This window comes from Euprymna scolopes, chromosome 19 (genome assembly GCF_053919585.1).
Source record: "Euprymna scolopes isolate OS-2025 chromosome 19, ASM5391958v1, whole genome shotgun sequence".
Classification (NCBI taxonomy): Eukaryota; Metazoa; Mollusca; class Cephalopoda; order Sepiida; family Sepiolidae; genus Euprymna; species Euprymna scolopes.
Genome location: NC_136500.1, coordinates 75,110,632 through 75,182,720, shown reverse-complemented (window position 1 = coordinate 75,182,720; position 72,089 = coordinate 75,110,632). Strand labels below are relative to the sequence as shown.

The 72,089-nt window shown below is 35.2% G+C and overlaps 1 protein-coding gene across 1 annotated transcript; it reads left to right on the top strand.

Moving 5' to 3' along the window:
- Positions 1–17,354: 17,354 nt before the first annotated feature.
- Positions 17,355–55,011, top strand: LOC145239755 (uncharacterized). Its single transcript, XM_080103163.1, has 5 exons — positions 17,355–17,724; positions 29,542–29,600; positions 30,976–31,127; positions 45,837–46,362; positions 54,013–55,011. The coding sequence occupies exons 1-5, from the start codon at positions 17,463–17,465 to the stop codon at positions 54,865–54,867; spliced, it is 1,854 nt and encodes a 617-aa protein (XP_079959289.1). The 5' UTR covers positions 17,355–17,462; the 3' UTR covers positions 54,868–55,011.
- Positions 55,012–72,089: the final 17,078 nt, after the last annotated feature.

Sequence of the window (72,089 nt, the reverse complement as noted above, 5' to 3'; positions counted from 1 at the left end):
CTATGAAGCAGGTCGCCTATAATAGATCACCAGGACTCGATGGACTGCCCTACGAGCTATACTTGAGGATGTCGCACATGTTTGTCCCGATTCTGACGGGTGTGTTTAACCACTGGTTTGACACGGGATCTATCCCGAGTCAGGTTACCAAAGGCGTGGTCACACTTCTGAAGAAGAAGGACACACATGTTGGGGGGTTGGATGATTTTAGGCCCATCACGTTGTTGAACACGGATATTAAAATCCTGGCCCGAGTGCTGGCGAATCGTTTGCAGGTTGTTATCACTGACTTGATCGAACCGGATCAGAATTATGCTGTGAAGGGGAGATCAATTCAAAACAATTTGCATTTGATTCGTACAGTCCTAGAAAACCTAGAAGACGACACTGAAGCCGCGCTGATCAATTTAGATCAGTCCAAGGCGTTCGATAGGGTGGATCATCGTTTCCTGATGGCTGTTTTAGAGACCGCCGGCTTTGGGTCCGGCTTCTGCAGATGGATTTCCATTTTGTATGCTCGTCCGACGGCAGTTGTGCAGGTTAACGGGGTGCGGTCGGCGCCGTTCGCGGTTTCTCGGTCGGTGCGACAGGGGTGTCCGTTGTCGCCCTTGCTGTATGTCCTCGCGCTGGAACCATTCCTTAGGAACGTGAGGACTAGGGTGGCTGGACCGGCCCTGCGCGGAATTGCTCTTCCTGGTGGTGCGCGAGCCAGGGTTTCCGCGTTTGCCGATGATGTCACCGTATTTGTTTCGAGCGTGGTAGATATTATTACGGTGATTAAGGCTCTCAAGCGTTATGAAAAAGTTACAGGGGCTGTAGTCAATCTCAGCAAATCCGTTGGCCTGAGGTTGGCCGCTTGGCGGGGCTCGAATGCTTTGCCTGGCGCATTTGTCTGGACGGATGGCCCGGTCCGAATTCTGGGTGTTTGGTTTGGACCCGGTCTGTGTCTAGATAAGAACTGGTCGGAAGTACAGAGCAAGGTCGAAGCGTCTGTGAGGGTTTGGCTTCGAAGGGGATTGTCCCTTAAAGGCAGGGCGGAAGCATGCGCCACTTACGTGTTTCCGCTGATCCTTTACCGATTGGCTGTACTTCCTCTGCCTGCGGTCCGCATGGCGGCCTTAACGCGTGCGCTCTTCTCACTGTTGTGGAATGAGCGACGGCCGCTTGTCCGTAGACAGGTCTGTACTCAACGTCTTGAAGATGGGGGCCTGGGGATGCCTGACCTGGCAAGTCATAAAAACGCCGAAAGGTTGGCATTCCTGGGTAGAACTCTGATCGAGGAGTGTGATTGGGGTCCCGCGGTTGGTGAGGCTTTTCCCAACCTTATCCCCAATCACTTAATTGAATGCCAAAGAAGGCCGAGAGGGCAGTCAAGATTCCTCAACGAATGCCGAAATGCGCTTAGAGCGATGCCAGGGTCCTTAGACCTTGCACAGCCTAGAAGGGCATTATATCGGGGATTAGTGGTGGGGACCGCTTCGGACCCGCTTGGGGAGCGGCTGCAGCTGTCGGAGGGGGAGGTTCGCTCTCTATGGAATTGGGCGCCAGGCCGGGGATATCTTAATAATTCCGAATTTTCCCTGACCTGGCGATTGGTTAGAAACGCTTTACCCCTCAATGACATATTGTTCAGAATTGGTAGTACGTTTAGTCCTTTTTGTCCACGGTGCGAGGAAGATAGCTTAGAAACTGTAGAACATGCTTTTTATACTTGTTCCAAGCTCCGTGAATTCTGGGAGTATGTCAGTGAGGTCACGGCTCGCATCGTCCCCGATCAGGTGACGATCCTGGATTTAGCATCCGTAGTCTATAACGTAGATCCCTTGTGGCCCAGGGAGGAACGAATGGTGTTCCTAGCGACCTTGGCCGTAGCTAGACTGGTAGTGTGGGTCTCACGCATAGAGATAGGGCGTGGGGGGGAGCCGCCTTCTCATCGGGATCTGATTTTGTATTTTAAACACCAACTTAAAATCAAAATCAGATGCGATAGAAGGAGGTTATCTCGCTCACAGTTTAGTAGGAGGTGGATTCACACCGCTAGTTTATGTGCGTTCGTACGAAACAGGCTTGAGTACGTGTTCCCTGCTTAGGCATGGCACACGCCGACCGGATAAGCAATCCCCAGACAAAAATAAGACAATCCCGTAGTGGATCAGTCCCTTAGCTAGTTGGTATAAATGAGGTCCATGTCCCCAGTCTTTATTTTAGGTGTTAGAATACCTCCAAAGAAGCCCAGTCCTGATTTATTTATTTTAGTCCAAACCTGTCCCAATCGTATTTTTCTTGGAGGTCACCGAACATCCCCTTCCCCCCCCCCTTTATTTTGTCCGTAGTTGTGCCCATTCCCTCTTAGGAAGTGCTCCCTTGTTTTCGGCTGATACCGGAAAACAGGAAGCATTTCAAAATTAAATAGGTAAGGGTGTGTCCGGATTAACACATTCATCGCTTAACGTTTTATTTGGTTCATTTATTTTTCATTACTGTTATTTTTCTTTATTTCGGGGTGTTTTAAGGCTCTCATTACCCCCGCCCATCACCCGCATATATCATACGCATCACAATTTCACCCCTCATATATCATACGCATCACCCTCATTGTTTCATGGTAAAATAAATCATTGTTCAAAAAAAAAAAAAAAAAAAAAAAAAAAAAAAAAAAAAAAAGTCATTGTATATATTGTTCATATCATCGGGGTTTTAAGTAGATCCAACCCCTTGAGTGCATGTGGTATTGTGGTGACTGCAACTAGTTATAGGGAATAGACCAAGTGGACGACCCCCGACCCCCATTCTCCCCCCACACCCTTTTTGGCCTCATGCCACATTTAAAAAGACTTGTTGCACATTTTATGTAATTTTAATTTTAAAATTCCGTGAAGTTTGTAATTTTTTCTTTCTAAATAAATATTTAAATAAATAGAAAAAAAGTTTTTTTTATATGAATATCAATACACACAAAAAAAAATTATAGGAGTATAAAGTAGATTCATTTTCAAGGGAGGTAATGCAAATAAAAACAGCGGTTTGTCTTCATTACAATAACGAAATTTGAAAATCGAAATATGGAATTTCAAGTAAAACCAATGGTATCGATTTAATTGTCATAGTGCAGTATTGAACATACCCAAAAATTACAAAAACAATAAGGTAGAAAATTAATTATTAATGAAAATAGTTTTCAAAGATAATTAGCAAAAATTGAGTTCTGTGAAAAAAGAAACTGGAGAGTTCCAAAAGGAAGATAAATATTTACTGAAAACTTGAAAATCTTAGGCCAAAATTATTTCGCTCATTGTCTTTGAAAACTGTTTTCATTAATTTTCTACCTAATCATTTTTTGTAATTTTTGTTCATTGCTGCAATATGAAAGTAAATACCATTGGTTTACTTAAAATTCAATATTATAACAAAGAAGAAACCGTTTTTTTTTCGTGAAATATTAAGTTTATAAATTTTCACAGGATATAATTCAAATAAAAAATATCAGTTATTAAAATTACAATAAATTTATATTAAAGATATTTAATGTAAAATGAATACTCAAAGCTAGAACCCAAACACAGTATGCTTAATCTGCATAACTATTTTTCCATCAGTTTATAAAAAAATTGTTTTGTGTTCTTCATTTATAATTTTGTTATCCTATTTCCTATCTATATGCATGCAGTATTTCTGTTAATTTTAACAATAATTAATTGAAGTGATTTAATTGAAAAAAAAGAATAAGTTACCAAAACCTTCCTTAATATGTTATGCTCATTAATTTTCAAGGGAGGTAATTTAAATGAAAACTTGTTTTAAAATTACAATTGGTTTATATGAAAGATATGTTAATATAAGTTCTATATTTAAAAAATAGTTATAGTTACAATTGCCAGTTGTACAGCATTCTTTTTCTTTTTTTTAATTTTTATTAATGCTTTGTTGGCTTGTTATTGCTTCGCAAAGTTCCGTCATTGAAATATTTGAAACATTAATTAAAAATAATAAACAGTTCATTCATAACTTTATTGTAAAAATGAAACAGAATATTTCTCATTTATTCATATAGATTTGATAGACATTAATATTTTGGTCATTCTGATATAAACTTATTTGTCATTTGAGGAAAGAAAAAGGAAGAAAAAATCAAATTGCATTTACAATTTAGGAATAGATCACAATTTGCTGAAAGTCAAGAAAAGAACAATTTGAACACAGATGCTAAATATTTGTCCAGGAAATAAATTGTGAATCAGAGCTATTTATTATATAAAAATCCAAACAATCATTGAAATAAAAAAAAACTATAACAAATAATAGTTAATTAATAAAAAGTCCTTTTGCAAACCCAGTATGCAAATTAGTTAACCTTGTGACTGATATTGCATATACATAATCAGTATATAAAAAAGGTGCTGTATCTATTGCATAAAGTTGAAATAACGTGGAATAGGGTGTTTTCTTTTTACCCTTAGTGTGAACAATGAGTCAAACATTCACATTTATTCATTTCGGTAAAGTTAACACTGGTTTTGTGTCAGTTGTACAGCAATCGTTGGTTCTCAATAATAATTTAATGACCTCTGTATCATTTTATTTTATTCCTGTTCTAATTGTTAATTCATCCATTTGCTTTTTGAAATCGCTTTACAACATCGAGAGGCTATTGCCTCATCTTCTTGTTTCATGTATTTTGTCCAAACTTTTTAATCTTGTCTGTTAATTAAAATAATAAAAATAAAATACTTTACATTATTGAATTTTTATTTTCTAAGAAAATATCAACTGATGTATCAACAGAAACTGCAAATTTACAGGATGCAGATGATATTTGGACACTTGTGCAGTTTATGGACCATGCTGAAATATCATTATTATCTAGAACTCCAATCTTAACATGATGACGGGGAAAGCTTTTGTTAACTATTCTGTATTTTCACCTAATAATTTAATAAAAAAAATATAGTGTAAAAATTTAATTTAACTTGAAAATCCTATCTAAAAATAGCAAGGTTCATAAATTGCACAAGTATTAATATTTGCTTGCAAGATTAATCTGCAAAAAAATAACATAATAATTTGATTTTTTTTTTTTTTTAAATTTATTCATCAAACTTTGATCAGTTAGTTTTCATGGTTTGTTTTGTCGGTTCCCCTCGATGAACCTGCTTTCAGTTATGATGACAGTCTTGAAACAGCTTCTGAACCAATCACAGACCTTTTCCAAACTTATGCCCCTAAATGCTGTGGTGATTTTAGCTTGTCCATCATATTGCAGTGTACCACTCAAAGAAGTCGAGACAAGCTGTGAGGTTGGATATCAAGTTCTCTGACAGTCAATCCTGTGTCTTATGGCTCAGCTTATATGGTAAGGTGCAAAGTCTTTCTGCCACATATACAGCCTGTCCGCAGCTACCTGATCAACCGATGGTTTCACTATCTTGTTCAGCCTAAGCCCCTCAGGGAAGAAGTAGGGTGGCTTGATGTCACTTGCCGCAACAAACTCCAACCTTCTGACAACATAAAATAGTCAATAATGTATTTTTCTCTGATGTCAAATTCTGAGCTTTTCAATCTATTTCTGATCTTGTAACCATCCTCGTACTGATGCTGAGGACATGTTATTATTTACCTTTCTGGCATAGATTCCAAGAAGAACTCTGTGTCTCTTCTACTTGTTTCATTTTATTACAATTGAAGTTCTCAAAAATTCAGGAGCCACTTCCTGGGGCTAACACTTGATATTTATATGAGATGCATAGATATTTGAATATTCCATTATAGTTCCTTCAAAGGTTGAGTTTGTAAAGAAATTAGTAATATTAATTTTCCTCTAACTTATTGACCAGTTAAATATGTTATAGTATATCTTTCTTTTAGTCTCTTGGTCTTAATGGATTCCCTAACAAGAATTCATCTAGTCTGGTGGAGTATCCAGCTTAGAGCTGTTACTAGAGGCAATATGACTTGGATATCTCACTGCTGATCCAATTCTCTATCTATATAAGAATCAAGTACGTCCAAGGATGGAGTACTGTTGCCACATCTGGGCAGGACCTGCCAGAAAGGACTTATCCTGCCTTGACAGAGTTCAAAATAGACTTCATAGCCTCGTAGGAGATGTTCTTTTTTCTTCCCTGCAATCTCTTTCTCGCAGAAGAGATGTTGCTAGTTTGTCTTTGCTTTACCGTTATTTTCATGGCAAATGCTCAACTGAACTTCAATCTATGAAATTTCACAAGAAATACTCGTCTAGCAGAAAACACTATCAATAATTACCCCCACTCTTTATCTGTGCCTAAACCTAAACGTAGATTCCATGAACAAAGCTTCTTTCTTAGAAGTGCAAGCCTGTGGAACTGTCTTCTGTTTTCCTGCTTTCCAGCTGACTACAATATGGTTGTCTTCAAGTCTAATGTAAACAAGTTCTTGATACGCCGTTCCACTTAAGTTAACAAATTTACGGAATTTCCATTACTAACGGTTACTATATTGTCCAATTTCTACTGTACACTCTTTAACCCTTATCCTCGAGTGGCCTCTTGGCCTTAATAAGTGGTGATGCTCTCTGTAAAAAAATGAAAATAAAATAAAATAATAATAATAGGCATCATTCATTGTATAAACTACTCCACCAGACTAGATAAATTCTTGTCCTGGAATCCAGTAAGACCATGAGACCAACATGAAAGATATATAAAAATGGTTAATTGGGGAGAGGAAAATTATGTTCCTAATTTCTTTACCAACTCAGTGGTTAAGAGATAAAGAACTTTAATAGAACATTCGAATATCTATGTATCTCATATAGCCTTCAAGTGTTAGCCCCAGGTTGTGGGATTCTTTGATTTCTGAGAACTTCGACTGAAGTAAAATAAAACAAAAAAAGTAAAAGAGAGAACTTGAATGCCTACTGGAGAAACCTTAAATGTCTACTAGACATTATCCTCAAGCGTCTAAAGTCTCTCTCTACAGAGGTTCGTCAGGACAACCTGGCATGATGATATTTACCCCTACAAGTAAATCCCGACTAAATATTCAAAATAATATAGTATTTGAAGCCCAAATACTATATTATTTTGCAATTTGGTATCGATAACCCACTTTGGGTTATACAATGAATTGTGTCTCCAAGTAATGTTCTCTTTAGTAACAGCACTAAGCTGGATACTCCACCAGACTAGATAAATTCTTACCCTAGAATCTGGTAAGACAAAAAGAACAAAAGAAAGATATACTATAATGTAATTAACTGGTCGGTACGTGAGAGGAAAATTAATATTCCTAAGTACGTTTGAGAGGTAAAAGAGAACTGCAATGGAATATGATTAAATGTATCATGTAGAGATCAAGTGTTAGCCTCAGGAAGAGGGCCCTTTGCTATCTGAGAACTTCAACGAAATAGAATGAAATAAAAGGGTTTGTTACTCATTATTCATGATGCTCTCCATCATACATAGTCAGGTTTCAAGTCTAAGACTCATATTCAACATTGCGTTCTGCATCTAGTCTGGTGCACTGCAGCATCTGCTGTGGCTATACAGTTCGAAGCTGGAATTGTCTCTCTGGATGCAGGCCTGAGCAGGCTATAAGGAGATCTAGGTTTGCCCAGTTACCAGGGTTCCCCTCTCAGCATTGCAGACAAAGTCTGATGGAAAGGCTAATCAATACGATCAGTGCCAGCGCAGCTGAAGGAGTTGCCGGAAAGGTTTTGCAGTGCTTCACCATCCGCCTATAGAAACTCCAAACCAAATTTTTTATCAGGGTTTACTCCCTTAGCCTTTGTCTTTCTCAAGGTATCCACAAGGTAGTGGGGCTATTTGCACAATATAGGAATGTCAGGAAAAGTCTATGAAGTCACACAATAAGGTAGAGATAAACATAACAATATGCATTTTTACTGTGACACTTCATACCAGTTGAGAATATGTTGTGGACAATCAGTCTAACAGTCTTGGTCATTTTTAAGAAGGCCATGACTTTCCTTGCGTCAGGATGAGGTTTTGTGCAGATCTAGGATGTCTACCCTCCCAAGCTATATCTTCTTTTTTTTTTGAGAAGTTAGCTGTCTAGGTTTCTCCGTTTAAGGGGAAGTATTCCATTGGTGTCCTTAGCAACTAGCATCCTCCTTCTTGATTTTTCTGTATGGAGGTTCAAAATTGTCCATATTTCTTCTGAAAAAAAAAAAAAGAATGCAACTATAATTACTATTTTCATGAAGACAAGATTACCAATGAAAGTTGAAAAATGCATAAAATTAGCAGTTGTAACCTACAAATAAATATCGTTTGCATCTTGTGTGCAACATGAATTAGAACTTAGTAACTGCATCTGTAAACTCTGGTAGATTGCCTTTTTTAGATCTTGTCCAGCAGGACAAATTCCCCAGTGCAGAAAGATTTTTCTAACAACAGTTGTAGGATCATAGTCATCCTTTGACAACCACCAAACCCCCAACATGTGTGTTGTGATTTTCTGTTAATCATCATCTCTTCTTGTTCTCATTCTGGTTGCGTTGTCTTGACAATTGCCGAGGGTGTGAGCACTGGTTTACAAATGTACAAAAATAAAAGCAGCAGCCTCACAACAAAGAACACAAACTCTGATATATTGCATATAAATCAGTTGTGCTCTGAGTGTGTGTGACACTGTCAGTATAAAAAAAGGAACCCGAAACATTGAGTGATGATAACTATCTATTGAGACATCATTGTTAGCTGATCGCATCTGCTCTGCCAAGCTATGCCTACTTCCTCATATTTACCACCATCTGATCCTGACCGCAAATTCAACTATCGCAAACAATCCTGACTACTTATCATCATCATCATCATCATCATCATATGAATCGGTGATGGTTGCCAACATCCTAAGTGAAAGTGATTTTTGTGGAACAAACTAAATTCGAACTTGGGATATTCAGGTCGTCAATCTGTGTTGTTAAACACTGAACCACCGTCACCTCCTACTCAATATAATAACTGCTGATCACTTCTCTCTTCGTTTGTGAATCACTTTCTCCCATTGTTCACCTCATGGCTCTTTCTACTTTCGACAACTGTTCTCTTCCTAGTGAATTACCTCCCAATGCTTTGGTTCTGGAGGGAAGGATGTCCATAGTATCGCACAATCAACTGTCACTCTTTGTACTTTTTACCTCTGATTAAATCGATCATGATTGATTCTTAAGACAGGAATATCATACTTTCACGGCATATAATATACTTTCATCAACCATACCATCTGTTACGACTGACTATTCTATCACAGTCATGCAAGGGCAGATAACTCCATTTCAAAAGTGCATTCCATTTGTCACTTACAATAATTCAAAGAGATATGATTTCAAACTGAAAAAGGAAAATGAACATTCAATATTTAATGTCATCAACAAGATTCGAAATGCTTTTTGCAACCTGCTACATCTCCTGTGCTGTAAAAGATTGCATATGTGAAAGTTGGGTAGCATCCTTCTACATATATACTAATAGCCTGGGTGCCCGGCATTGCCCAGGTGTTTGGAGGTGTGTGTTGAGCAAAAAAAAAAAGTGGTAGTAATGTGAAGGAGGAAAAGAACATGAAAAAAAAAATGTGACGTCTTTGCTGGTGCGTCCATCGCCAAACCGGCAAAGGTTCTTATTAACACTAGTCAATCGAAAAGAGGGGATGACTTTCAAAAATATCAGCAAAAAAATCGACCCCTCCTTGTATAAAAGTGCCCAGTTGAGGGTGAAAGAATTAATGTTTTTAGTCAATTTTTCGATATTTGTCGTCCAAAGGGTCAAACTTCAAAACGATACCAATCTCGTGAAAATCCATCGCCTCTGTCGAAAGTTTTAGGCAGACATGCAAACATACATACATACATACATATTTAAACAGACAGCACCCACCATATTCACCTAATGTAGCTGCTTATGACGTTTTCTTTTTTACTTATCTGCAAATCCAGTTCAAATTTAAAAGTGCTCCATGATCACATTGTCATACTGGTTCTTGTTAGATCAACAAAATTAAGAGATATTGAATCTGGTCAGTACCAGATGGGTGACCATTAAAAACATTTATTTACTACTAGAAGAACCCATGTACTGGTGTTGCCAGATGGAAGTATGCCCCCAACCCCACCTGTAAAAAAACAAACTATGATTGTTAGTGGAAGCCACTGCTGGCCCAGTAAGATAACCAAAATGAATGTACTGTGCCAAAGTAAAAACATTAAGTATCTATAAAAAACATTAAGTATCTATAAAAAAAATCAAGTATCTATAAACCCATTCTTAACATGGGAATTTAACTAAGTGCTGTGATTAATCTGTGCTTTCATCTAACATGTCAAATAAAAGTAGAGTAATGTGACATATATTTTTTTTTTACATAGACGTCACCACTTGTCAAGGCCGACAGGCCACTCAAGGATAAGGGTTAAAGAGTGTACAGTAGTCAAAAGGACAATATAGTAATCGATAGTAATGGAAGTTCGGTAAATTTGTTAACTTAAGTGGAACGGCTCATCAAGAACTTGCTTACATTGGACTTGAAGACAACCATATTATAGATGGCTGGAAAGCAGGAAAACGGAAGACAATTCCACAGGCGTGCAGTTCTAAGAAAGAAGCTTTAATCATGGAATCTATGTTTAGATTTAGGCACAGATAAAGAGTGGGAGTAATTATTGATAGTGTTTTCAGCTAGACGACTGTTTCTTGTGAAAGTTTGGCGAGGGGGGACCATAGATTGAAGCTCAGTCGAACACTTTCCATGAAAATAACGATAAAGCAGGGACAAATTAGCAACATCTCTTCTGTGAAATAGAGGTTGCAGCGAAGAGAAAAGGACATCTCCCACCAGGCCACAAAGTCTATTTTGAACCCTATCAAGGCAGGACAAATCTTTTCTAGCAACTCCTGCCCATATGTGGCAACATTATTCCATCCTTGGACGTATCTGGCTCTTATATAGATAGAGAATTGCATCAGCAGTGAGATATCTACTGGATCGATAGAAGGATCTGACCATTTTTCCAGCGACCTTGGCAACAGATTTGATGTACGTATTCCATTTAAGATCAGGAGTAAAGGTCAAGCCCAGAAGCCTGTCAAAACTTGAGGCCTCCTCAAGACGAGAGCCATTCATTTCAATTGATTCCAGATGGAGATCAGAACGTAGTTTATAATGAAAATTACAAAATGAACTAAAAATTAATTATAACCCAGTGCATTTATTCTGGAGGAACATTGTGTCACAAGGAAAAGAAATAGTCAAAAAACACTGTGGCACATCTGAACAATGATTCCCATAGCTTTTAATTTTTTCAGAAAAATCTATCAGAAAAAAAGCCAAAAAAGGACAAATTGATAACCATAGCCAGATTTTCACAAGAAAAAAGCCAAATTGAAAAAACATAGAGTGTGTGTGTAAATATATAAACATTTATGAATTTTACACGCTATTATTGTGATTTTTTTGTGTGTTTGTATAGATTGGTGATGCTTTAAACTGGTGCATTTCATATATATTTATATATTAAAAAGTTTAGTTTCCAAATAATCGCATCGTTTTTATCATGATTTCTTCCAAATAGAAAAAAAAATTAAAAATTTTTATTAAAAGAAATGTTGCAGGAATAAAATTGTTGGCAAAAAATAAGTTTGTTTTATTTTGTTCAGTAAACTTCCGTAATTTTTTTTGGCATAATAATTAAAAAATGCAAATATTTGGGAGCTAACCTCTTCAATTTAGCCCAGAGCTAACATCTTCAATATAGTCATATTAATAAAGGTAATGTTCAAGGTCCTAAAAAAGTTAAATTGGTTGTTTCTCACTGACTTTCACATTTACCTTAATTTGACGACATTTATAAGTTTTCGGGTAATCTCTAAACGAATAACACATGTAAAATTGTTGACAAATAGTCTTGCCATAAGCCAAACATTGCGCACACGTGTTGTTTGGCTGGCCGTTGTAAAGCATAATGTTATTACATAATAACTATGTGTCAACAACAATTTTACATGCGATATTCATTATTATAATATCGGAAAACCTAGATCTCAGAGGAGACAGGACTGTAGATGTGTACTGTTCAGGGCAAGTTGTCAGAAAGAGACCAAGAAGGTTTGAAAAATGTTCATCAGCATCGGGTACATATGTGGGCCTGTCGACAATTTAAGTAAGCTAGGAAACATGAAAAAATGTCATTTTATCATAAGTTTTGGTTTGAGCAGATGAACCACTCAACATTATGAACATTAAAGTCACCATAGACATGAATGATGGTGAATAGGCAGGATATGATCAATTTTGTCAAAGATTTACTCGATAGCAGCAGTAAGACAACATTGGTGAGAGAACAAGAGAGAGCAAAGATGAAAGCTGTGCTGTTAGCAAGTGCAACACAGAAACGCATATAGGGCAAATCAGAGTCTTCATAGAAATGTCTTCATCACATAAAAGCCGCCCCTGATGCAGGGGCAGATTCCTTGACCATGGCGATCTAGGGGAGTCAGGTTTTGAGGTTGGAGTAAACTATGATCATGAAGTGATCTATAGAAACTGATGAGCCAATGCCAGTTCTGTACAGAAATAACACATCAGAATTGGTCTCTTATAAATAAATTTTAACTTCTCAAAGGTTGAAACATAGATCCCTTAAGTTAGAAAAGGAGACCTGTGGTAGAAGGGATCTACGTTTAGAAGCCAAGATTTTTTTTTACTCTTTTTCACCCTAAACAAGGCATATAGCCACTTGGAATGTAAGGAGCTACTATTTGGGATCATGTATAACAGGAGACTGTGGGGAGTTGAGCAGCAAGATATCTGTTCATATTACATTTAAACACCTGCAGGTTAGTACAGCCATTAAAGCATGAAACAGAGAGGGAATTCCAAAGTCTAGCAGTGAAGGAAGAAACTATTAGAGTAGTAGGCTTTCCAGCATCTAAGAACCTTAACTGTGAAAGGGTTGGATTTTGCTGTTTATCGGATTAGGAGTATGTATGCTGAAGGGACACAAGTACTATGAGTTCATGAGAGCACATCGCATTGAAGTACTTGTAAAACAGGCCCGGGGATGTGACATTGCGGTGATGGGATAGAGATTGGAGTTTGGCTGATAGTGCGGGACCTATCAGGTTTAAGGCTCTTTTTCTGACCCAATTCTGGATTTATAAGAACTCATCAGTAAGTTCAAGACTAACTCCTACATATTATTAGTAATGACAACTGTCATATGAAAGGAAAAACAAAAAAAAGAAAGGATTTGTTTAATTACATACACCGTTTAATATAGACTAGCCTGGGTGCCCGGCATTGCCTGGGTTTTTGAAGGGTGTTGGTTGAGCAAGAAAAAAAAAAGAAGTGGTATAAGGCAGGCAGGCAGGCAGGCTCGAATCCGTACCATGAAGGAGGAAAAGAACGTGAAAAAAAGTGATGTCTTTGCCATTGCATCCATCGCAAAACTGGAAGTGACATGTGTCGAGGGTGAAGGAATTAATGTTTTTGGCCAATTTTTCGATATTTGTCGTCCGAAAATTCGAGGTTTAAAAACAATACTGGTTTTGTTATGCTCTGATGCGTCTGTCAAAAGGTTTTAGTAGACATACAAACACAAAAACACACAGACATTTGGGATTTATATTAGAGATGGAAGAAAGTCAGTCTGAGTGAGAAAAGGAAGGTGATTGGGCTGTCGAAAATTTGTCAGCGGTTATCTAGTAGTGGATGCTTGAGCATCTAGTGGGCAGGGACAAGATAAGGAAAGAGAACATCTTTCCTTGTTGCTCTTAGGATTCTCTTTGCTGACTGACTATGATAGGAGTTTAAAGTAGTTATTTAGGAGACAGACATAATTAATGTGCTCTGCAAAATGATTAGTCTGTGTGTAACCAAATCGTCTAGTAGTGACATTTCTCTGTGAGAGAAAATTAATCTTTATTTATGACTGCTAACGATATACACGTTTTTTTTTTTGCTTTATAACTTACTAGCAGAGAGACCCAACGTTGCCTAGGATTGAATGAAGATCAATGAATGTTTTACACTTCCATATTTTTATTATCATTTCTAGGGCAATTATCATTTCTAGGGCAATTGCTCTTGACATATCTAAAGCCTTTGATAGGGTATGGCATAAAGGTTTACTTCACAAGATCTCTAGCTATGGTATAGCTGGAAATGTCTTCTCAATTATTAAATCATTTCTTTCTGATAGGTTCATAAGAGTAGTAGTTGATGGGTAAAAATCAGAAGCTCACAGTATTAATGCTGGAGTCCCTCAGGGGTCCATCCTGAATCAAACTCGTTTCCTGATCTACATTAATGATCTTCCAAATCACATCATTACATTATTTGTAGACATTTATGCTGATGACACTACCATTTATGGTAGCACATCTAAGACAGTAAACGACCAAGTTCTCTCTGATTCTCTCTCCTCTGATCTTGAGCATGTTGTACAATGGGAAAAGGAGTGGCTGGTTACTTTTAATGCATCTAAAACCAAGCTTCTCTATTTACATCATCAACGTTCTGATCCACATCTGGCATCAATTGAAATGAATGACTCTCGTCGAGGAGGCCCCAAGTTTTGACAAGGGCTTGACCTTTACTCCTGATCTTAAATGGAACTCATGCATCAAATCTGTTGCCAAGGCCGCTGGAAAAATGGTCGGATCCTTCTATCAATTCAGTAGATATCTTACTGCTGATGCAATTCTCTATCTATATAAGAGCCAGATATGTCCAAGGATAGAATACTGTTGCCACATCTGGGCAGGAGCTGCTAGAAAGGACTTGTCCTGCCTTGATAGAGTTCAAAATAGAGTTTGTAGCCTCGTAGGAGATGTCCTTTTCTCTTCCCTGCAACCTCTATCTCACAGAAGAGATGTTGCTAATTTGTCTCTGCTGTATCGTTATTTTCATAAAAAGTGTTTGACTGAGCTTTAGTCTATGGCCCCCCCCCCTTGCCAAACTTTCACAAGAAATACTTGTCTAGCGGAAAACACTATTAATAATTACCCCCACTCTTTATCTGTGCCTAAACCTAAATGTAGATTCCATGAACAAAACTTCTTTCTTAGAACTGTATGCCTGTGGAATTGTCTTCCGTTTTCCTGCTTTCCAGCTGACTACAATATGGTTGTCTTCAAGTCTAACGTAAACAAGTTCTTGATTAGCCGTTCCACTTGTTAACAAATTTACCGAATTTCCATTTACTAACGATTACTATATTGTCCAATTTCTACTGCACACTCTTTAACCCTTATCCTCGAGTGGCCTTTTGGCCTTGATAAGAGGTGATGCCTATGTAAAAAAAAAAAGAAAAAAAAAAAGAACAATGCCAGGCACATAAAATACATTTGTGTGAAATTAAAAAAAAATCAGCCCAGCCATTTAGGGAACTAACTTACACACACACAAAGTTCCTTTTGTATAATAGAAGATTGGATTAGGATTGGAAGAATTGGGGAAAAGGTCAGCGTGAGTGTTAAGAGCAGAAACGCAGAGAGAAAGAGTAAAATGATTATCTTTGTAAACTATGGAAGAAAGAAAAGCAGCAGCAATTCCCATTAATGTGATATTATCATTATACACCCCTAATTGATATAATCTCCCTATTGAATCAACGATGAAATTAGTATATATTTTTATATTGTCGCTTTTTTCTTTTCTATACAAGCTCCACCTCAATTGTTAAGCTTTGCATTATCCCGATAAGTATCCTTTTAAAGAATTTCTCTAATTCTTTTTGCCTTCCTCCTACACACACACACACATATAAGTATTTAATAATTATTATAGTAAATAATTATGTCAGCCCCTTTAAGAAACTTGTTTCTTATCGTCGAGCACTTTCAGTTGAAGTAAGTCAGTCAATTTAACTCGCATATGCAGATCATCATATAATGATTAGATCACTGTGACAGATGTTAAAAAACATTTAAAATTAAATGTTTAAATTTCAACAATATTTCTTGCTGTTAATGGTGGCCGAATGAAGAGATGGCTTTGTTACTGGGTTCGAATCTGTCGACCGGTGTTAATCGTGACACCCTGCACTGATGATTCCCGAAAGGATGCAATACTAGTGTCTGTAGATATTTAATAATTATTATAGTAAATAATATATATATATATATATATATATATATATATATATATATATATATATATATATATATATATATATATATATAAAAACCGTTAATTTTTTTCATTTGATGAAACAATAACTTTTTACCCTAATTCATATTTAATGTCGGTGTGATTCTTGGCTGTACATAAAGATGCTTCAAAATAGCTCCTAATAAATCCAGGGACGACACACAACGTCAATTAATCGTCTGCTATTGTAAAGGCCTATATTTCGTTATATTTGCTATTACAATTTTTTTTTTTTTTCAATTGTATTGTAAAAATAAACTCAGTGTTGTTTGTTGTTGTTTTTTATTTTGTTAATGGATCGGAAATATAATAAAATATAACCTTTTAAAAAAGTTGACAGGTAATTTACGTCAGTTGTCAAGTGGAGCACTGGAGCAGTGGGCCACCATTTTGAACGCGAAACTACAAAATTACCGCTACTTTTACTCTCTAACTTTTATGTGATGGGACAGACTTATATGTGCAAATAAATGCAGATTATAAAGTGAAGGATATTTGTTATTCTGTAAATGCGAAACGGTGCTGTTAAGATAAAGTCGACAAATCGATTTTTTGAGTTGTTATATCGAAAACAGTAATATATCCCAAAAATTACGTAAATTTATCGAGTAGAACTACTATTGTGTTTTTATTAAAAAAAAAAAAATATCGTTAAAGACAACAAATATTGCACGCCATGAACAAGTAATCTAAAATATTAATTCCGAGTTATGTCCCCTGTGTGAACTCGTATTGTCTACTTTTTAACGCCTACAAAAATGCAATTTTCCCCAATTTTCCGTAAAAATTACTTGTAAATATAAATAACTTTCTACTCGATTGATTTTCGTAATTTTTGGATATATTAATATTTTCCATATTACCATTAAGTACGTAATTTTCAACATTACCATTAAGTACGTAAAACGACATATTAAAAAAATCGATATGTCGGCTCTATCTTAACAAGCACCCGCGGGAGGCGCGGGACCACAATAATAACACTAACAAAGAAGGGCTTAAGGGTAAAACATCCTTTGACGTTGGTGTGATTATTACAAATACGTGCAAATAATCTAATAAAACGACTGTTTCTTCAAGGAAAGAACAGTAGGCAATAATGAATCATTAACAATACCATTCATTTATTTATTTGTTTACATTTTATTGTATAAAAAGATATTTATTCAACTGCACGAGAGTTGTCTTGTCACGTGATCAGCCTCGTTTCGGTTTTATTTAGCGGCTTTCATACTTTTCTTTATAGGCACTCACAAACTTTACTCGTTACATTCCTATTCACCGTGGTTTTTCTCCTTACGCTTTGGTTGCTTATAATGTTTTGCATTGTGAAGGGTTGTCCTTTCTCTGTCGAAAAGTGCACCGACCCCGATGTCGTTTTCTACCCACTTCCTTGGCACAACATCCAGTTGCGTACAGAATGGGTGAAAGTAGCTGGTTACGACCCTTTCAACGCCAACGACGTAAAACACATCACGAAAGACCATCGCGTTTGTAGTGTGCATTTCGATAACGTCATACTAATGCTTTCTTTTAGCAGACAACAGATGTTGATGCCGACTCTTTTTCTCCCTAAAGGTAAACTTAATATAATTATGGCGAAAATGAAGTAATAGAAACCTCACAAGTCAAATATTTGTTTGCAAATGATTGAATGTATGTTAGACGACCGCATGTAAGGTGGCCTGTACAATCATAATTTTATCCGCAGTGGTAGAATGATCGTGTATTTGAAAACAAAAACTAAATAGATGATGAAAAATTTGAGGCGGAGTTCGCACTTAACTTACACAAATATTGCAGCATTTGTCAAAGTTTAAATTTTATTTAATTACCTTAAGTTATTGTGAAAATAAATGTAAAATCAATGTCCATTATTTCATAATGTAACTCTAGAGTTATCTCCCTTGTGCTCAATGTATTTAATGATTCCACGTGATTAAACAAACAAACAAACTTTTTAACGAATTTAGAAAAAATCTCACAAGTGACATAGGAAAAATGATACAAGGGGAATCTAGATGAAATTTTCACAAGGAATTTATTAAAATCTTAAATACAATGCATAAAGGATTGCCAAATTCAAAAGAAAATTATAGCTATATTTAAATGTAGATGAGCAATTAAATGCCCCCCCCCCCCGCCACCGGAGAAATTAGGGTCATTTTCAACAATAACCATAAACAAAATTTGGATGTAAAAAGAAAACAAAACAAATATATAACAAATAAATGGGTAATATCCATTGAAAGCGTATGATGGTTATATGAGAAAATAAAGCTATGTACGCATTATAAATGTTTCTTTTCTGTGGCTTATGTTATACATTAGTACATTAGGGGGCATTTCGAGTTAAAAGTCTATTTACTGCATCCATCTGAACTAGAGAAAATCATGATTTAAATGTGTATGTCTCGTCTAAATAACTAACGATGAATATCTAATATGGTCGACCAGACGGACGGGTGATCAAAAAGTCAGATCGAGCGTACCGGAAAACGAAATGAGATCAAATTGACAACTGGCATTTTTTTTTTTTTTTTTTTTTTTTTTGCTTGAACTTTGCGCTTTTCGGATTATTTTGTTACCTTTTAGGCACCTCTTGGCGGTTGAGTTACATGGCGACCAGCATATAAAACACGTGTCGCTCCCTGGTGCAGGTGCATGCGCACAGAACATGTGTTTTTTTTTTTATTTACTGACGTTACCCTAGTAACTAAACGATTATTTGTCATTTTGAAAAAAGTTTTACTGTTTATGAATATTAAAAGAAAAAAATTACTAAATATTTATTAATAATTACTCACTTTTATCGACTTTTTTTTAAATAGCATTTGCGGATGTGTATGCTGACATTAATTTTTTTAATTTCTTTTTAAATGACTTTTTATCGACTTTTTTTTTTATAATAGCATTTGCGGATGGGTAAAAAACAACAAAACAAAAAAATAACTAAACCGTTTATTCGGTTCGAAAAACGAGTAATGTTGAACGCTGCCGGGGAACAAGAAAAGATGACCGCGATGTCTTTGAAGACTCGATAATCAATTCAAAATAAGGAATAAAACAAAATGGATGCTAGTGCACTTACTGATCCGCGCTATCATTTGCGGATGGGTATGCTGACATTAATATTTTAATTTCTTTTTAAATGACGGCTTTTTATCGACTTTTTAAAAAATAATAGCATTTGCGGATGGGTAAAAAACAAACAAACAAACAAACAAACAAAAAACTAAACCATTTACTGATAATTTCGGTTCGAAAAACGAATAATGTTGAAACGCTGCCGGGGAACAAGAAAAGATGACCGCGATGTCTTTGAAGACTCAATAATCAATTCAAACTTTTTTTTTTTTTTTTAGTAGTTATATGTGAAGATGGGTATGCTGACAACAAATATCAGTTAAATTTTGCAAATATTTTTTCATTCCCCCCCCCCCATTGTGTTTATTCCGAAAGCTGTTCTTAACATGGGGAGATTGGGGGTGTTCATTCCAAAAGCCGTTCTTAACATTTGTGGAGGTGGACCTAACCTAAAAAAAAAATACCAATTTTTTTAAAATGAATATTAAAATAATTTCTCACTTTTACAAACATTTTTACATGCGCATATAAATAACTATTTTTTTTTTTTTTTTTTTAACTTTTTTCATTTAAAAATTAGTAAATTTCAATGAATAAAATAAATCATTTATCATTGGTATATGTTTTTGGTTTTGTGTGTTGAATGAAACTTTTTTTTTTCATTACAACAATAATGAAACCATTTAAATTTTCCGGCATGCGGTTAAGAGTTACGCATGCCCGGAAGATTTACATGGGTAAGGAAGGGGTAAGGATGCCCGGAAGGAATTAGTTCCTTTTCATTTACGACACAAGACGCCTTTATTGTTTTCCAAAATGCTTACAGAAATCCACGAATGGACCAAGGATTTGGAATCTGCATATCAGTTCCTTAAGGAACGGAAGATACTTGCTTCAACAATGCAGTGCATTGTATGTCAGGGAAAGATGACACTCATTAAATACCGGGGAACGAAAAGATTCCGCTGCAAAACACACAGAACCCAAACGGTAAGCTTAACGAAAGGGTCATATTTGGAAAAGTCACAATTGACTTTCTCAGATTTTATCAGTGATATATGCATGGTCTAGACAGTTACCTGTGTTTTATAGCAACTGATGTGTGCAAGTTAAACCAGAGTACCGTTATTGAATGGTGCGAAAATAACATTGATTAAATAAAGCAACGTAAGTAAACAAATTGTTTGTAAAAGTATGACCTTCACCTTCACCGAGGTGAACGATTTATATGACCTTCACCGAGGTGCGCGACTTGACACACAAAAATAAACCGCCTCTTAATCACCTGCTAACGCACGCGTCACTGTAACGTCCAATGACAACAACAACAACAACAACCTTCTCACTCGACCTGCCTTTATACCACTATCTCAATCCCTTCTCTTGCGCATGCACCTGTAGATTCCTGACAACCTCGAGACTTCCGCTTATAAAAACCCAAGTTTTGTTGTCGCGCATGCCTATACAAGGCACAAACACGAGGGCGTTTGTTGTGTTGGTAAGTACTACACTACCCCCTGATCTGATGATCACATAGAGTGCACTCCGGGGGTGGCCTCTTAGTTCGTTGGCTTTTGCGAAGGGTGGTATTTACACTCTCGGATTCAGGTTCTGGTTCTGGGTGTGGTTCTGGTTCTGGTTCTGATCCTGCCTGATCAGACGAACTACAACTACCACTCTCTTGCTCGGTGACCTCACTCATTAGTAGCTCATCATCTGATGATTCATCGCTCTCTGTAGCTGTGGGATGTACTTCACTAGCCGGGCGAAGATCGCGCACATGGCGTGGGGTTCCATCAACAAGGACCGACTGCTGGCTGACCACTCCAGATATTCGTCTTCGCTTGAACTTGGTGGTGCACCGGTTTCCAAGGGGTCTAACCCAAACTGGATCCCCACCTTGTATTTGTTATGACTCTCCTCGTCGATTGGTTGGACAGTGTCAATGCCCTTTATCCTAACACGGTATTTGTGTATGGCATTGGCCGGTGCTGTTGTTAGTGTCTTCCCATCCTTTGGTGTGATGTTATACCAATACGTGGCCTCCGTAATGGTGCATTGCTTTCTGGCAGCAATTCTCTTGATGCTGCGATGGCTCCTCTCAGCAATGTCATTCCCTGATGGCACATGAGCACATCACAGTCGTAGTCGGACACCCAACTCATTCAACAACTGCCGAACTTGCTGGCTACAAAAAGCAGCATCGTTGTCCGTCAATATCTCTTCCAGCGCACCTCGCTCAGAAAAGATAGATGACAGTTGGCGGACAACATTCGCTGAGTCCTGCCTGGTCATTTGCCGCCACACCGCAAAATGAGTGGGTCCACAGTCGATAAGGGTTAGAAAGGGCTTACCACTGTAATGGGTAATATCCATCGCTAATCGTTGCCACACATGCTCAACTTCCAATCGCTCCTTCTGCCATTGCTCAGGTGCAGGATCGATAGACTGGCATGCCTCACAGTGCTTGATGATCTGCCTGACATCCGCCCTTGTCACTGCCGGGTCCACACGCCTCGCAAAATACAAAGTTCTTTTGATACCTGGATGTCCACTCTGCACATGAATTCTTTGTATTTGGCATGAGCTAATCGCGCCAACTGCGCAAGATCGAGCAGTGAACTCCACGCCTGTCTTCACAGCTTCATACCATTTGTGAGGCACACGGGTTAGTTGGTCTGCACGATTACAGTGTGATGCCACGAGCGTTACACTCACCGACAGGTCATATTCTGATACCAGACTCTTCAGGGTGTTTAGCCTCCGCCGGATTAATAACATCAGGGATGGTTGGAATCTCACTGCCACGCCTCCATCGTAAAGTACCGTCTTTCCCGCAAACGTCCAATCCTAATACCCGTGCTCCATCCCTCAGACGTTCGGGATCCTTGCACTCCAACCCGAATTGAGCTAACTTTTCTCTGACGTGTGACGCAGATTGTACGTCTTCATTGACATACACATCATCAATATAGGCCGATGTTGCGTCCTCAGTGGTCTTTTCCTGGGACAACACTGCATTTACGATGGTCTTCATGATTTGCGGTGCCACATTCAGCCCAAAGCCAAGCCGAGTAAGGCAGTATCTCTGACCCCGGAACCACACTGTCTGGAATGGCCACAATGTCTCATCCACTCGCACCTGCAAATAAGCCTTCCGCAAGTCTACTATAGACACGTTGGAGCCCTTCTGGCGCCATTCTCTCAGCTTGCTGGCGCACACGTCAGCATCGGCAGTGTATGTCTCAATGTATCTATTGAGTTCACGATAGTTCAGCACCGGACGAACTTTTGATTTGTTATGCTGGACTACCGCCATTAAGGGAATCAGACCCTTGGGTGGTCCCAGCTTGTTGGGGTAGGGGATCAGCCATCCATCCTGGATCCATGCCTCAAGTTCCTTCTTGTATTCATTACGGGCCTCGTCGGGTATCGAGTACTCTACAATGCTATTCTTGAGTTTGGTTGGCGCCCTTCCTTCTGTCCACTTCCACGATGCAGTCCATGCTTTTTGGTGAGGGTTGTAGTCCACCTTAAAATCAGGCCGATCAATGTGAACTGCAGCACACACTGGGGTTTCCAAAAATCGCACAGTCCCATCTCTTCTGATAACCACTCCCCCCAGTGCCTTAATAGCATCATATCCCAACAGTACATCGAATCCCAGCAAATCCCCTCGCATCACCAGCACATTAATGTTTGCGGCCACACCAGAGTTTGTGTGGACTTTGACAGTTCCGGCTCCACAGCAAGCTTGCGTATTGCCACCTATTGTGGTTACTTTGATGTTCTGCTTTGTCCAGTTTCGACACAACTTGGCACTCATGATGGTGTGTGAGCACCCGGAGTCGAGAAGAGCTGAACAAAGCACTTGGTCCACGTACACATTTATTGTCGGTTGCGCCTCAATTAAATCTTGTCCGGGGAACAGGGCGGCGCTGACGTCCTGCCCCCTGATGCATTTCCCGCACAATTTTGGGATAAATGTCCATAGCTACCACATTGGAAACAGCGCGGGCGCCCCCACCCCTTGTTAGTACAATTTCTTGCGATATGGCCTCGCTGGCCACAGCAGAAACATCTCCCATTGGTCGTGGGTCTCAAACTGGGACTCTTTTCAGTATTAGTCTTGGCTGCCTGCGCCATCATTACAACCGGTTCCCTCAGGTCCTCCTCATCTCTGATAATGGCTCGAGCACGTTCTAACAAATGTTCCATGGGCATTACAGATATGCTGGTGGAAGCCCTCAACAGTTGCTTAACATGGGTGGAAAGGCCGGCCACAAACGCATACGCCAGTGTTTGCTCTGACACTCCATTGCCAAATAGAACTGCAAGTTTCTTCAGCTCCGCGAAGAAGACATCCACGGTTTCTCCTGGCATGAGCTTCCTAGTGGCAAATGTTTCGTAGGCCGTACAGGGATCCATGGCAAATGCCTTGTATAAAGCATTTTTTATACAGGTAATATCAGCCTTCTCCACAGCACTCAGTTGCTGATATACACTTAGGGTGCCTCCAGCCAATCTCAGGGGAATCACGGTATGCACCCCCTTTACTTCACAGAGGTTGCAGGTCAGCTCAACCCTTTCGACCCAGTCGACAACAGAAGTGGATCCGTCGAATTCGGGTATCAGTTTTAAATCAAACTTTGCCCCAGCCATAGTTGTCCAGGAAAAGAGACAAAATGAAATCGCCGAAATAGCTTATGACCTTCACCATCACCGAGGTGAACGATTTATATGACCTTCACCGAGGTGCGCGACTTGACACACAAAAATAAACCGCCTCTTAATCACCTGCTAACGCACGCGTCACTGTAACGTCCAATGACAACAACAACAACAACAACCTTCTCACTCGACCTGCCTTTATACCACTATCTCAATCCCTTCTCTTGCGCATGCGCCTGTAGATTCCTGATAACCTCGAGACTTCCGCTTATAAAAACCCAAGTTTTGTTGTCGCGCATGCCTATACAAGGCACAAACACGAGGGCGTTTGTTGTGTTGGTAAGTACTACACTACCCCCTGATCTGATGATCACATAGAGTGCACTCCGGGGGTGGCCTCTTAGTTCGTTTGCTTCTGCGAATCAAACTTTGCCCCAGTAGGAAAGGAATGTTATCCTGACATTCTATCACCATTTTGTGGTACTAGTGCACTTATTGATCCGTGCTGAAATAACGTTATTATTTAAAAAGCCATTCTTAACGTGGGGAGGGGAGGATGTTTTGTACCTATTCTGTACTTTAACCTTACAATTGAATAAAAAAACCATAAAACTTTAATTAAACTTAGAAATACGATTTAAAAAAATAGCGCGGATCAGTAAGTGCACGAGCACCCATTTCGTTTTATTTCTTATTTTGAATTGATTATCGAGTCTTCAAAGACATCGCGGTCATCTTTTCTTGTTCCCCAGCGACGTTCAACATTACTCGTTTTTCGCACCGAATAAACGGTTTAGTTATTTTGTTTGTTTTTTTACCCATCCGCAAATGCTATTTAAAAAAAGTCGATAAAAGTGTCTGTAAAAGTGAGATGTTATTAATAAATGTTTAGTAATTTTTTTCTTTTAATATTCATAAACAGTAAAACTTTTTTCAAACTGACAAATAATCGTTTAGTTACTAGGGCAACGTCAGTAAATAAAAAAGAAATGTTCTGTGCGCATGCGCCAGGGAGCGACACATGTTTTTTTTTATGCTGGTCACCATGTAACTCAACGCCAAAGGAGTACCTATGTTTTATTTTCTTGGTGGATATATTTTTTTTTTGGGGGGTAGGGGTACCAGAGATTATAGTTATAGATAATTATTAACAACAAAATTGGTGCAAGTCCAGATTAGTATCACTTGTAAACAAAAATGGATACTTGTACAGTTTAGTCAATACATTAAAAAATGAAAATATCGAAAAAAGTTTAAATTGTATGTATCCGTTATGGGACGAAGTTCTCTGAAAAAAAATTTCACTTAATTTCATCCAGTAGTTTTTTTTGGTTTTTTTTTTACAGCGAAAAAACAATTTATGATACCGAGCAAAATGTTCGATTTTTCAGGAAGAAAAGCTAGTATTAGAGATGGGAAGGGGTGTCAGCGCTTTAACTGGAGTTATCTCCCTTTGTCATTTCTAAAATTCAAACAAATTTTTTTAATCCAAGATTGCCGCCTTCAACGCGCTCTCATAAAAGCGTGTTTTTCCGCTGTAAAAAACAAAAAAAAAAAAAAACTACTTGATGAAATTAAGTGAAATTTTTGTTCGGAGAACTTCGTTCTATAACGGATACATACAATTTAAACTTTTTTCGATATTTTCATTTTTTAATGTCTTGACTAAACTGTATAAGCGCCCAAAAATGAGTACCTTTGATTTTCTTGAATAAAAAAACTTAACACGACTGTTTTTGCTTTAATAATTTTTTTTTTTATTCAAACGTAACAAATAAAAATTTAAATTTTGCTTGAACTTTGTGGTTTTCAGATTATTTTTTATTTTTATTGTTTTTTTTAGCCGGATTTAACTAACAGACAAAACAAAACAAAAACAATTTTGGTGCTTATGCACTTATGTTACCGTTATTTTTCTATGGTTTAAGTGCCTTCCTCAATGTTTGAAGTGTTTTTCTGACACCCCCCCCCCCAAAAAAAAAAATATCCACCAAGAAAATAAAACATAACAAAATAATCCGAAAAGCACAAAGTTCAAGCAAAAAAAAAAAAAAAAAGCCAGTTGTCAATTTGATCTCATTTCGTTTTCCAGTACGCTCGATCTGACTTTTTGATCACCCGTCTAGTCGGTCGGCCATATTAGATATTCATCGTTAGTTATTTAGACGAGACATACACATTTAAATCATGATTTTTGTCTAGTTCAGATGGATGCAGTAAATAAACTTTTAACACAAAATGACCCCTAATGTATAACATACGACACAGAAAAGAAACATTTCTAATGCGTACACAACTTTATTTTCTCATATAACCACCATACGCTCTCAATGGATATTACCAATAAATGTTACTAAAGGCAAGATAAGTTACTTTTCTACCTACCTGGATAAGTTTTTATTTATTTTTTAAAACTTATTTTAAAGCATTTTTTTCTATACTTTCATTACCAGTATTTTTTGTGTAATCATAGAGGAACTCGTGAAATATTTTAAATGGAATTCATTATAAACTATTAAAAAAAAAAACAACATTTTCCGAGGTCCTTAATCTGGATGTTTGAATTTATTTCAAACACTCAGATTAAGGACTTTTGGGAGTAATGCTGGTTTTGAGAGCAGTTTTAGGAGGTTCACCCTCCCAGACTTTACCTTCTTTTTGAGAAGAGGTTAGTTTGCTAATCGCCTGAGGCACCTTCGCTGGAGAATGCTAACGGGCTACATAGGCATATTTTACAAGGACAGAGAGCTCCTTCTCTGGGGTGCTGATTTTTCAAACTCACTTTCCGACCCTAGTGTTACATTTCTCACGCTAGGGAAGAAATAAATAACCACCATCCTTATGCAAATTGCTACATTCTCTCAACATCTTGGCTTTCCAATTGAAACCTATTTTAGCATGGACTGTAAGACCAAGTCTTATAACATTTTGTAACAAATATATAGTAATAAGTAGATAGTAATAAAACTATCTCTCTCTCTCTCTCTCTCTCTCTCATATATATATATATATATATATATATATATAAGAAGCTTTGGGTAAAAAATATAAAAACAAAGAATGCAGTTTAAATTCCAGGAAAAAAAACAACTAAATTTAACCAATAGCAGACTTAGCACTTCTAAAATGTCTACAATTACAAAACAGAATTCAACTATATAAGGACGAAAAAAATTTGTAAAACTTTAATTAAAATTTTTAAACAGAAAATGGGGATCATCAGCTGCCTACCATGTAGCTGTTTCAGAGATTTAAAAACAGAACAGCTGTAAAATAAATGGCTCTCCAGTGGAAAATACCACTTCACCAATAACAAAATGGAGATACTATACAGTTACTATTCATACTAATATACAAAAAATTGAAATATTAATAATATATATAAGTAAATTTAATAATAAGATTATAAGATCTATTCAGCAATATGTTAATTAACATATGAATTTATGAGAATAAAAATGCATAAAAGCTGAAGTACCTTTAGTACCAAATAGGCAAATAGATAAGAGGAAGGAAACCTAGCCATACAAATCTAAAAACGAATTACAAAATTGAAGCAAATTTTAATAAATTTATCATATATCGGTTATATAAGATGACTGCTAAATCACGAAACCATGTTTGTTTAGCCTAGGCTAGAGATTGCAACACCCGGTATCTTATGAAATATTGGTTTTTAAATTGATTTTTTAACTTTAAGGGTCGTCTTTATGCCGAAATATACGGTATATATAATTTGTATGTATGTAGTAATAATAGTGATATTTACATCTAGAAATAAAATAGGTTTAGGGTTTTTAAAATTCGTGCTGGGATTATCCACAAGGACCCATGGCACAGTGGTTAGATTATTTGGAAAACTGATGCTGAAGATGTGAAGAGTAGTCCAAAGAATCCAAATAATAAAATGACTTGGTTCTGCATTAAATAAATCAAAAAGGGTTGATATGCCATGAAAAAAAACACCAAATCAAATAACCGAGCATTCTAGGGTTGCTGTCCAAATCTTACAGGAGGTAGAAATAGTCCCTCAAAAGTCGGTTGGAATTAGTGTGCCCTGGAAGCTGATTGGGTACCATGACCCAACTGCTTGTTTGTCAAATGTATTCACATTGAAGGGGTACAAGTGCAACAAGTTTATCGGAGCACATGCAGTGGAAGTGCTTGTAAAGTAAGCATAAAGATGCAACGTTGCAGTGATGGGACATGAACTAGAGCTTGATAAGCAGTGTGGGAAATTAGCACGGCCTGGAAGCTGATTGGTTATCATGTGACTCAACCACTTCATAGGGCTGCCTTCTGCAAGACAAAATAAATGATAATGCTTATACAACTGCTAAACGTCATTCATACTACTTGAGTAAACTAACCTCATCTGTTTTATACAATGCTCAGATTCTAATCACATATATGAAAATTTTACAAATACTATAAACAGTAAGCATATGACATAAGTCAAAATTCTAAAAATTTTTTAACAAAAAAAATATAAATAATCATTAAAATTGCATTGTCTCCCCCTGATGTGTGCTCTTTAAACTGAAATCAAAAAAATATCCCCTTTGACAGTAATGCACAAGTGCCAAAAAAGCCTTTAACCTAACAAGTATTACACTGTCTAGCAAGCTTCAGCTTCTGTTCCATTGCTGCAATGTTGCAACCCCCCTCCCCTTGCCCCCATCCTTGTTTTATAATACTTCCACTGACCTTATTGTACTTAATTCCTCAAATACCCGTAAATACCTTGGATTAACCGGATGAGCAGCAAAATCCCTCCCTCCTTTTTTTAGGGGTCCTCAAATGCCAGAAGCCTTTGAAAATCCTTCCATGTTCCCTGTTTCCCCGACTATACCAACATGCAAAAATTTAAGTGTAATTTGAATGAACGTCTTCCTGCCCAACTTCCCACTTAGGATTCCCCCAAATAAATTTGATTGCTAATCACAGTAGTAGAGTGAATAAAAGTAAAAAAAAAAACCTATTTTGTTTTTAAAGTCCAGCTTTTAGCATGAATATTCAGTCTTAGAATAATGTGTATTTCCATAACCATCAACTATAGTCAAAAACAACCTGAAGGCTCCCTTTTGATTGGTTATTATGCCAAGATGTATGAGAGGGTGTCACTCCTTCTCCTGGATTGCCCCATTTCTTGATCCTCACCTTAACGCTTAGGCACCAAGTATGATCTGAGGATGCAGGGAAGCAGTTCCATGCTAATGTATTCCACAGATAAGAATTTCTTGGAAATAAACACTATTCATGGAACTTTTATTTTGATATTAAGCATATGGATGAAAAAAAGAAAGTTCTTTGCAGCTCCAGTAGCAAAACAAAATTTTGCTGGGAATGTCTTAAAAGATGAAACTAGAGATTGAAGTCCAGTCGAGCACCTTCTGTTGAAATAACGATAAAGTGGAAAGAGATTAGTAACATTTCTTCTGCGTGAAAGAGAATGTAGAAAACAGAAAAGATCTTCATCCACTAGATTGCAAAGTCAGGGGAATAATAAGTTCTTTGAGTGGCACCTTGTATTTGACATTTATATGGATAGATGTATGTATCTGTTAGATATTTGTTCCTTAATTATGAAAATAAAGAGGTAAAATAAATATAATATTTTCTTTTTCTTGTTTTCAGTTGAGTCCAAGAAAAAGAAACCTTTTTCATTTCCACCAACACTAACACCAATCGATGAGGTGAGTGAGTTCAGTTTATTTAATTTAAGGTCGATGGTACAGGGACAGCTGAAACTGAGTGATGAACCTCCAATGGTTTACCTCCAAGTTTATTGCTTAACTTTTTATATATAAGGCGTAATCATGTTGACACCGGTTCTCATTAGATCATCAAAGTTAAGCGACATTGAGTCTGGCCAGTAATAGATGGCTGACCGTTTGGGGATATTAAGTGCTTTATGTATTCAGGTAAGCAAGTATGACACGTTTCAAGACTCCAGGCATAGTTTTGGGACACAATTGCCATTTTAGGTCAATTTTCAAAACAGATAATGTATAAGTGTTATACCATTTTTCTAAACCAAAATTTCACGAGGAATCCAATAAAACAAAAACGAATACAAAATTTTGATGGGAAACCATGTTTTCAAGCAATTCTTTCATGACGGCCGGAATCGCACTTACAAGTGAAGATCTCACACAACTTCCTTCATGTTAAGGGGAGGATTTTTTTAAGGTAAAAATAAAAATCCATTTCTTTTATTTCTCTTTTCTATACACATATATATATTTTTTTTGACATTTGAACAAAATTAAAGTGTTGCTTTTTACATGCTCAAATTTTAAGATCCAAATGACTTCTATTTTTATTATGTATAATTGAATATAAAAAAATATATTTATTTTTGAACAGAATTAAAAATGAACCAAAAGGACTTCCCCATTATATAAAAAAATAGGAGATTGTTGCAATATTTTTTACTCATAATGGAGTAGATATTTAATTGCTGCCCACCACAGCAATATTTAGCACAAGGCCGGAAGGTGGGGATCCAAGCAGGCTCCCCTAAAGGGGGGGGGGGCACTCCTGCAATTGCAAAAATTTACGGAGTAACCCCGTTGGCATTCCCCGGTCGGGGCGCCTCAGGCAGTTTGCTCTGGTGGCTACAAAATTATAAAATCAGGAACCGGTACAGAACAATTGTCTACTGAAAACTTGTCATCTCCCGGACTTGTATAGAACAACTAACCATTGGAAACTGTTCTGAAACTAAACATGACTTCCAACTCCAAAATAATGTTATTAATATAATATATATTTAAAAATATAATAATTTTGTAAATATAATACATACTTAAAAATTTAATAATTTTGTAAATATAATATATATAATATATACTTTACAATATTATGTTATTAATATAATATATACTTAATATAAATATTCTTATATAATATATATACTTAATATAAATATACTCAATATAATATATACTTTAATATTATTAATTATATATTAATGTCATTAATATTATTAATTTTAACATATTCTGTTGACTCTACACAACTGGAACAACCATAATGCATTTTGATTTCTTTTCCGTCTAATTTTAGATTTGGCTAAACATTATACAACGTGCCAATCTTACTCGAATCTCACCACCATTAATGAAACCTGTTACTTGCTATATTCCCCCCAAACCTATACCTCCTGAAAATGATCCGATACCAGAAAAAAGAATTAAAAAAGAATTGGATTCAGACAGGTGAGTTCTAACTCCTTTTTATGAAAAAATATTTTTTTGTGCTACGATAATGGGCAACTGTTATTAGTTTAAAAAAAAAATGTTGAACTATGCTTTGAATAAACTAAAGCGAGTTTCTTTAATCTTTGTAATCCAAAGCATTCTTCCATGCATAAATATTTGAAAATATAAAAAAAAAACCTTAAGCATAGAAATTTTCACCAAAATGACTGGTTTGCAGAATTTAATATTTTGTTATAAGTGTACAGAAATAACAGGAGAACACTGGTTGCTAAAACACTAGTGGGTTACTTCTCTTTAGACAGAGAGACCCAGATAATGGGACACAAAAAAGCATGTTTTCTCCATGGTGGGCCAAATTCCACATAGGTAAATACAGGACTCTGTACTAGACTCTATACTTACCGTGTATGGTGGAGACCACAATGAGAGTAAAACTTTTTATTGTATGTTCATTACATTTATCAATGTGTGAATAAAATGTGTGAATAAAATGTGTGTAATGTATATGGCCATATTTTCTCTTTATTCTATGATCGCTAGTGGCATTGAGTTCTATATATATGTTTTTTTCTTTTGCAGAGAGATTGAAAGCAATGAAAACAAATACAATATTAGTTTTAAAAAAAATGAATTTGTTTGTAACCCTTCAAAAAATCTGATTAAATTTAATTTTCAAAATTACATTTAAAAACAAAAATACATTTTGGAAAAGTAAAATGACATAACTAACTAACTAAAAAAAAAAAAATATTCCCAGACAAGGCTGATTAGTTTATCATATAGCTGAACCTTGACCTGTTGCATTAATGTTGATCCAGCTTAATGTAAGATGTGGCTACTTCTGCACACCACAAAGGCGTTGATTTCCAGTAACAATTATGTATAGGAATTGTCTTATCAGACAAGTTGGCATTCACTGGTTAGGGAGCCTTATGCGATCAGCCATGAAACAATATTTTGGAGAAGGTAATGCCTGAGAAGATAGCCTTCTGAAAACAGAACAGATACTACACTTTGATACTAGCCTGACGGCCAAATAAAAGTGTACTTTGTTGATTTACTTACCTCCCCACGAGGACTGAATTTTACACAGAGCTATTCCTATGTATTACAAGAACACTCACGACTAGTAGCAAATTAACTATAAAAATTGTGTTGCAATAGTTTTGACTACTAATGGGGTATGGTCCCTCACAGTTGGGAGATTCTATTTATAAATGCTGCTGCTAGGAACTGACAAATCAAATTAATTCACCTTCTGCTACCAACCAATCTGAAACCAGAATTGCTCCATAAAAATGAAACCTTTTTTTTTAGCAACCTTGCATATGTTTTCTTCGTGTCAACACAGGAAAAATGTTTTGCTCTTTGGTTACAAAATTATAAAGTCTGGAATCTGTACAGAACAACTGTAATATTAAAATATTAATAACTATATTTTATTTCAGTATTTAATTTATGTATTTCTGTTGTATTAAATGGTAGCTTTTTTTCTCGTCCATAAATGTTTATCTACCAAGTTGATCTTAAATATTGTATAATCAATCCATTATATTATCATTTTCAGTCCCCCACCCCTAATTTCTGGCTTCCATCTTATCTCGCAATTACTTATAACGTCACCAACTAACTTCGAAAGACCCCCCCCCATCCGCTTTTCTTTTATATCGTAAGTTTCTTAAAACGTGACTAGTTAAAGTTCAGAATAAAATCACGCTTTCTTTTAACGGTTTATTTTAAAAAAAAAAAATCTTCTGAACGCTATTAAAAGTTAAATTCTTCACTAGTTTGCAGTTTGGAGACGGAAGTGTTGTTGAGATAAGTGATTTCTATACTAATTCGCACTTTTTATTTTTAGATTCAAATATTAATAACTACATTTTATTTCAGTTTTTAATTTATGTATTTCTGTTGTATTAAATGGTAGCTTTTTTTCTCGTCCATAAATGTTTATCTACCAAGTTGATCTTAAATATTGTATAATCAATCCATTATATTATCATCTTCAGTCCCCCACCCCTAATTTCTGGCTTCCATCTTATCTCGCAATTACTTATAACGTCACCAACTAACTTCGAAAGACCCCCCCCCATCCGCTTTTCTTTTATATCGTAAGTTTCTTAAAACGTGACTAGTTAAAATTCAGAATAAAATCACGCTTTCTTTTAACGGTTTATTTAAAAAAAAAAAAAAATCTTCTGAACGCTATTAAAAGTTAAATTCTTCACTAGTTTGCAGTTTGGAGACGGAAGTGTTGTTGAGATAAGTGATTTCTATACTAATTCGCACTTTTTATTTTTAGATTCAAATATTAATAAATACATTTTATTTCAGTATTTAATTTATGTATTTCTGTTGCATTAAATGGTAGCTTTTTTTCTCGTCCATAAATGTTTATCTACCAAGTTGATCTTAAATATTGTATAATCAATCCATTATATTATCATTTTCAGTCCCCCACCCCTAATTTCTGGCTTCCATCTTATCTCGTAATTACTTATAACGTCACCAACTAACTTCGGAAGAACCCCCCCCCCCATCCGCTTTTCTTTTATATCGTAAGTTTCTTAAAACGTGACTAGTTAAAGTTCAGAATAAAATCACGCTTTCTTTTAACGGTTTATTTAAAAAAAAAAATCTTTTGAACGCTATTAAAAGTTTAATTCTACACTAGTTTGCAGTTTGGAGACGGAAGTGTTGTTGAGATAAGTGATTTCTATACTAATTTGCACTTTTTATTTTTTAGATTCAAATATTAATAACTACATTTTATTTCAGTATTTAATTTATGTATTTCTGTTGTATTAAATACTAGCTTTTTTTCTCGTCCATAAATGTTTATTTATCTACCGAGTTGATTGAAAAAATAGATTACCTAATTGTACTCATTTTTAGTTCGTTAGAGGGGAATCTATCACCATACTTTCCCTTAAACACGTCTGTTGGACTTTTATTAAGTACAATACTTAATAGTTTTTTTTTTTTTTTTTTTTTTTTTTTAATGGAGAGTAGAAAACGCATTGTGGATGCGTTATCGGCAGCTCCTGTTACTCTCGCTTCTTCTTATTTGTCCCTCAGTCCTCATTTTTTTAATGAGTGATTTTTCTGACAAAGGGAGAAGAAAAAGCTGTTTTCTAGGTTGGCAGTATTTTGCGCGAACAGTTGGCAGAGTTTTTTTTTTTTTTTTTTTTACAAAGGCATCACCAGAGGCCACTCAAGGATAAGGGTTAAAGAGTGTACAGTAGAAATTGGTCAATATAGTAATCATTAGTAATGAAAATTTGGTAAATTTAATAACTTATATGGAACGGCTCATCAAGAACTTATTTACTTTAGACTTGAACACAACCATATTGTAGTCAGCCGGAAAGCAGGAAAACGGAAGACAATTCCACAGGCGTGCAGTTCTAAGAAAGAAGCTTTGTTCATGGAATCTACGTTTAGGTTTAGGCACAGATAAAGAGTGGGGGAAATTATTGATAGTGTTTACAGCTAGACGAGTGTTTCTTGTGAAAGTTTGGCGAGGGGGGACCATAGATTGAAGCTCAGTTGAACACTTTCCATGAAAATAACGATACATCAGAGACAAACTCGCAACATCTCTTCTGTGAGATAGAGGTTGCAAGGAGGAGAAAAGGACATCTCCTACGAGGCTACAAAGTCTATTTTGAACTCTATCAAGGCAGGACAAGTCCTTTCTAGCAGCTCCTGCCCAGATGTGGCAACAGTATTCCATCCTTGGACGTACCTGGCTCTTATATAGATAGAGAATAGCATCAGCAGTGAGATATCTACCGGATCGATAGAAAGATCCCACCATTTTTCCAGCGGCCTTGGCAACAGATTTGATATATGTGTTCCATTTAAGATCAGGAGTAATGGTCAAGCCCAGAAGCTTGTCAAAACTTGAGGCCTCCTGAAGACGAGAGCCATTCATTTCAATTGATGACAAATGTGGATTAGAATGTTGATGATGTAAAGAGAGAAGCTTGGGTGGAAATTTTCTGTTTCTATGTCTATCCTTGTAGCCATGTCACTAGTAAGGGTGCTGGAGGTAAACGTTTTGTCTGGGCTGACGTTATCCGCCTGATAGTCAGGGACCCGAACCTTGGATTAACCACTAAGGAGGCTGTCCTATCAGCAGGTGCAAAGTACTGGGGCTGCTGTATTGCCATTTGGTGAATGGAATCTGGACCATGCAGTAGCTTCTGGTGGGGCCTCTCGATGCCATACTAGTGGGTAATTGTTACGGCTTTACCTTATCATGTGCTACAAAAAAAAAATTCTTCGTTTCTTTTTCTCTCTTAGTTTCCCCTCTCTGTCCTGCTCTAAGTAAATCTGACGACCTAGTCCACAAATACCAAAATTTCATCATGACAAGTTTCAAGAAAAAATACACGATTAAACCCGGTTCTCCAACTTCCAACGTAGACCCCTACTACCATGTCTCCTTCTCCAACATCAGGGGTCTTCGTTCTAACCTTCCAGAGGTTGAAACTCAATTACAGGAGACTAAACCAGACCTTTTATTTTTAAGTGAAACTGGCATTGGACAGGCTATTTCCCTAGAAGAGTTTGCAATTACAGGATACTCTAACTTAACTTCTAAATCTGACCCCCAAGATCGCCATGGGCATGGAATATGTGCCTATATTAAAGATAGCTTTCCATGTGGGAGGGACATCTCCAGGGAAGATACTAACTTACCCTATATGTGCTTCCGGGTTGCTTTAGCTCACACTACTGCATTTATATTTACTCTCTATCGCCCCCACAACAGCGGAGTTACTATCTTTCAAAGCATATCTGAGAAAATTGACCAAGTCCTATCTGCTTATCCTTCAGCTAACATTCACGTATGTGGAGACTTCAATGTTCACAACGTCGAATGGTTGACCCACTCAAACAAGACCGATGATGAGGGGAGGTTCTGTCATGATTTCTCCATTGCCTATGACCTCACTCAGATTGTTCAGGAACCCACCCGTGTGCCCGATAATGACGGCCAGTATGCGAGCCTACTAGACCTTTTTCTCACAACTTGCCCTGAACTATGTTCAGTTTCTGTTCTGTCGCCTCTTGGATCTTCCGACCACTCTGTTGTATCAATTAAGATAAAAATGAAATGTAATAAGTCCCCAGACGTACCTCTCCATCGTACAGTATATCGATACACTAAGGCTGACTGGGATAGCTTCCGTACATTTATATCTGATCTACCTCTGAATTCCATGTTTAAAAAGGATGTGTCCTCTATAGTATTAGACCTGACTGAATGGTTAATTGTAGGTATTGACCATTTCATACCCTCTAAAAAGTTTCAGCAAAAACCTAACAGCCAGCCATGGTTCTCTCCAGAATGTGCTGCTGCCATTGCGCACAGAAATCACTTTTTCCACTGCTTCAAACGTAATAGATGTATGGAAACTAAAGCCGTTTTCAGGACTGCCAGGAACCATTGTAAGAAAGTAATAAGGAACGCAAGAGAGTTGTATGCTCAATCTGTTAAGTCCAAAGTAGCTGAGCAGTGGCTTGGTTCCCACCAGTTTTGGCAAATAGCAAACAGAATCCTGAACAGAAGCGTATGCTCCATCCCAACTATTATCAATGGACCTGAGGTAATCTCGTCAGCATCAGACAAAGCCAAACTCTTTGTCAAGAACTTTGCAGCTAATTCTACCCTTTGCGACCAAGACTGCCAACCCCCAATATTTCCTCCTGTATCAGAAAACACGCTATGTGATATACGTATATCTGTACGTGATGTTGCGAAGCTAATCAAAAACCTTGATTCGAGTAAAGCAACTGGCCCTGATGGTATTCCAATTATAGTACTCAAAAAACTTCAACCTGAACTAGCGCCCATACTTACAAAACTGTTTAAACGTTGTCTTAAGGAGAATAGTTTCCCATCTCCCTGGAAAATCTCATCAGTATGCCCTGTATTTAAGAATTCAGGTGATCGCTCATCCCCCTCTCAGTACAGGCCAATAAGTCTCCTGTGCGTCATGAGTAAGTTGCTAGAATCTGTGTTAAATACAGAAGTAATCAACCATCTCAACAAAAATAACCTTCTTAGTGACACTCAATATGGTTTCCGTTCTGCTAGATCTACAGCAGATGTGCTTACAGTTATATCGCATAGGATTAGCAAATCTCTCAACGGTGGCAATCTTTCTAGGGCAATTGCTCTTGACATATCTAAAGCCTTTGATAGGGTATGGCATAAAGGTTTACTTCATAAGATCATTAGCTATGGTATAGCTGGAAAAGTCTTCTCAATTATTAAATCATTTCTTTCTGATAGGTTCATAAGAGTAGTAGTTGAGGGGCAAAAATCAGAAGCTCACAGTATTAATGCCGGTGTCCCTCAGGGGTCCATCCTGGGCCCAACTCTTTTCCTGATCTACATTAATGATCTTCCAAATCACATCCTTACATCATTTGTAGACATTTATGCTGACGACACTACCATTTATGGTAGCACATCTAAGACAGTAAACGACCAAGTTCTCTCCAATTCTCTCTCCTCTGATCTTGAGCACGTAGTACAATGGGGAAAGGAGTGGCTGGTTACTTTTAATGCATCTAAAACCAAGCTTCTCTCTTTACATCATCAACATTCTAATCCACATTTGGCATCAATTGAAATGAATGGCTCTCGTCTTCAGGAGGCCTCAAGTTTTGACAAGCTTCTGGGCTTGACCATTACTCCTGATCTTAAATGGAACACATATATCAAATCTGTTGCCAAGGCCGCTGGAAAAATGGTGGGATCTTTCTATCGATCCGGTAGATATCTCACTGCTGATGCTATTCTCTATCTATATAAGAGCCAGGTACGTCCAAGGATGGAATACTGTTGCCACATCTGGGCAGGAGCTGCTAGAAAGGACTTGTCCTGCCTTGATAGAGTTCAAAATAGACTTTGTAGCCTCGTAGGAGATGTCCTTTTCTCCTCCTTGCAACCTCTATCTCACAGAAGAGATGTTGCGAGTTTGTCTCTGATGTATCGTTATTTTCATGGAAAGTGTTCAACTGAGCTTCAATCTATGGTCCCCCCTCGCCAAACTTTCACAAGAAACACTCGTCTAGCTGTAAACACTATCAATAATTTCCCCCACTCTTTATCTGTGCCTAAACCTAAACGTAGATTCCATGAACAAAGCTTCTTTCTTAGAACTACACGCCTGTGGAATTGTCTTCCGTTTTCCTGCTTTCCGGCTGACTACAATATGGTTGTGTTCAAGTCTAAAGTAAATAAGTTCTTGATGAGCCGTTCCATATAAGTTATCAAATTTACCAAATTTTCATTACTAATGATTACTATATTGCCCAATTTCTACTGTACACTCTTTAACCCTTATCCTTGAGTGGCCTCTGGGCCTTGATAATGTGGTGATGCCTATGTAAAAAAAAAAAAAAAAAAACTGTCTGAGAACTTGGCCTCTCCAGGACTTGTATAGAACAACTAACCATCGGAAACTGTTCTGAAATTAAACATGGCTTCCAACTCAAGAAATGCTTAATCAAATTTGTCAGCATTCCCTAGTGAGGATGTGACAGGTGATAAAAATATCCTCTCTTTTTTCAAAGGAGGTAATTCTTAGGAGAATGGCTGCCCTGAAAACCCCAAAGAAAAGATACTGCAATCTGATTTAAAAAAACAAAACAAAACAAAAACAATCTTTTCTTTTGTTTTAGCTGTGTGTTCAGTTTTCTATGTAAATTGTATGTATAAAGCAGTTAGATTTTCTTCTATTTCAATAACAGGTGTAACTTCATAAACAAAAGCTGCATATAAAATGTCTCATATGCGTCAGAACCCAGTTTCTAGATTGTCTGCTGACAATACCATGCAGTGGCGTACCTATGTAAAATGGCGCCCATGGCAAAGTTTGAATGTGCGCCCCTTAATAATTTTAGTACCAGCTATGGAAAAGTTAAAAAATTTTTTTTTTCAGAATCGTTTTTGAAATTGGAAATTAGGCTAATAATTTAGATCATTTTAGGTCACTTTTATTATTTTGGAATTTCTTAAGAATTTTATAGGGGTTACTCTCAAGGACATCCCTGAAAAAAATTGTAAATTTATGATTTTTTGACACTATATGATAGGTTAGAAATATTCAGGAAGCTGGAAGATCAGAGCAAAAAATCGCATTTTCAGGAAGATATAGACGAAAGTTTTAAAAGTTGGATCAAAATACCGTGGTATTTTGAGGGTTAAAAAGTTTCTGAAGAAGTTTTCTAATAAAAATTGTTGGATTGAGATAGTACTAAAAGTTTAAGATTTTCACCATCCTATTACTCGTTTCTTATTTAAAAAAATAGCATACTTTTATCATAACTTGGTGTTTCCAACCCTTATCAATTAATTTTGAAGACTATAGGCCTGTGAAATTGTTGAAATTGTTATCAGAACTTTTTAGTATCTGGCTTACTTGCAAATTTATTCCAAAATTAAGGTGTGATGTCAGTTTAGCAAATGTCTAAATTAATTATTACATCTAATAGGGGAGGGAATATTTTTCATTATCATCGAAAATAGACCCGACTTTCAACAGAAACTGTGAGTGAATGGAACAAGAACTTTTTACCATTTTTGGTCCAGAGGTAATTTATTGTGTCTAGAAAAAATATATGAAAAAAAAAAATGCATTACCATATCAGCCACACCATTTTTTATTGGATTTTGGTGCATGTGGGTGAAAAATCCAAAAACCCTTAATATCTCTATAAGGATTCACTTTTTAGCAAATCTGATGCCATTTTTGGATTCCTTGGGTCAAAATACTTACCTGTGCAAATTTTCAGAGCCACACGATCTTTCAATCAGAAAATATTCAAAGAAATGACATCACAAAATTTATCCCGGGCACCACATTATGCAGCAAAAACGAAAACAAAAAATGCTCTAAATCGGAAACCGCTTGGAATTAGATGCTCAAATTTTCATGATTTCTTAGTTTCTATATTGTCTACCTGCACTGCAAATTACAGCCAAATCTGAGGGTATGGGTGTCAAGCCCTGGATGATTTGACATGGAATGCATAAAAAAGGGTGGTGGCCTTCCGTTTATTCCGGTTTGAATATATCGGAATTATGCAGAAAAACTTGCTCCAGTAATTACGCATAATGTTCAAATTTTAATTTTTGTCAAGCAATTTTTGCGCCCATGTCAGAGTGGCGCCCATGGCACGGGCCATGCCTGCCATACCCTAGATACGCCACTGATACCATGTGAACATTGCTGATGTTAATTTATAAAAATGTTTATTAAAAAGAGATCAGTCATAGAAAAAAGTCAGAGAGACAGGTTATATCAAAATTTTTCCTTTGCTTGAAAAAAGAAAGAAAATCTCCATCTGGAAATCAGGTAGTTTTGTCGCCTTCCATTCTATAGTCGTCTCTGACCTTTAGGTGTCCCTCAAACTTTTGCATTCAAACACAGCCTTCATTATACAACGTATTTTAGTAATTTCAGTGTAGGAGTGGAAGTGACTGACCCTACCTCCCTAATAATAAGTTCTTATCCTTTGACTGAGAACACCATCTAAGAAATCCAGTAGAAATGTAATTGTTTAATTTTTAGTATTTTATTATCTGTTAGCTTAGTTTTTATTAATCAACTCACCTTTACATAGTGACACTTCCAGATAACTAATAATACACAAATAATCTTATTTACCAATGCCTTTATTATTATATACATAACAAAATGTCCCCTAAAATTTTTATTTTACGCTCAAGCTTAATAGAACATTAGGCATTATTTTTTGTATCGATTGTTAAGCATGCATACTTAAGCTTTTTGTTCACTTACTGAACAAAGAAGGGTGCATGTTCAAGATAATACTAACATGTGCTGGTTTACAATAACAAAGTGTGTATTGTTTTGGATGAATTGAAGTTATAAAGCAAAAAATGTAACATATTTGGAAGGATTATTCATTTGTTTGAAGCTTGAATATTTTTGTGAAAATTTACTTTGGCACCAATAGCATAGAAGACAGAAAATTTTCTAATTTTCTGAATAGTAATAATCACATTAACACCAGTTCTCGTTAGATCACTGTAGTTAAGCAACGTTGAGTCTGGCCACTATCAGATGGGTGACCATTTAGCAATACTAGGTGCTGTATGTATTGAGGTAACCAGGTCTGTATAATACTTCAGGGAGATGAAAATGCCCTGCTTATCACAGTTCCAGATCATCCTTGGATAAGGTGTAGCACCTGTTAGCCTCCTGATATTCTGGAAGATTACCATACAGGAAGTAGATGGAGTTCCTGAGACGTAGTGAAGGCAATACATCTAGGAAAGGGAGAGGGACTCTGTTGAAAAACCAAACCAGATAGAGAAAGCTGATTAGCGCTGTGCAGCAATCTTTTAGTGATGAGGTCACAAAACAAAACACCCATTTCTAATTTGTCATGAGAAAGCACAGAAGTTGTAAGGCTCAGAAAACTGTCATGAGAATGCTCATAGCAGTGCACAATCTGGTCTAACCAGAGATAGCAAAACATAAAATTCATAATTTGGTTACCAAATACATTTGGCATTATTGTTTATGTTTTGCAAAGATCTATGTGCTGTAATATATAACCCCCCCCCCCACTACCAGCCAACATCGACAAGTATACCAAAGTATGAAGTAAAAAAATAGGGAATAGGAATGTCATATCGATGATGTACTGGAAATTTTATATCATGCATGCATTTTCTATTTTCTGTTTTTATGTATGTCAACAACATTGGCTATTGGAAATAATATGGGCAATCAAAAAATTCAAAGCATTTCCTAACTTAGACCATTTATTGATCTGTGTTTTCAAAAACAGATTTTTATTTCCAATTGCTTTCATTGCTTTTAATATTTATTGTTGCTCAATATTTTTTATAATTAGTTGTACATACAGGAAGTTGGAGGTATTTTTAACTCTCACAGTCACATCTAATCCCACTACCACCAGGACGATTTTATTGTTATCTATATTATTTTTCTTTGAACAATTGTCTTCAACAATTTTATTTCTATATTTTGACTGATCTATGGCAATATTCTGATATATTGTTCATTTACTGTGATGTCCCCCCACCCTTTATGCTCAGCATGATTTGTTGATCATTCATGTACATTGATTTTTTTTTTTAAATCTACATATTATATAAAAGAAAAGTCATATTTCTGCATGTCCAGCTAAAATTTAGAAATTATAAAAGATACAAATCTTACATTTAAAACCGTTATAGAAGCTGAAGTATTGCAATACTTACTATGGACGCCCCCCCCCCCCCATCTATAGCCTGGATTCCAGATAGTGTTAAGAAGTGATTCATTAAGAAAAAGAAAAGGATGTAAAAAACAAAATGATAGTGGTTAGAAATGAATAATTAAGGCGCACAAAGGTAGTAGAATGAGTACTTGGCTGGGAATGGTCAATAGGGCACGGAAGTAACCAATTTCTATTAATCAGGTGTGACGATGACTAAGGCAAAAGACCAAACATAGGATTTCCAATTCTGAGAGAATATATTTAGAACTAGCATGGATGCCCGGCGTTGCCCGGGTATTTGGTGATGTATGTTGAACAAAAAAAAAAAGTGGCCAATTTTTTAAAACTTTGACCCCTATTATGACCCCTTAAAATTTATTGTTTTGGACTCAAATCCAGTTATTAAGTTAGATCCATGTCCAAGGAACCTATATCTTAAATTTCAAATGTTTAGACCCAAAATTGTCGGAGGAGTTTGGTAGAGTTCTCAAAGGTCAAATCGTTGAACTTTGACCCCTTAATCGCCAAATTTCTGTCTGAAAACCGATCACATCGATTTTCCCAAATCTCAGTACCCTGTATATCAAATTTCGAGTCTGTAGATTAAAAATTGACAGAGTTATTGCGTAGGGAAATGTACACACACAGACACACAGATACACAGATGGACAGATACTTTCACTTTTATAGATACTAGCATGGGTGCCCGGCGTTGCCCGGGTGTTTGCAGGTGTATGCTGAGCAAAAAAACAAAAAACAAAAACAAAACGGTAATTTTTTTAAACTTTGACCCCTATTATGACCCCATAATATTTATTGTTTTGGGCTCAAATCAAGTTATTAAGTTAGATCCATGTACAAGGAACCAATATCTAAAATTTCAAGTGTTTAGACTCAAAATTGTCAGAGGAGTTTGGTAGAGTTCTCAAAGGTCAAATCGTTGAACCTTAACCTCTTAACAGCGAAATTTCTGTCCGAAACCCGATCACTTTGATTTTCCCAAATCTTAATACCTTGTATATCAAATTTCGAGTCTGTAGACTAAAAATTGACAGAGTTATTGCGTAGAGAAATGTACACAGACACATGCACACACAAACACATTCACTTTTATAGATATATAGATTTTTTTAATTATTTGATGAGAATTTTTCAGTTTGGTGCAGTTGATGGCAGTTCTGAGAGCAGAATGAGTAGGGCATTAACAGATAAGGAGATTAACTGATGAGCCGACCAACAAAGATTTCTTGACAGACAGCTATCAGCAAACAACGGATTGGAGGTCCTTTATCAGAGCACAACTGATTCTTAGGTGATGCATCAGAGTTGTGCTTTCTTTTGGGAGTTTGCATTGTTTTTTTTTATACTTGTAAATCAGTGATTACACCTTTGGTGATTGGGAAAACAATATGGCCAGAATAGAAGATGAAGAAAAAAAACTATGACATACACAACTGTTGATGTCAGCAATTATCAAGAGCAATATATTGTCTTACAAATACTTTTATATATATATATATATATATATATATATATATATATATATATATATATATGAGAGAGAGAAGGTGAGAAAGAAAGGTAAGGAAAAAGAGAGAAATATAGACGGACAGATAGACAAATAGGTGTAAGGTACTAAATATACAACAATCTATATTTTAAATTATACAAGGGTCATTTCAGAAGTAAGGCCTCCTATTTTTTAATTCCAAAACTAAAATGTTGAAGAGCCAAGAAGACTGGAGTGGTATCATTAAAACAAGCAAGCATTTATACTCCAGAATTTATTTTTCTACATAGTCACCACCATTTTGAATGCATTTTTGCCAGTCTCTTTTGATGTCTCGGCCGTAAAAGTCTGAAGCATGCATTGTCACTCACATTTCTGTTGTCACTCTGAAATCGATGCACCCATCTCGTAATTGTGCCTTTTGGCCAACACAATATACATATAGAAAACAAATATTGGTGAAAGAAATGGGCATAATTGACAGAGGGAGAGAAAAGAAAGAAAAAAAAAGTATCTATTATGATATCACAATGTATTCTGACTTTGCTTCCTTGGAAATATATATATAAAGTTAGGTATATGTATATATGAGGGTCATCACAAAAATAATGCATCTTATTTTTTAACTAAAAAAAAAAAAAGTTGGAAAGCTACGAAGATGGGAGTGGTACCATTAAAATAAATAACCTTTTGTTCTCTAGAATTTATTTTCCTACCTAGTCATCACAATTCTCAATGCACTTTTGCCAATGACAGTGTGGTGGCTGTGCATGAACCTCCAGGGTGTGCTTTGTCAATCATATTTCTGTTGCCACTCTGAAATTGACAAGCCCATCTCCTAACTGAGCTAACATCAACTGCATTGGTTTTTGTAAACATTAAACAGGCGCTGGTGAATGTTGATCAGTTCAATTTTTCTGCATGGAGGAATTCAGTAATGCATTTCTGCTTCTGACACACGTCCACACAGTGGTTGCTTTCTTAGAGTCTCACACCGTTAATATCTGCAACAGTAGATGAAACTTACTGGTGATGAATCCATAAGTTCAGTCATCGTAACAATGCAAATTGCGGTCCCTCTAATCTATTCAGGTGGAATGAAAATATTGGAGACATTATTTTGGAGTGCCGCTCATATATGTAGAGGGAGAGAGGGAGTGAGAAAGAGAGGAAAAGAGAGGTACTGATGGACTTTAGACAAAGAGGTGTAAGGTACTAAATACGCAATAATCTATATTTTATATTACTATTATTTATGAATTAATCTAGTTTATTAACATTTTCTTCACTATTTTTAACTTGTCTAATTTATTTAAAAAATATATTACTCTATTAGAAAAAAAATAGTTTTTTGAAATCTTTTGTTACCAATAAATGTAACAATAACAATCCTTCTTTATCAGGTACTGTTGAAATTATTGATTGAAATCTGTAGTTTTATTTGAAATATATGTGGGGTTATTTGAAATTTAGGAAGTGATCCATAAAGTAAAGGGAAAAATTGTTGAAAGTAAAAAAAAAAAAAATGCCATGACAGATTAGATTAGAAATGATTCATGAAAGCACACAAATGTAGTAGGATGAGTAGCCAACTGGGAGTAGCTGATAGGGTAAATATGAAAGTAGTCAGTTTCTATTAACCCTTTACTGCCAAATTGTACTTTCAAGCTGCCTTTCAAATAAAAACCTGCATAGGAAGTATTTTCACTTTTCTGACTTGTCAACCCAACTGGTCTTCAAAGTACAGGTCTATGCATTATTCAACATTTTGGTGATATTTTTCCTTTATCCCCTTTCCTTGAGTCAAGAAGAACAGAAATTCATCATTAAAAATTTTATTTATTGCATAAAAAATTCTGGTAGTAAAGAGTTAATCTATTTTATTTGCTTATTTAAAATCTCTATTTAATTTTCAGTTGCATTCCGGAAGAGGAGTCAAACATTGCCCTGAATTCTGTAACAATTAAGTCAGAACCAGTTGAGTTTGCCCAATCGCTGGAATCGGCCAAGCCTATTGAGTCTGCTCAGCCACTCGAGTCAGCCAAGCCTATTGAATCTGCCCAGCCACTTGAATCAGCCAAGCCTATTGAATCTGCCCAGCCACTCAAATTGGCTGAGCCTATTGAATCTGCCCAGCCACTTGAGTTAGCCAAGCCTATTGAATCTGCCCAGCCACTCAAATTCGATGAGCCTCTTGAATCTACCCAGCCACTTGAATCAGCCAAACCTATTGAATCTGCTCAGCTACTTGAGTCAGTCAAGCCAGTCAACTCTTCTCTACAGAAAGTCTCTACCCAAACACCGTCCATTCCTTCAAAGCCTTCTAAGCGTATCATAATTGTTTGCAATCATCATCGTTCACTCATGACAAACCTATCGTATTTATGGAAGGCTGGAAAATTGTGTGATGCTACTATTAGCAATGGTTCAACACATTTAAAGGTAAGTTTATTCATTCTTGCTATGTGATAACACTGTAAATGTAAATGAGCGTGTTAATCTATATAATAAAGTCAAACCAGTAATACAAATATAAAGAACTATTAAGATGTAGAAAGAATACAAATATGAAAATGACAGACTTTGATAATGGATATGGAGGGAATATTTTTTATTTATGCTGTTCTACACACTACAAGAGATAAACAATAATGACGACTGCAAAACTTCTCACAGTTTGGGAGAGTCTTCAGGGAAAATCACTCATATGGATTAACAGATAGCTTTTGTTCTACAAAATCAATATTTCAAATCAAATCAAATCAAATTTATTGGTAAAAAAAAAAATAAAGCACAACAAATCGTGTAAAAAAAAAAAAAAAGCAACAAAAAAACAGACGATGTATACATCTTTATACAGTCTGAATGTTTGTCCTAGGCGATTTTAAATCTAGATATGGTCGGCATCGTCACTACTTTCTCTAGTAGACTGTTCTACATAGCAGAAGCACAGATAGAGAATGCTAAATTTTTTTTTTTTTTTTATTGAAATAGTATATCTCTTGCTAGGTCCTGTGGTAATCATGACTTGGCAGTGGGGTGAAAAATGCATCAAAATTATAGATTTAAATTTCCATTAATAATGTAATATGCCAGAATCAGGTCGCTTTATATCCTCTGCTGCTTAAGCAAAGAGTTATCATCTAAAAATCAAAGGCCATGATGCATCAAATGCCATGTTCACTGTTTGCATGTCTGCAGGCTGACCATGGTTTCTGACAGCTTGTTCCATCATTTAGCAATACAAACTGAAAAAGAAGTCTGTCACAAAACTAAAAACACCCATTTCCAATTTGTCACAAGTCAGCACGGAAGTAGTAATGCTCAGAAAACTGTCATGAAAATGCTCATGCCAGTTTGTAAACAGGTATAGCAAAACATAAAATTAATAATTTTCTGGCTAATTGGCACCATTTTTTTTTATGTTTTGCATACACCTATGTGCTGTAATATATATGCACCCCCAGCCAACCTAACCTCATCAATAAGTATACCAAAGTATGAAGTCAAAATAGAAAATAGGAATATCATCTCAATGAGGCATTGAAAATTTTATATTATGCATGTATTTTATAGTTTCTGTTTTTATGTATGTCGACAACATTATGACTATTGGAAAATCATATGGGTAACCACAGAGTTCAAAGGATTTCTTGGCTTAGACCATTTATTGATCTGTATTTTAAAAAGCAGATTTTATATTTACTCTTGCCCAGTATTTTTTATATTTAGTTATGCATACAGAAAATTGGAGGCATTTTTAACTCTCTCAATCACATCTACTCCCACTGCCACCTGGATGACTCAACTAAAATGGTCAAAGTACAGTTTCTTTGAGTTTCTGTAAAGTCCACTATGAGTCAATTACACTGCAATTATGTCTGTTTGCTACACTTTAAAACATTGAAATGCTTATCAGATATTTCAACATTTATTTTCTTTGATTCTAACATTGTTCAGCTGTCTGACAAGACATGGCTTGGTGAAAAATAAAATAAAACAACTAACAATAAATTATAAACAATAAATTATAAACAATAAATTTCCTTTAAAAATCATTTGGATTAAGAGACATTTTGGTGCAAGTTCATAACACCACATTTTCTGGTTCATGAAAAAACAAAAATAATAAAAATAAAGAAAAAATATTTATGGTGTTCATAAAATTCAGATGTTTCCATTGTTGCAACAGTAGCTTCACTTAAATAATTAAAATTTGTAAACTAATAATTGGGCTAAAATTTTGACACATGCTATTTGAAGGTTAGTATTTAAAAAAATCATATGTATTTTGGTTCTTTTTCATTATAATAGCGAAATTTGAAAATCGAAATATTGAATTTCAAGTAAAATCAATAGCATCTACTTAATTGTCATGTCACAGTAATGAACATATCCCAAAATTACAAAAAAAAAAACGATAAGGTAGAATGAAAACAGTTTTCAAAGATAATTAGTGAAAATTAAATTTTGCTCAATTGGTCCAAGATTTTCAGTTTTTGAAAAATATTTACATGCCCCTACCCAACTCTGCGGTTTCTTTTTTTTTTTTTTTTCAAAACTCAATTTTTGCTACTTGTGTTTGAAAACTATTTTCATTAATAAATAATTAATTTTTTTACTTTATCGTTTTTCATAATTTTTGGATATGCTCATTACTGTGACATGACAATTCATTGGTTTCACTTGAAATACAATATTTCAGCTTTTCGAATCTCAATATTATAATGAAGAAGAACCATATTTTGTATTAGTGGTGCCATCTATATGTTAGGCATGGGACTTGTTAAAATCAAGGAGATACAAGGCACATTCAATAAGTTTACAGACTGTTTTTGAATGGGCACATTTATTGATAGTACATATATAAAACTCTAGCCCCCTTCAAAGTAATCTCCTCTGGCTGCAATGCTCTTGTATCATTCCAACAACTTCTGGAAGACCCCATGGAAGTCCTTTTGTGTGAGTGTGTCAGTGACTCTTGTCACAGCCTCTTTCATCTCCTCAATTGTCTCATAACGACAGCCTCTAAGGTTTTCTTCGAGTCACATGGAGCAAGGACTGGACTATAAGGATGGTGAGGAACTGTCTTGATGCCCATCTTGGTCAAATAGTCTGTGGCAAGGATGGAGTTATGAACTAGTGCATTTGCGCAAATCTTTCGACGAATAATTGTGTGTACAGTTCCCACACTGACATTAAACAGTGCACTTATTGTCTCTGTAGACACATGATGGTCCTTAGCCATAAAATTCTTTATTTGGCCAATCAGCTCTGGTGTTCTAACTTCGTTACTCCTCACACGCCTCCCATCATCCTTCACACTCCCTGCCTTTCTTGAATCTCCTATGCCACTCAAAAATTGATGCTTGATTCATGCAAGATGGTCCAAAAGAAGTCTGAAGCATTCTACATGTTTCTGTGGCATTGTTTTTTCCAGCTTTAAAACGAAATTTTATTGCATACGGTTCTTCTAAAGTGTCCTCATGTCCAAATTGCATTTTTGAAATTCACCAGCTGTGACAATCAGGCTTTAGTAGGATGTATTCCAATTACTGCTGTAGCTGTCATCTGAACCCAAAGTCATAAAAATTGGCCAGTCATCTCATAAGATGTATAGCAATAACATACTGAATTTTCAAGAGTTTACAACAAATTTTTAAATGCCTGCGCAAAAAAAGTCTAGATACTTATTTAAGGCACCTCGTAAATTATTTGAAATTATTCATAATTTAATATTCTTTCAGTTTACTGAAATATTGGAATCGAATTTGCACCACACCAATTATTTCGTACTAATGGTTTGGCATCTCGTAGAGTGGATTTTACTGTAACAGAAGATGCTGTATGAGAGTGCGTTTCCATGTTCAGATGAGGCAGTGGCTAAACTTATAAGATGCCAGTATTTTCTGCGTTTCTGAGTTCAATTCCCGTCTGAGGATACAACATCTTATTTACACTTATTCTTATTTTGAAATTGCGGTCAACTTTTTACCTTGATAGAATGAAAGGGAAAAAATAAATCGTCATATCTATATATTAATATGATAGCGTGTGTGTTATTTTGTGTGTCACACTTACATCTTTGTTCTTCCGAGTGACTGTCTTTTAATTGTTATGACCTTCCATTTCTTGTAATAAATAATTTTACCAAGAATTCTTCATAAGTTTCGGTTTTGATTTTGATTATAGCTGATAGCACTCAAGTTATCTATTTTTTTTTATAAATAATTTTACCAAGAATTCTTCATAAGTTTTGGTTTTGGCTTTGATTAAAGCTGTAGGAACTCTTATGTATATGCACATATATTTTTTCTTCATAAGTTTTGGTTTCAGTTTCAATTTAAGCTGATGCACCCAAGTGATATGAATATATATTTTTATTTTTGAAATAACAACTTTATAATATATAAGAATCGATAGAAAATTGATTCTGTAATAATATATATGAAATCTGCATAAATTAAATTATCATACATGAGTATTTTACGACCAGGCTATGTTGGGTGTCCCTGCTAGCTTAGATAAATACTTTTGCAGTTTTAACAAAAGAGCTACAATAATGTTGGGCTGTCTCCATTTACACTGAATATCTACAGAATGCTAACATCAATATATTACATATGAAAGAGTCTGCTGTGGAATTTCCACAGGTCCTGCTAGTTTTTACTATTTTTACAAAGACAGAAATTTTTTTTGTACATTTTGTTTTAACTTAAATATGTATACGAAATAATCACATTGATACACCAGTTCTCGTTAGATCACTGAAGTTAAGCAATGCTGAGCCTGGTCAGTACCCGATAGGTGATCATTTAGGGATACCAGGCACTGTATGTAAGAGGACATTACAAATCTATTGATGTAAAAAAAAAAAAGAAGGAAATAATGACTTCATTTTATATATAACATATATAAAACAATGCCTCCCTGCAAGAACTGCAAAAACCTAATATTGTCATCTCTCCTGACCAGAGTATATAGGCGATGGGGACTGCTTGTGTATTTGATATTCCTATGATACCTTCTCCTTTGAAGGAAGCCAGTTCAACCAAGACCGTCTTAAAAGACAAGATGGCCGGTGAGCAAAAATAATTTAATCTGCTGACGTCATCACGGATAGTCCATACCGGTGACACCGGTAGTCACCGGTAGGCATTCGTAACGTCTTGAAGTCAGTGTAATATTTCTTTTTTTATTAAAATGCCTTCACGGTGCATCGTTCCAACTTGCTGAGGAAATTATCGTAAAGGACCAAAAAGTGACAGTATTTTCATTTCCGAAAGATAAAGAATTATAATGCAGTAAAAAAAAAAAAAAAAGATTTTACACTATCTCCATTCAGCAAAGTAAGTTTTAACGTGCTCCCCCCCCCCTGTATTTAACACGATGTAACTATAATTTAATTCAATATTATCATCCTAAATGTTCTACCATTCAAAAGAAGAAGCTTCAAATAAATTGCTAATATTAAAAATAAAATTTTTACAGCATACAAAACTAATGAAAATACGAGACAACATCGACTCTTTAAAACACGATTTTTTTAAGCTGTTGACACACGTTTAAAAATCTAACAAAAATTAATTTTCCTGAAATTTTTCAATATTTAAAAATAAATTATGCCGGCTGATAAAATTTTAAAACTTTTTTTTAAAGCTAGAAAGATAAAATTTAAAAATACTTATTTTATATATATATATATATATATATATATATATATATGAAACTAAACTAAAAAAAAAAAAAAAAAAACCCGCGTTCACTCGTGGTCTTAAACAGTCTTGGCCTTCGGGACCAGATCAAAGTGTAGTATCTGTTCTCCAGATGCTGCATTCTATTTCTTGTTCTCTTTCGGTGGAGGAGAAATCCTTCACGACTGAGACAATTTTTATTTTTGTACCTTTTCTCCACGTTAAAAAACGACCCTGGTGTCTAACTCTGTCCCGTGGGGAGGCATAGTAAATAAGTACAATTCATTTCATTAACGTAATTGGGTTTGTATTACTGTACACATAGATTCGAAAAAGTTGTCAAAAACAAATATATAACAAATAAATGTTATCAAAGGCAAGATAAGTTACTTTTCTACCAAATATTTTTCGTGTTTTTATTCAATGTAACATGTTTATTCAGCTCGAAAAACATAGTGTTTACCGATGTATTCGAAAATTCAAGATGACGTCTGATTCTCTCTTTAACACGGTAAGTTTGGGATAAGGTGTTATAAATAAAAAACTATGCAACATACTATTAAAAACCCGCCGAATATATGTCAACCTATGTCACGGTAACATATATTGAGCGAGTTTTTAACAGTATTTTATCCGGTTTTGTATTTATAACACCTTATCCCAAACTTACCGTGTTAAAGAGAGAATCAGACGCCATCTGGAATTTTCGAATACATCGGTAAACACTGTTTTTCGAGCTGAATAAACATGTTACATTGAATAAAAACACGAAAAATATATCCAGTTTGGTAGAAAAGTAACTTATCTTGCCTTTGATAACATTTATTTGTTATATATTTGTTTTTTGACAACTTTTTCGAATCTATGTGTACAGTAATACAAACCCACGTATTTTAACAAACTGAAAATATGGATATAAAAAAATGATTTTGCATGTTATTTTTGTTATGTGGTGAAATAATCTTAAATAAGAAACATGATTTTTTCTTTAGGTTAATTTTTTTACTGTGCAATATTTCATGAATTTATTAAAAATATTGTTTTTGATTTTGAAAAAAATATTGTGGTTCATTTTGATTTAAAAATATTCATTTTGATTAAAAAATATTCATTTTGATTTTAAAAATAATATTCATTTTGCTTTAAAAAAAAGTTTAATTTTAATATTTGTTTATTGTCTTAACTCATATCAAATGTTTTGCTTGTGTTCTGCTTCAAATATTCATAATCTTACATGCATAATTTTCATTTAATTATATTAAATAAACTTCAAGTTTATTTCAAATCAAATCGTGTTCCTTCACTTTTTTAAAATGTAATTTATAAGTAATTAAAGAACGCATTCTAATCTTTAAAATCTATAATACAACGAAATATTCAATTGCTTATAATATACTTAAACAAATAACTTGTGTTTTTTTTTAATTATTTTTTATTATTAATATTAGATGAGTTTCAGTATAAATCGTGTTCTTTCTTTATTTCTTTATTTTAATCCAATTTTGAAGTTTTGTAACGCTGTCTGTAAAAATTACTGTTCATTATTGACAGTCTAAGAGTTCCACATATCTTGCTTGTTGGGACCTCGGCGATGACGTCATTTTTTCAGCTGGCCGGCCATCTTTATAACGAAGGCCACGGTTCAACCCACCTAGGAAGAGTGTCGCTGGTTTTTTTAACATAAATAATGTTTTCTGCAGGCAAAGAGATTTTATTTTAATTATGTAAATTACCATTGAAAGTAAAAAAAAAAAAAAAATCTCTGGCAACTTTGGGTTAGAACAGGTAGTGTATATGTATAATATATATATATATATATATATATATATATATATATATATATATATATATATATATACTAGCAAAAGTACCCGTCGTTGACTGGGTTCAAAAATAGCCTACAGAAAATGGACTCTGATTAAAGTAAATTTAGTATTGTAGTGACTAATCTCTATTAATTCCTAACTGTGCATTGAACAGATACCATAATATTAGTCTGCTGCACCTTATCATAACAAAGGTGTATACAAATTTTCACCTAGATCGCCTGAATAGTTTCCAAGAAAAAATGGAGAATGAATGTGATATAATGGTGACTAATTCCTATTAATCCTTTACTGAATGGATACCATAATATATAGTTTGCTGCACCTTGCCATAACAAAGGTCCATACAAAATGTAAGCCAGATCGGCTTAGTAGTTCCCAAGCAAAAGTAGAACAAACAGACACAGACAGACTAAGAGATATATAATATAGACATATAAAATTAAAACCAATTTGGTAAATATTTTCCCATAGTTTTTATCTTTCTATCAATGTCGTTTGATCAAAACTATTAATGAAACATTGCAATTGAATTATTTTTTTTTCATTTTATCCTTATGTTCTATTTATAGGTTCACCAGATTGTGTTGAGTGCCGCGAGCCCCAAAATGCTGCACATTTTTGAAAGAGTATTTTCAGACAAAAGTTTGACAGTGACCTTTCCCAAGACGACATCTTCAGAAGCTTTGATCGCATTTGCAGAATATTTATATAACGGAGTCCTTCATGTAGATGTTGGAATTCTTGAAGAGTTGAAGGCCATCGCTCAGTGGTTAGAGATGGATGATTTTGAGAAACTCTGTGAAGAGCAATTAAAAATGCATTCCATCATAGATGAAACAACCGAAAGATCCGAAGAATTATCTGTGGAAAGTAAAGCAAAAGAAAAGCAAAAGGATCCTTCTCTTAATGATTCCGAAGATCTGAATTCAGATCTCGGATTCGTTATTAATAGCTATAGCCTTGCCAATGACGATTCAACAATGGACACTAAAGAAGTAACCGAAAACAGTTGCCTTCAAGTTGATGGAGAACGCGAACATAAAGGAGAGATGTACATAAATAAGGCAACAAATAAAGATGCCTTTCTTCCAGACAGCTTGAGCAGTAAAGATAGAAAAGTTGGATCCGTTGCAAAGAAATATGCAGGGTCGAGTACGTCATCTTCATATCTGTCCTTTTTATCATCTTGTGATTCTAAAGTGTCACCGACTCTCTCAACATCCTCAACTGTAAGGCCAGTAGGTTATATCATGTCTAAATCTCCACTAATCATCAAAAGAATGGTTAATATATCTGGCACACGCAGAAAAGCAATACTTATGGATGATAACGTGCCATCAATAAAACCTCAATTACCTATAGTAAACCAGGAAAAAGTGCTTTTGAACGACCAAAAAGAAAAAAATTGTGCACAGATTTTATAAGATTAGCACAACCTTAGTAATACTTAATAAGCATTATTTTAGTAATACTTTGATAAAATAAGCCCAATCTTAATACTTAATAGCATAACCTTAGTAATATTTAGCATTATTTTAATAATACTCTATGATAAGGTTAGCACAATCTACGTAATATGTAACGTTATCTTTGTAATACTCTAAGATAAGATTTGCACAATCTTAATAATACTTCATAGTATAGGTTTAGTAATACTTAGCATTATCTTAGTAATACTCTATGATGAGATTAACACAATATTAATAATACTTAATAGCACAATGTTAGTAATTCTTGGCATAATCTTACTAATACAATATGATATGGCTAATATAATTTTAGTACTACTATATGATAAGGTTAGCACAATTTTAGTAATACTTCTAATAATATCTTTTTCTATACATTAAAGACCAATGTATATATATATATATATATATATATATATATATATATATATATATATATATATATAATGGCTCATGAATTTTAGAATATATATTCTCAGCAACAGGATGAATAAAATGGTAGATTTTTTTTTTTTTTTTTTTGGCAAACTTTACTATTTAGGAGGTTTTCCCTCCCAAAACTCACACTCGCCCCCAAATACTTTTTAAATAAGTTATATACAAAAAATTCAATAGAGAAAAGAAATGCTCTACATCAAATTTTGAGTTATATTAATTAATACATTTTTGAAAGAATTGAGGCGTGTGTGAATTGCAATAATCGGTTAAATCCTAAACTATCGAACTTATTATAAATTATTGAATATGTAGTCTAGGGAACAAAGTGAGTAACATGGGCACATTATTTCTTTATTTTTTTTGTAAACTTTACCATGATGCTATGCAAACAATACCATACTCTTCAAAAAAGAAAAAGCATAAAAATTAAAACTAATGTTATATCTATTGCTTATACCTGTCATGGGATTGTACTAATCGTATATGTAAAGTACAATTAGTCTCTCCCTACACTTTTGTGATCAATAAGTTGTTTTGGTGCTTGTCCAGAATCCCCCTATGTTAAAAAGCAAAAATTGTTTAAAATCTGTATGATATATGTATCATGATGGAAAGAAAATATTGTTCACCAAAAATCATGTGAATTGATCAAGTAGATCTGTATTTAAATAAGAAAATAAAATTTTATGGTTAAACTATGAGCAATAATCTTGCAATGCCATCTTGAAAAAAATCTGAATGAACAAGGGAGATAACTCCAAATAATTAAAACTTGTGAGATTCTAAAAAGCAATTCTTAACATGAGGAGAGGCCATTGGGGAAAAAATGCTCAAATTCACTTAAATATGATTTTCTTTATAAAAATAAAACTGCTTTGGTTAATTAGCGTGATTTTTTAGTGAACAATCTTTTTCTTTCCCTTTGATCGATCTTATGCTGGGAAAAGATTAATTTATATATATATATGATAATAAAATGATAAAAAAAAATCCGACGATATGAATTTAAAATGGAAAGGAAGAAACAAAATGCTTCATGATTCATCTGTTCAGTGGGTTTTATTCAAACGACTGTCTTCAAATGAGCCCTTTCAACTTCCAGCAAGTGTTGGATATTCAGAATAGAAATACGGATCATTTTGTCAACTTCTTATTGTAGTTATTCTATTCATAAATTAGTTGTAGGCTGTTTTTAATTGTGGGGTGTTATGGTTTGAGTTTCCAGATAATATTAGCTCATCAGGAGAGAATATGCACTGTTTCGTAACCCACTTCTTGGCAGCTTTTTATTCATACTCACCCAAGCCCCCCTCCTCCCCACCACCACCACCACTGGTGTGAGATTAACATTATCTGAATTGCAAGTAAACGAACTGTTCAAATCAATAAAAATGGATGTTTAATAATGTAGCCTTATATTAAAAATAAATAAAGATAAGATATAAATAACTAATTAAATGAATAAATACAATAAGATTAAACTAAAATTAAATAAATAAGAATGTGCATGATATATCCACAAACATACACATCTATCTATATATATATATATATATATATATAGAGAGAGAGAGATATGCATGCATATATATATATATATATATATATATATATATATATATATATATATATATATATTATTCATATAAATATATTCACATGTATACACACATACACACGTAATTAGTTATTTATATCTTATTTTTTATTTTTTTATTTATTTATCTATTTAATTTCTTTCCTTCCTCTCAATAGGGGCACATCTTAACGTATGTTAGACACAATCGTTAAACTTTAAATTTAACATGTGAGACACTAGAAGTTAGCTGAAATAGAACCCACTATGCTCTTAAACGTCCATTTTTTTTTTATTGATTTGAACAGTTCCTTTACTTGCAATTCAGATAATATTAGCCTTACCCCAATGAGAGGGGGATGCTGGCACACATAAAAAGCTGTTGAAAACTTAGCCCTGAAACAGTGCATATTCTTTCCTGATGAACTAACATTATCTGAAAACCGAACTATAATACCCCACAATTAAAAACAGCCTACAACTAATTTACAAATGGAATAGTTACAATAAGAAGGTGACAAAATGATCCATATTTCTATTCTGAATGTCCAACATTAACTGGAAGCTGAAGGGATATACTTCACATTTGAAAACTGAATAAAACCCACTTATCAGACGAATCATTGAGCATTTTGCTTATTCTTTTCCATTTTAAATTCATATATATATATAACTGGTACCTGCGATTTGTATGCTCCTATGCTCCAATCTATGTCTCTTCCCTGTGTAAAACATTCACAACAAAAACTCATCCTACTACCACAATTGTACATAATTTTCCTTTCTTCCTCTGTCTATCAAAAAACTAGACAGAACTTCCAAAAATCAAGTTTCTTTCTAAGAACTACCCTTCTGTGGAACACAATACCATGGCGTTGCTTCCCAACTAACTACAACAGAGTCGTTTTCAAGTCCAATGTTAAATTCTTGTTGAACTATCCTCTTAAATGTCCAATCTCAATCATCATTACCAATCTTCATGGTGTTATCTCAATGTTCTCCTGACAGACTCATTAACCTTTATCTTCAAGTGGCAGTTGGGCCTTGATGAGCAGTGACCTTTTTGTACATAAAAATAATATAAAGATCAATCATATATCATTTTCTTTGGATCATTTGTGTTACTATTTCCATCTTGGTTATTATTTTCACTACGTTTCAGCTGATGCAACCTCCTACTATGTTTGAGTGTATTTTTTCAAACTTAGGAAACTTTTAGTTTTTATTTTGAACCCGTGAACCTAGACAAAATTCTATCTAGTTTTACCAAGTTTAAATAGATACCCTAGATAAAGGTTGGGAGTTACATCGGCTAAAACGTTGGAAATTAATAACCAATATAAGAACAATAGTCCAAATAATTCAAATTATCAGTCCTCATCTAAAAAATTCCGAAGCATAAGAAATGTATTTTTTTTTCTTTTTTTGAAATCTTTCTTAATTGATGGAACCAGATATTAAAAAAAGGGTTTTATAAATTCATTTTTAACTTTGTAAAACAGAATTCTGTGATCATATTTTAGAAATAAAATTTTTTTTTTTTTTAATCTGTTGTTTTTGTAATTCTTTAGTCATTGTAAACTTCCAGAAAACCTATGTTAAAAAAAAAAAAAAAAAAAAAAAATTGTACTCTTTTTTTTTTTTTACCCCAGACAAGGCATATTACTACTTAGACGTGAGGGGCTACTATTTGTGATCATGTCTACAGGGGATTATAGGGAGTTGAGCAGCGAGATGTTTCTTACATTTAGAACAGGAAAGCAAGAAACAGAGAGGGAATTCAGAAGTCTATAGTCTGAAGAATGAAATTATTAGAGTAGGAAGCTTTCCTGCATCTAGGGACCTCAATAGTGAAGAGGTGGGATTTTTCTGCTTGCCTGGTTAGTTGGAAATATATATATATCAAGAGGGCACAAGTGCCATCTGTTCATCAGAACATATTTCATTAAAGTACTTGTGAAACATGCACAGGGATGCAATATTGCAGTAATGGGACAAAGGTTGGAGCTTGACTGATAGTGCTGGACTTATTAGATTGGAAACTAATGAGAGACTAATGGTAGATGCATCTTTAATTTGGATTACTGCTTTTTTATGTAAAGTCAGTCAGATTCTCAGTTTTTATCTTCGATACATTTCTTCAAGTGTACAGTTGCTGATTTCTTTGTAGAAGTAAACAACTTGCAATCACACATCTATCTAACTATCTAAAATATATATATATATCTTAACACACATACACACTAATACAGGGTGACCCCCCCCCAAAAAAAAAACGGGCCCAAACTCTAATTAGGCCCCGTTTCTTAGTGTTTTGTCCGAATGAAATGAAACTTTGGTCATAACTAGTTTATTATATTCAAAACATCACATCAAAACACTATGGTCTTTGGCTTTTTTCTCTCCGTTGAATGTAAAATGCTCAGAAGAACAATTGAATGTCCTCTGGGTTTTTTTTGGGGTCACCCTGTATATATCAATCTCAACTATTTAATAAAATAAAATTGGTCTATTTCTTGACATTTTCATCAATAGCTTCCGTCCTATGAAATCATTATTTCATCCTGAATAGTCATTTTATTTTGAACATTGGTCTATGTTACTAAAAACAGTAAAATGTAATTTGACTGAATTTATTCCAAAAGATAATTTATCTGGTTGGAATTATTTTTGTACCACAACCATGATTTTTGAAGAGAGAGAGATAACTGTTTTTGCCCATTACAAATTTACTTTCTTTATTTGAAAGAGAAAAATATTTAGGATTAAATAAAAGGGACATAACTCTGTATTCATTCATTGCAAACTTCCCAAAAAAGAAAACACAAAATTATTCATATTATTTATTTTTTTTTTATCACTGTTCTCATCTTGAGTGTCATTTTCACAATGTTTTGGTTGATATAACCTCCGACCTTCTTGTCAAACTCAATAATCTGCATGGAATTTCAAATGGAACCCTTTATTTAATCCACGGAGGTAGCTGGCTCGCATTGCATCAGCTACTGGATAGAGGTCCTAAGTAATTTGCAATTATATTTTGGTCGCCAACACTAATGATTGAACCTTCAGAAAAAGGTCACTTTTACAACTGAATTTTCCAAGTACTGTAACCACTATGCCACGATCTTTGAAATGTAATAAAATAAATTACAAATGAATACATTACTAAGCAACACCAGATAAGTTCAACTACTTATAAATCTTATAATACTCTTCATTATAAAAGGTGTTTTTTAAGAAGCATTTAACTTTAAATTAAAATAAATCAGAGAAAAATGTTTATCATACAAATATGTGGTTTATTCCAAAGATTAATTTTTAGCATTTATAATTTAAATACAATTTTTGTGTATAGCAGCTTGTGTGTATATGGCATAATCTAGAGGTCCAATTTTCACAACTGTATGCATTAAATTAGGCTACATTTCAGCAATAAGGCATCAAATGTTGTTTTCCAAGTAGTCTATTCTTTCTGGTTTATCAGCATAGACATGTGACTTGACATATCTTCAGAGAAAATAATCTAATGGGGCTAAATTGCATGAACGAGGTGGACAGTTTACAGGTCCATTTTGTGAAATTATTTGTTCATCAAATGTGTCTCTCAGTAAATTGATCATATTGCATGCCGTGTGGCTCCATTTTGCTGAAACCACATGATGAATTGCCAAACTAATTTGAAGTTAAAATAACCAATAGTTGTCAAATCTGCAATTAAATAAAATAGTTATCTATTTAAAGTTCCCTGCTTCTAAAAAAAAAAAAAAATGCCCTATATATATATTAGTGATGTGGTGATTCAAATATTTTTTCCTGATTCCAATACAATTACCAATTCTGTACTAAATTACTGATTCTGATTCTTTATAAATATCTAATAATTTAACCATAAAGTTATTTTTTTCCTGATTACCATAAAAACACATGCTAAATGTGCAGATATTTTCTCAAATGTAAAAACACATTGGGGGGATGATCTATAGATTTTAGCTTTACTGGTTGATTAAAATCAATAAATATTTATTTTATTATTACCACTAGCAATGGGAAATTTTGTTTTAAGCAAAATCAAATAAAAAAGATAAATGCGCTAGAAAAGAATGAGGATGATAGAAATATTGTTACATGTTCAAGGAAGAACAGCCTTGTCAGTTTCTCATTGAGAGCAATACAGATGAAATCTAGAGAGAATCTAAGTGAATGTCGTCTTGATGTCTGCCTATCTGCATCTCTCAATTTCTATTCTTAAGACTAAGTTATGAAAACTAAGTAGGTAAACAAATAATGAGTTAGGTGGTCTCTCCTTCCCAAACAACAAACCTTCTCTCTCTAATAAAACCATTGAAACCTTAACAAGTCTCCATTGTGTTTTCACGCATGAGTAGATTTGTCTTAAGTTAACAGATCCACAACCATGAGGGGATCATGGTCCATGCATGGAAAACCGATAATCAGAAAATGAAGACCAGCAACCGTGCACGTATGTATAAAAGGGAGTTTATTTGATTTATCTGGTTTACATGATCGCTCATCAGCGAGAATGCACATGTGCAAAAGTGCATGTTTATGTAAATGATGTGCGAACATTTGTTTAATATAAAACATTACAGTAGTTCAGCCATGTACAGCATGAATCAACTTCATAACACATGTATATTCTGGGAACTAGCAAGAGTGGAAGACCAAGGAATCTGGCTGATGTTAATTCTTTGGACCAGACCGCAAAGAAGTAGGTGTAAGGCATTGCTCATCATGGGATGTGGGACGCTTATGACACTCTAAATCCCAAAACAAGATGAAGAAGGTATTTAAAAAAATTTTTTTTTTTTATTACATTTTCACCCCAAACAAGGCACATTGCCACTCAGGTGTAGGGGGCTACTATTAGGGTCAGCAACTACGGGGGCACTATGTAGGGATTTGGGCAGCAAGATGTCGGTTCACATTGCACTTGAACCTCTGCATGTCAGTACAGTTAGGGAAGGATGATCCTGGAATGGAATTCCAGAGTCTAGCGGTTCTGGGGAAGAAACTACTGGAGTAGAAGGATCTTTTACATCTAGGAATCTCTACTGTGTGGGGGTGGGAATTAGCTGCCTGTCGGGTTTGTCAAGGGTGTCTGCGTCGTGGGGGCACAAGTGTCTGCAGTTCGTCAGAGCACTCACCATTAAAATACTTGTAGAGCAAGCAGAGGGATGCAACGTTTCGTCGATGGGACAGAGGCTGAAGCTTAGATGCCAGCTCAGGTCCTATCAGATTGGCAACTCTTTTTTTAACCTTGTCTAGGAGCGAGAGACTAGTAGTAGACGCACCAGCCTAGATGTAACAACAATACTCCATACATGGGCGAATGGTGGCCTTATAGAGATACAGGATACTTTCAGGTGTCAGTAGTTTTCTAGCACGGTAGAGAGAGCCTACCTTTTTTGCAGCGGCCCTGGCAATGTTTTCAATATAATTGTATTATCTCCCTTTATGTTTTTGGTAGCCATCTTGTCTTGTGTCCACTAAACAGTCATTATGCCTGACATTATGTCTGTATAACAGAATCTCAATAAATACAGAACAAAAACTCCGGATCACCCATGTATTATATGGCAAAATCGTGTTGACACAAAGTTAAGTAATGTTGAGCCTGGTCAGTACCTGATGAGTGGTCATTTCGGAATATGAAGCACTGTATGTACAAGGACATGGAGACCTCTCTGTAATAACTGCACAAATCTTATGTTATCATCTTTTTTTTTTTATGGGCATCGCCCCCAGATAAAGCATGAAGCCATTTGATGTAAGAAGCTAAAAAAAAAAAAACTAAAAAAAAGTAAAAAAAAATCTTGCCAATAATAACCTTACTGGAAATGTATTTGTTTAAACAAAATAAATTATAAAGACTACTGAATTTTTGCTTTTGTTTATAAAAAAATAAAGCATCATAGGTGTTAACAATTTAAAACATTTTATTTCAGGAACATTACGAAAAAAGCACCTAAAGTTTGTGTTAACGAAATCAATATAACTCGAAAAAAAAAAAAAATTATCGAACTAACGATATTATCATTGAATTAAGCATTGTTTATTCAATATTTTCACACAAAAACGTCTAATTGCAAAAAATATGTTATGTTATTTTAAAGGTAAAATGTTTAGTGTAAATTTTATATATAATCTAATATTGTCCTTGTGTTATATTCCTAAATACTTAGGAAATAAAGACAAACGTGAGTTACACCGAGTGGTATGTGTAATGGGGTTTATTTATAATACAGAAACGTAAGGCTGCTCGCCTAAGGTAAATAGAAGTACATAGTAACAAGTATGGGGAAGAAAGTCTGATAATCAACACGTAAGACTATCCGTCTTACTGCGACTGCTTGTCTGCCGCTGTCTGCCGCTGTCTGCCAAACAGTCCAATATATATATACAGTTTGTAACCGGTGTATAGCCAGTTATGTTCCTTCACAACACCTCCCCCTGAAGCTGAAATCTTCCTGATTTTAGCTTAAATACCTCTTCCTTTTAGGGTCAGGGCTCAATCTCCTGGTAACTTTTCTCTTTCTTGCGCTTTTCCTTCTGGTCAGCGTTACCCGGGGTAAAGGTTTCTGTCCAGCCCGTATGGTCGGTTCAGGCGAAATATTCATTGTTTGCGGTACACACGCTGGTTTTGGTATATCAAAAATATCGCACAATGTTTCCATTGGTGTCTCTTCCACATTTGGAGACAGTCTGGGACGTATTTGATTTCTGTGTCTTTTGCAGACAAAACTTAATCCTTGGATGGTATAGACCATGCTCCCAATCCTTTTTTTGATAATACCTTCAACCCACTGATTTCGTCCATTTTGAAAATTTTTGAAATATACATTTTCACCTGGGGAGAAGCACTTGGTATTAAGGTTTTCTTTTTTGAAAACTTTCTTTTTCTCTGGTAGCAGCCTATCGAAGACAGATCTTATCTTTCTTGCAAACATTAGCTCAGCCGGGGAAGAATTGACATTATTATTAGGATTTGGTGTCACCCTGTAAATTGCTAAAAATGTTTGAATACATTGTTCGTCTGTGTCCGTAGTAAGATTTTTCTTAAGTGCCCTTTTAAACGTATCTACAAATTTTTCGGCCAACCCATTCGATCGTGGATGGTACACAGGTGTTGTCATATGTAGAATATTTAGTGAGTCACAGAATTCTTTGAATTCATGAGCAGTAAATGCTGTTCCATTATCGCTCACTAAGGTTTTTGGCACTCCAAAACGGCTAAAAATTTCATTAAGCGCACTCACAGTGTTTTTTGCTGTTGGATGTCTAAACTTAAATATTTCTGGCCATTTTGAAAAAGAATCTACAATAATCAAGTAAAAATAACCATTTATAGGTCCCGCATAATCAATATGCAGACGTGACCAGGGTAGGTCCGTCTTTGGCCATGGCGTCGTTTTTACTGGAGGATCTCGAGCTGCTAATTGACATCCTCTGCATGTCTTGACACATTTTTCAACTTCCTTGTCCATACCAGGCCAGTACACATATCCTCTCATAAGGGATTTCATTCTCGAAATGCCCGGATGACCTGTATGAAATTCCTTCAGAATTTTCCTCTGTAACGTTAGTGGAATTACGATCCTCTCACCATACATGAGCACATCTTCACAGATGGAAAAAGGCGTTGTTTGATCTACCTTTTTATTTTTTTTTATCCATCCCAATTGATTTTTCATTTTCTTAATGAAAATGTCATTTACTGCCTCTTTTTTTATTTTTTCGAAAGTTACCGGAAGTTCACGTATCATATTACACATTGAACTTGTACATTCACTTTCGTCTTTAAGCGCAGCAATTACCGTTTCTTCGAAACTTTCGCTTCTTTTAGGGATCAACCGTGATAATGCATCTGCGTGTCCTAACTTTTTTGAGGATACATGTTCCATCTTAAACTGATAGTTTAAGAGGGTTACAGCCCATCGCTGTAATCGATTCGCAGTATGTGTGGGAATGCCTTTCTTTGATCCAAATATGGTAAGTAGGGGTTTATGGTCGGTTTGCAAAATAAAAGATCGTCCATGGAGAAATCGATTGTACTTTGTAATTCCAAATATTATCGACAGCGCCTCTTTTTCAATTTGGCTGTAATTTTTCTCCGCTGCAACCAACGTTCTTGAAGCATGGGCGATAGCTTTTGTCCTACCATCCTCATACTTGTGAAGTAATACAGCGCCAACACCGTAATCACTGGCATCCGTTGCTAGTATTAGTTCCTTTTCTGGATTGAAATGTGCCAATGCTAAGTCTGACAGTAGACATCTTTTGATATTTTGGAAAGCAGATTCACATTCCTTATTCCAGTTCCATTTAACACCCTTTTTCAGTAACTCGTTAAGAGGAGCTCTTAAATTATGTATGTTAGGGATGTAAATTGCATAGTATTGAACTAATCCCAAAAACGATTTTAATTTTGTCACTGAATCTGGAGCTGGCATCTTTTCAATTGCTTCAGTCCTTTGTGGATCCGGTCTTCGACCCTCTTTGTCGATTATTTGACCTAGATATTTAATTTTTTTCATAAAAAAATCGCATTTTTCTGGGCTCAATTTAAAACCAAATTCCTGTATTCTTTTGAATACTTCTTTTACATGCTTCTTATGATCTTGCAAATTTTCACTTTTAATTAGGATATCGTCAAGGTAGGCCATTGAAAATTCCAACCCTGCCAGCATCGTGTCCATAATTTGCTGGAAAATAGCAGGAGCAACCTTTAATCCAAAAGGAAGCCTCTTTAGCTTAAAAATGCCCTTATGAGTATTTATGCCTAAGTATTTGGAGCATTCATCGCTGATCTTAATTTGCAAGTAAGCATCTGAGAGGTCTATCTTAGAAAAAATTTTTCCTCCGTTAAGCTTAGAGAACAGATCTTCTGCGGACGGAAGGGGATAATTATGGTCCAATAGACAGTCATTTAAACCCGTTGAAAAATCTCCACAGACCCTTATTCTGTTATTTTTTTTCTTTACATACACGGTTGGACTTGCCCAATCTGTGTGGTTAACTTTTTCAATGACTTCCAGTTGTTGAAGTCTATCCAACTCTTTTTCGATTGCGTCCATCGCTGAAAAAGGCACATTCCTTTTAGGTTTGAATACTGGAGTGGCATTTTTCTTTAATTCAAATTTTGCCTCTGTCTTAATACAGAGTCCTAGTCCTTCGGCAAAAACATTGGGAAATTCAGTTTTCAAATCCTTCAGGAAGTCTTCCCTTTGGTTTGCTTTTTCTGCAGTTAAAACGTTACAAAACGAATTTATGGGTTTCTCCCATAAATTAAACAGGACAATCCAATCTACCCCAAACAGGCATGTATTCTTTCCTGGTACGACGTACACTTTGGATTTATGAGTCTGGTTAGCGAATGTCACTTTGCATTTTAATTCTCCCTTGAACTCTAATCTTTTGCCGCACACACTTCTCGCCGTCTTTCTGGTTTTCGTTAATTCAGGTCGACCTATCCTTTTCCATATATCTTCATTTATAATACTAATATCTGCACCGCTATCCAGAAGCAATGTAACCAGATGTCCATTTATCCGAACATCAACATATTTCCGTCTTTCGCAGCTTTTTTCTTTATTCATGCGAAGCGTATTTACATTATCGGTCCCTTGTCTTTTCTTCTGGGCACAGTATGTTCCCTTGTGACCTCTGAGACCACATTCATAACATATTTTGTTCCTAAACCAGCAGGTCTTATTGTTGTGTCTTAAACTACCACAACATTTACACTTTAGCTTTGGGTCTTTGTATCCTTTAAGGATCCTGTGTTCTTGGAACCTGGACTTTCTTGTGGTCCCTTGCCTTTTTACTTGCTGCACCTTAAAAATATTTTTCTCTTCAATGCGAGTGTTGTCTTTCTTTATGTTAATCAGACGTTGACACTCTTCAGTGACTTTTTGCAATGTTATGTTAGGATCCGCCTCCATAATTGTTAGGATCCGTGAACGTATATCTTTGTCCCTTGGTGCTGTGAGACCTTGTACAAAGATTAAACATTTAAATTGGTCTGCGGAAATTTCATTCAATTTAAATGATTCGCATAAACAGTTCACAGTGCAAGCATATTCTAGATAGTCTTCAGCTTCTGCCTTCTGAATGTTCAAACATTTGTATCTAGAGTGAAATAGGCTATCCCTTTTATCAAATTTTTTCGACAAGGTACTAATTGTTTCCTCGAACGAAACCTCCTCCGGTTTTTTTGGTAGAATTAGATTTGCATACTTGGTGTTTTCATCAGTACCCAGTTTTTGTAGTAGCAGGGTAACTTTTTCCTCATCGGTCCAGTCTAAACATCTTTTCGTAAAAATTGTTTCGTATCTTCTGTAGTATGCAGGGAAAGTAACACCAGTATCCGGGGAGTAACGAAATTCCGTTAGTGAATTTGAAATACCCTCGGCAGAAAAATTAGTCTTCTTCCCGGTCGACGTTAGAATTAGCTTTTCTAAATTCTTTTGCTGTGTCGACATTTGTCGTTGTAGTATGTTTGTTTGTTCTTGTTGTGCCTCTAAAGTTTTTTGTGTTCTTTCTTGTTGTTGTTGCAGCTGTTGCTGTAGCTGTTGTTGTTGAATTTGTTGTTGTTGTTGTTGTTGCGCTAAAAATTGTTGAGTCATTTTTGTCTGTTCCTGGATGCTAAGGGCTAGAGCCTTAGTTAACTCTGCTAATTGTTCCATGTTAGCTTCTAGTACAAAAATGTCTTTTCGAATTCTACACAATAATTCCAAAGAAAAATCGTAAATTTACGTATATCGTAAATTAGTAGCAATATGCAGACACAACACGTTTCAACAAAGTTCATCCATAGTAATTCAACAGGCTTTGTAAAATAATTCTTTTTTTTTTTTTTTTTTTTTTTTTCAACAACGTAAGTTCATACACAAAATATTTCTTACTTCCCACGACAAATAGTTCCAATTATTTATATAAAGGCAATAACAAACAATTAATTTTCCAAAAAAAAAAAAAATATATGGCTGCCGTTCCCACGTGGCATAAAATGGTACAATAGTCGTTGTATTTATATTTTTTCTTTCGAAACTCGTAATCCTTTAGTGTAGTTTCGAATTCAACTTGCGACCATTTTTTTTTTTTTTTTACTTGTCAAAATAAATATAAATTCCACTTTACCTTGAACATGTTTCTATAATTTCTTGTGAGTTCTTTACGAAGAAAAATCCGTACTTTTCGCTACTTTAGGTAGGAAAAATTTTTAAATTCATTGACGCACGTGGTCAAAAATCCTTGTGTAGTTTGTTTTTTTCGTAAAACAAAAAATCCTTGCATTGTACACAGTCCTTGGTACGGTAATTTATCTCTGTTAAGAGAAAGAACATCCTTTCGTCGCCATTGTTATATTCCTAAATACTTAGGAAATAAAGACAAACGTGAGTTACACCGAGTGGTATGTGTAATGGGGTTTATTTATAATACAGAAACGTAAGGCTGCTCGCCTAAGGTAAATAGAAGTACATAGTAACAAGTATGGGGAAGAAAGTCTGATAATCAACACGTAAGACTATCCGTCTTACTGCGACTGCTTGTCTGCCGCTGTCTGCCGCTATCTGCCAAACAGTCCAATATATATATACAGTTTGTAACCGGTGTATAGCCAGTTATGTTCCTTCACAACACCTTGTATACACTAGAGCACATAAATAAAAACATAAACAACTTATTCATCTAGCTACCACCATTGTAACTAATTGATTATGTGCATCATGAGATGCATATGCTGCTAGTCGTATTTATAAAGTAAAGTTAGTTCACCCTGTATTTTTGTGTTCAATAGGTTATTTAACTACAATTTGTATGAAAAAAAAAATGTTTCATCAGCCATCCTAGGCAAATATTTAGTCCATGTTTAAACTAAAGTGAAACAGACATTCACAGCAAGAACTCGTATTTTTACTATAACTAGCACCAATTGATGTCATAGAAAGTTGTCATGAAAAGTCAGGGAGGATAGAAGGATCGAAGATGGATAGTACCATCCAGACCTTCACTGGAAAGGTCAGAAGAGTACTGAAATCCAGAATAGGTTTATTATCACTCAGGTTCCAAAAAAAAAACAAAAAAAACAACAATCAGTATCAGTAAAAGATCAATGATAAACGGCTATTGTGAGAATGCAAAATGATTTGCAATCGTTAGCAAATGAAATGGAGAATGGTAAAAATGTTACATAGTGGGTGAGAGATATTGTTCATATAACGGCACCCGTTATAAACCTATAAATTGTATGTATTGCTGTTTAACCAGGGGATATGATATCGATGTATAAACTGAGTCGTGTTGCATCAGAGAGTTATCACACAGGTATATATTACAATTCATATTTATATAAAGGTATCATTTTTTATAAGAAAAATAATATATACTTCATACCTTTTCTTTCTCCAAGAGTCCTTCTATCTTCACTGCTGAGCTACATGATGAAACATGAAATGACCAACACCATAACCAACTGACTTAAAGATCAAAGTGTAGTATCTGTTCTTCAGATGCTGCACTTCAATTTCTTGTTTTCTGTCAGCGGAGGAGAAATCCTTTACGACTGAGACAATTTTTATTTTTGTTCTTTTTCTCCACGTTAAAAAACGACCCTGGTGTCTAACTCTGTCCCGTGGGGAGGCATTGTAAATAGGAACATCATAACCAACTGAGACCTCTGTTCTCCCTTCTTTTGTGAAACCACAGAACAACACTTTATATTTTTAAAATATAAATTTATTTCAGCTGTCTCAAATGGTCTTCACAAAGAGTCTGGATTACGTGTCTACATGCTTGTTCTTTACAGCCTGCTTCCTGGCTTTTTGAAATACATCTGTTCACTTCTGTGCGACCTTTCCACGTATGCCTGCCCAAGGTCATTTTATTTATTTAACCTAGTTAATTTATGTAAACATCCTCAGCTAAAACCCATTGCTACACTTTATTCTATAAACAAGAAATAACTTCCAATATAAACTATTTTAACAGTATCACTGGATAAATAGATAAATAGATAGACAAATAGATCGATAATAACTAATTTAACTTTTAACCATGTTATTATCTAACAAAAATTCTGGCAGACATTTTATCACTCCAGGAAAACGCCAGGGAACACTGTAGTAAAACTGAGAAGCGATTTCTGCTGAATGCTAAAATACAAATGACTGTAATAAGTTACTGTGCTTTTTTCTCTGCTTCATTGGAAATTGCTTTCTTTGTCATTCCGTAAAGCAAGGAAGTTTTCACAGGAACGTGTGAACTCAAAATATTTTCAAACAAGGAAAATAATTCTAAACCCCAAAACAGTAGCACATTCATGTGAAAATAGTAAGCTGATGTGAAGTTAAAAACTCCTATAAAACAAACAGCCAAAATCTAGGATTTGAAAACATTTGCTCAACACTCACCTCTATGCTTGATACAGAGGAAGTAGAAAGAACTCAATGACTCACATATCAGCTTCCTTCATCTTGTATTCACAGTCTTGCATATTAACAAGAGTCAGGCGGAATGAAACAAATTACTGTATACTGCAATACAATACACACGAGAACAAGGTAAACCAACACACACACATACACAATGCCACACTGCCAAACAGTCGCATACTATATTACTTATACACGCATACTATTCACTCAATGAACATATTGACTTGTGACTACTATTCACTCAACTTCTTTACCCAAACACGTGTTTCTACTATGAACATTTTCATTATTGAAAGTAACTTTTATCTTTTTATATTCCTATCTCTTGTATAAAAATGTTTCGTTTTTCTCCAATTTGTCATTTACAAAACTCTGTTTATGTTTTCAGTTGCTACCTGGTAACTTTTCTAATCTCTTAATGTTTCATTTATTTCCATTGTATTATGCCTGCATGTTCCATACATTTTATGTGTCCTTCATTTTATACCACTTTTGGCCACTAAAAACTATAAGCCACCAGGGCCTGATCGTACACACAGTAAGAAACTGTGCACTAACCCTAAGTCCCTGTGGCAACACTTTGTCTAGTAATGGACCCCTTAAAATGTAGCCAACACTTACTTGTCACTGCACCCACTGCTCTGGTGCTCAGAGCGCACAAGACATTCATGATCATAAATTCATGTGGCAATACCTTTTGCATGTTGGTTAGCTGTTCATTGTCAGATGTTATGGTTTGAGTTTTTCTTGGAGATGCTTTGGTGAATGGCTGGTTGTGGTGTCTCTGCTGTAAATAACTGGGTTTTCAAATCAAAGCAATTCAATAATAACTTAGAGATCATTTTTTTATAAACTAAAATAATTATTCATAAGATATTTCAGGGTACACTTTGTGCAAAAGAATGTTAATTATCTTAACGGTTATATGATGCAGAATGTTTTCAACTTAGGTTCGTTCAGACAGCTTCTCAGTCAGAAAACTTTTCAACTTAGCTCTTTCAGGGATGTTATCTAGCCCTGGACAACAACCCAAGGCAGAGGTGTGTTCTCTTCGATGGCAAGCAAACAAATTTTTTTCATTTCCAAACACAATGGTTTTTTATGGAACCCTAATTCTAACCACCATCTCTTTGAGATTAGTATTTCCTCCTCTATCGTTTGGAGATTACTCTTCCTCTTTCTACGTTTTTCTCTAGTCTTTTCTTTCCTCTTCTGAATCTCTTTTCTTTCTTTCTTTCTCTCTCTTAAGCCATATCTCTCTTACACCATCTTTTTCGTTTTTCTTTCTTTCCCTCTCTCAAACCCCTTCTTTATGTTCCACTATGCCTTTTCATCTTTCAGTTTAATTCTTATCACCTACATGGCGGTCCAACACTTAAAATAAAATATGTGGCACACCATTGATATCTTCATGGATGTCAGCTAGACTTCCTGTCTCCAATCTTGATTTTACTTTGCTGAAAAATTATTTTTTTGCCTATCATATCGGCAACAGAAACATATTCCAGACTTTGGAGAAAAGAATGAATTTCTTAAATCTTGTGTCAAACACCTCACCCAACACTTAGCCTGTAAGCAAGGTGAATAGGTATTACTTGGCGCATGCAACTGTGTTACAATTTTACTCCTTTGAGGAAAAAACAACAATATTTATTCCAATTCATATTAAATGTTGGTGTGTTTAGTTAATAATGAAGAGGAGA

Excerpts from the sequence above, each read along its gene's own strand:
- LOC145239755 (XM_080103163.1), top strand. The coding sequence starts at position 17,463 with ATGTTTTGCATTGTGAAGGGTTGTCCTTTCTCTGTCGAAAAGTGCACC. Across the intron at positions 17,725-29,541 it reads GACTCTTTTTCTCCCTAAAG|TTGAGTCCAAGAAAAAGAAA; the intron begins GTAAACTTAATA and ends TCTTGTTTTCAG. Across the intron at positions 31,128-45,836 it reads AAAGAATTGGATTCAGACAG|TTGCATTCCGGAAGAGGAGT; the intron begins GTGAGTTCTAAC and ends TTTAATTTTCAG.